Raw genomic sequence first — 72,089 nt, forward strand, 5'->3', positions numbered from 1 at the left:
AAGGGACAGATATCCCATGAAGGGACCAGTGCATCAAAGATATCCCATGAAGGGACAGATATCCCATGAAGGGACCGGTGCATCAAAGATATCCCATGAAGGCACAGATTGCCCATGAAGGGACAGATATCCCATGAAGGGACCAGTGCATCAAAGATATCTCATGAAGGGACCAGTGCATCAAAGATATCCCATGAAGGGACCAGTGCATCAAAGATATCCCATGAAGGGACCAGTGCATCAAAGATATCCCATGATGGGACAGATATCCCATGAAGGGACCGGTGCATCAAAGATATCCCATGAAGGGACCAGTTCATCAAAGATATCCCATGAAGGGACCAGTGCATCAAAGATATCCCATGAAGGGACCAGTGCATCAAAGATATCCCATGAAGGGACAGATATCCCATGAAGGGACCAGTGCATCAAAGATATCCCATGAAGGGACAGATATCCCATGAAGGGACCAGTGCATCAAAGATATCCCATGAAGGGACAGATTTCCGTGAAGGGACCAGTGCATCAAAGATATCCCATGTAGGGTCAGATATCCCGTGAAGGGACCAGTGCATCAAAGATATCCCATGTAGGGTCAGATATCCCATTAAGGGACCAGTGCATCACAGATATCCCATGAAGGGACAGATATCCCATGAAGGGACAGATATATGAAGGGAAGATATCCCATGAAGGGACCAGTGCATCAAAGATATCCCATGAAGGGACAGATACCCCATGAAGGGACCAGTGCATCAAAGATATCCCATGTAGGGTCAGATATCCCATTAAGGGACCAGTGCATCACAGATATCCCATGAAGGGACAGATATCCCATGAAGGGACAGATATCGCATGAAGGGACCAGTGCATCAAAGATATCCCATGAAGGGACCGGTGCATCAAAGATATCCCATGAAGGGACCAGTGCATCAAAGATATCCCATGAAGGGACCGGTGCATCAAAGATATCCCATGAAGGGACAGATATCCCATGAAGGGACAGATATCCCATGAAGGGACAGATATCCCATGAAGGGACAGATATCCCATGAAGGGACCAGTGCATCAAAGATATCCCATGAAGGGACAGATATCCCATGAAGGGACCAGTGCATCAAAGATATCCCATGAAGGGACAGATATCCCATGAAGGGACCCATATCCCATGAAGGGACCGGTGCATCAAAGATATTCCATGAATGGACCAGTGCATCAAAGATATCCCATGAAGGGACAGATATCCCATGAAGGGACCGGTGCATCAAAGATATCCCATGAAGGGACAGATATCCCATGAAGGGACAGAAATCCCATGAAGGGACCAGTGCATAAAAGATATCCCATGAAGGGACCAGTGCATCAAAGATATCCCATGAAGGGACAGATATCCCATGAAGGGACAGATATCCCATGAAGGGACCAGTGCATCAAAGATATCCCATGAATGGACAGATATCCCATGAAGGGACCAGTGCATCAAAGATATCCCATGAAGGGACAGATATCCCATGAAGGGAACGGTGCATCAAAAATATCCCATGAAGGGACCAGTGCATCAAAGATATCCCATGAAGGGACAGATATTCCATGAAGGGACCAGTGCATCAAAGATATCCCATGAAGGGACAGATATCCCATGAAGGGACCAGTGCATCAAAGATATCCCATGAAGGGACAGATATCCCATGAAGGGACCAGTGCATCAAAGATATCCCATGAAGGGACAGATATCCCATGAAGGGACCGGTGCATCAAAGATATCCCATGAAGGGACCAGTGCATCAAGGATATCCCATGAAGGGACCAGTGCATCAAGGATATCCCATGAAGGGACCAGTGCATCAAAGATATCCCATGAAGGGACAGATATCCCATGAAGGGACCGGTGCATCAAAGATATCCCATGAAGGGACAGATATCCCATGAAGGGACCGGTGCATCAAAGATATCCCATGAAGGGACAGATATCCCATGAAGGGACAGATATCCCATGAAGGGACAGATATCCCATGAAGGGACCAGTGCATCAAAGATATCCCATGAAGGGACCAGTGCATCAAAGATATCCCATGAAGGGACCAGTGCATCAAAGATATCCCATGAAGGGACAGATATCCCATGAAGGGACAGATATCCCATGAAGGGACAGATATCCCATGAAGGGACAGATATCCCATGAAGGGACAGATATCCCATGAAGGGACAGATATCCCATGAAGGGACCGGTGCATCAAAGATATCCCATGAAGGGACAGATATCCCATGAAGGGACCAGTGCATCAAAGATATCCCATGAAGGGACAGATATCCCATGAAGGGACCGGTGCATCAAAGATATCCCATGAAGGGACAGATTTCCCATGAAGGGACAGATATCCCATGAAGGGACCAGTGCATCAAAGATATCCCATGAAGGGACAGATATCCCATGAAGGGACCAGTGCATCAAATATATCCCATGAAGGGACCGGTGCATCAAAGATATCCGATGAAGGGACCAGTGCATCAAAGATATCCCATGAAGGGACCAGTGCATCAAAGATATCCCATGAAGGGACCAGTGCATCAAAGATATCCCATGAAGGGACAGATATCCCATGAAGGGACCAGTGCATCAAAGATATCCCATGAAGGGACCAGTGCATCAAAGATATCCCATGAAGGGACAGATATCCCATGAAGGGACCGGTGCATCAAAGATATCCCATGAAGGGACCAGTGCATCAAAGATATCCCATGAAGGGACCAGTGCATCAAAGATATCCCATGAAGGGACCAGTGCATCAAAGATATCCCATGAAGGGACAGATATCCCACGAAGGGACCAGTGCATCAAAGATATCCCATGAAGGGACCAGTGCATCAAAGATATCCCATGAAGGGACAGATATCCCATGAAGGGACCAGTGCATCAAAGATATCCCATGAAGGGACCAGTGCATCAAAGATATCCCATGAAGGGACAGATATCCCATGAAGGGACAGATATCCCATGAAGGGACAGATATCCCATGAAGGGACAGATATCCCAAGAAGGGACCAGTGCATCAAAGATATCCCATGAAGGGACAGATATCCCATGAAGGGACCAGTGCATCAAAGATATCCCATGAAGGGACCAGTGCATCAAAGATATCCCATGAAGGGACCAGTGCATCAAAGATATCCCATGAAGGGACAGATATCCCATGAAGGGACAGATATCCCATGAAGGGACCGGTGCATCAAAGATGTCCCATGAAGGGACAGATATCCCATGAAGGGACAGATATCCCATGAAGGGACCGGTGCATCAAAGATGTCCCATGAAGGGACAGATATCCCATGAAGGGACAGATATCCCATGAAGGGACCGGTGCATCAAAGATATCCCATGAAGGGACCAGTGCACCAAAGATATCCCATGAAGGGACAGATATCCCATGAAGGGACCAGTGCATCAAAGATATCCCATGAAGGGACAGATATCCCATGAAGGGACCAGTGCATCAAAGATATCCCATGAAGGGACAGATATCCCATGAAGGGACCAGTGCATCAAAGATATCCCATGAAGGGACCAGTGCATCAAAGATATCCCATGAAGGGACAGATATCCCATGAAGGGACCAGTGCATCAAAGATATCCCATGAAGGGACAGATATCCCATGAAGGGACCGGTGCATCAAAGATATCCCATGAAGAACAGATATCCCATGAAGGGACAGATATCCCATGAAGGGACAGATATCCCATGAAGGGACAGATATCCCATGAAGGGACAGATATCCCATGAAGGGACAGATATCCCATGAAGGGACAGATATCCCATGAAGGGACAGATATCCCATGAAGGGACAGATATCCCATGAAGGGACAGATATCCCATGAAGGGACAGATATCCCATGAAGGGACAGATATCCCATGAAGGGACAGATATCCCATGAAGGGACAGATATCCCATGAAGGGACAGATATCCCATGAAGGGACCAGTGCATCAAAGATATCCCATGAAGGGACAGATATCCCATGAAGGGACCAGTGCATCAAAGATATCCCATGAAGGGACAGATATCCCATGAAGGGACCAGTGCATCAAAGATATCCCATGAAGGGACCGGTGCATCAAAGATATCCGATGAAGGGACCAGTGCATCAAAGATATCCCATGAAGGGACCAGTGCATCAAAGATATCCCATGAAGGGACAGATATCCCATGAAGGGACAGATATCCCATGAAGGGACCGGTGCATCAAAGATGTCCCATGAAGGGACAGATATCCCATGAAGGGACAGATATCCCATGAAGGGACCGGTGCATCAAAGATGTCCCATGAAGGGACAGATATCCCATGAAGGGACAGATATCCCATGAAGGGACCGGTGCATCAAAGATATCCCATGAAGGGACCAGTGCACCAAAGATATCCCATGAAGGGACAGATATCCCATGAAGGGACCAGTGCATCAAAGATATCCCATGAAGGGACAGATATCCCATGAAGGGACCAGTGCATCAAAGATATCCCATGAAGGGACAGATATCCCATGAAGGGACCAGTGCATCAAAGATATCCCATGAAGGGACCAGTGCATCAAAGATATCCCATGAAGGGACAGATATCCCATGAAGGGACCAGTGCATCAAAGATATCCCATGAAGGGACAGATATCCCATGAAGGGACCGGTGCATCAAAGATATCCCATGAAGAACAGATATCCCATGAAGGGACAGATATCCCATGAAGGGACAGATATCCCATGAAGGGACAGATATCCCATGAAGGGACAGATATCCCATGAAGGGACAGATATCCCATGAAGGGACAGATATCCCATGAAGGGACAGATATCCCATGAAGGGACAGATATCCCATGAAGGGACAGATATCCCATGAAGGGACAGATATCCCATGAAGGGACAGATATCCCATGAAGGGACCAGTGCATCAAAGATATCCCATGAAGGGACAGATATCCCATGAAGGGACCAGTGCATCAAAGATATCCCATGAAGGGACAGATATCCCATGAAGGGACCAGTGCATCAAAGATATCCCATGAAGGGACCAGTGCATCAAAGATATCCCATGAAGGGACCAGTGCATCAAAGATATCCCATGAAGGGACAGATATCCCATGAAGGGACAGATATCCCATGAAGGGACAGATATCCCATGAAGGGACAGATATCCCAAGAAGGGACCAGTGCATCAAAGATATCCCATGAAGGGACAGATATCCCATGAAGGGACCAGTGCATCAAAGATATCCCATGAAGGGACCAGTGCATCAAAGATATCCCATGAAGGGACCAGTGCATCAAAGATATCCCATGAAGGGACAGATATCCCATGAAGGGACAGATATCCCATGAAGGGACCGGTGCATCAAAGATGTCCCATGAAGGGACAGATATCCCATGAAGGGACAGACATCCCATGAAGGGACCGGTGCATCAAAGATATCCCATGAAGGGACCAGTGCACCAAAGATATCCCATGAAGGGACAGATATCCCATGAAGGGACCAGTGCATCAAAGATATCCCATGAAGGGACAGATATCCCATGAAGGGACCAGTGCATCAAAGATATCCCATGAAGGGACAGATATCCCATGAAGGGACAGATATCCCATGAAGGGACAGATATCCCATGAAGGGACCGGTGCATCAAAGATGTCCCATGAAGGGACAGATATCCCATGAAGGGACAGATATCCCATGAAGGGACAGATATCCCATGAAGGGACAGATATCCCATGAAGGGACAGATATCCCATGAAGGGACCAGTGCATCAAAGATATCCCATGAAGGGACAGATCTCCCATGAAGGGACCAGTGCATCAAAGATATCCCATGAAGGGACCAGTGCATCAAAGATATCCCATGAAGGGACAGATATCCCATGAAGGGACCAGTGCATCAAAGATATCCCATGAAGGGACAGATATCCCATGAAGGGACCAGTGCATCAAAGATAGCCGATGAAGGGACCAGTGCATCAAAGATAGCCGATGAAGGGACCAGTGCATCAAAGATAGCCGATGAAGGGACCAGTGCATCAAAGATATCCCATGAAGGGACAGATATCCCATGAAGGGACCAGTGCATCAAAGATATCCCATGAAGGGACCAGTGCATCAAAGATATCCCATGAAGGGACAGATATCCCATGAAGGGACCGGTGCATCAAAGATATCCCATGAAGAACAGATATCCCATGAAGGGACAGATATCCCATGAAGGGACAGATATCCCATGAAGGGACAGATATCCCATGAAGGGACAGATATCCCATGAAGGGACAGATATCCCATGAAGGGACAGATATCCCATGAAGGGACAGATATCCCATGAAGGGACAGATATCCCATGAAGGGACAGATATCCCATGAAGGGACAGATATCCCATGAAGGGACAACAGATATCCCATGAAGGGACAGATATCCCATGAAGGGACAGATATCCCATGAAGGGACAGATATCCCATGAAGGGACAGATATCCCATGAAGGGACAGATATCCCATGAAGGGACCAGTGCATCAAAGATATCCCATGAAGGGACAGATATCCCATGAAGGGACCAGTGCATCAAAGATATCCCATGAAGGGACAGATATCCCATGAAGGGACCAGTGCATCAAAGATATCCCATGAAGGGACAGATATCCCATGAAGGGACCAGTGCATCAAAGATATCCCATGAAGGGACCAGTGCATCAAAGATATCCCATGAAGGGACAGATATCCCATGAAGGGACAGATATCCCATGAAGGGACAGATATCCCATGAAGGGACAGATATCCCATGAAGGGACAGATATCCCATGAAGGGACAGATATCCCATGAAGGGACAGATATCCCATGAAGGGACAGATATCCCATGAAGGGACAGATATCCCATGAAGGGACAGATATCCCATGAAGGGACCGGTGCATCAAAGATATCCCATGAAGGGACAGATATCCCATGAAGGGACCAGTGCATCAAAGATATCCCATGAAGGGACAGATATCCCATGAAGGGACCAGTGCATCAAAGATATCCCATGAAGGGACAGATATCCCATGAAGGGACCAGTGCATCAAAGATAGCCGATGAAGGGACCAGTGCATCAAAGATATCCCATGAAGGGACAGAGCATCAAAGATATCCCATGAAGGGACAGATATCCCATGAAGGGACAGATATCCCATGAAGGGACAGATATCCCATGAAGGGACAGATATCCCATGAAGGGACCGGTGCATCAAAGATATCCCATGAAGGGACCAGTGCATCAAAGATATCCCATGAAGGGACCAGTGCATCAAAGATATCCCATGAAGGGACCAGTGCATCAAAGATATACCATGAAGGGACCAGTGCATCAAAGACATCCCATGAAGGGACAGATATCCCATGAAGGGACCAGTGCATCAAAGATATCCCATGAAGGGACCAGTGCATCAAAGATATCCCATGAAGGGACCAGTTCATCAAAGATATCCCATGAAGGGACCAGTGCATCATAGATATCCCATGAAGGGACCAGTGCATCAAAGACATCCCATGAAGAGACCAGTGCATCAAAGATATCCCATGAAGGGACAGATATCCCATGAAGGGACCAGTGCATCAAAGATATCCCATGAAGGGACAGATATCCCATGAAGGGACATATATCCCATGAAGGGACCAGTGCATCAAAGATATCCCATGAAGGGACCAGTGCATCAAAGATATCCCATGAAGGGACAGATATCCCATGAAGGGACCAGTGCATCAAAGATATCCCATGAAGGGACAGATATCCCATGAAGGGACAGATATCCCATGAAGGGACAGATATCCCATGAAGGGACCGGTGCATCAAAGATGTCCCATGAAGGGACCAGTGCATCAAAGATATCCCATGAAGGGACAGATATCCCATGAAGGGACCGGTGCATCAAAGATATCCCATGAAGAACAGATATCCCATGAAGGGACAGATATCCCATGAAGGGACAGATATCCCATGAAGGGACAGATATCCCATGAAGGGACAGATATCCCATGAAGGGACAGATATCCCATGAAGGGACAGATATCCCATGAAGGGACAGATATCCCATGAAGGGACAGATATCCCATGAAGGGACAGATATCCCATGAAGGGACAGATATCCCATGAAGGGACAGATATCCCATGAAGGGACCAGTGCATCAAAGATATCCCATGAAGGGACAGATATCCCATGAAGGGACCAGTGCATCAAAGATATCCCATGAAGGGACCAGTGCATCAAAGATATCCCATGAAGGGACCAGTGCATCAAAGATATCCCATGAAGGGACCAGTGCATCAAAGATATCCCATGAAGGGACAGATATCCCATGAAGGGACCAGTGCATCAAAGATATCCCATGAAGGGACAGATATCCCATGAAGGGACCAGTACATCAAAGATATCCCATGAAGGGACAGATATCCCATGAAGGGACGGATATCCCATGAAGGGACCAGTGCATCAAAGATATCCCATGAAGGGACAGATATCCCATGAAGGGACAGATATCCCATGAAGGGACAGATATCCCATGAAGGGACAGATATCCCATGAAGGGACAGATATCCCATGAAGGGACAGATATCCCATGAAGGGACAGATATCCCATGAAGGGACAGATATCCCATGAAGGGACAGATATCCCATGAAGGGACAGATATCCCATGAAGGGACAGATATCCCATGAAGGGACAGGTGCATCAAAGATATCCCATGAAGGGACAGATATCCCATGAAGGGACCAGTGCATCAAAGATATCCCATGAAGGGACCAGTGCATCAAAGATATCCCATGAAGGGACCAGTGCATCAAAGATATCCCATGAAGGGACCAGTGCATCAAAGATATCCCATGAAGGGACCAGTACATCAAAGATATCCCATGAAGGGACAGATATCCCATGAAGGGACGGATATCCCATGAAGGGACCAGTGCATCAAAGATATCCCATGAAGGGACCAGTGCATCAAAGATATCCCATGAAGGGACATATCCCATGAAGGGACCAGTGCATCAAAGATATCCCATGAAGGGACAGATATCCCATGAAGGGACCAGTGCATCAAAGATATCCCATGAAGGGACAGATATCCCATGAAGGGGCAGATATCCCATGAAGGGGCCAGTGCATCAAAGATATCCCATGAAGGGACCAGTGCATCAAAGATATCCCATGAAGGGACCAGTGCATCAAAGATATCCCATGAAGGAACAGATATCCCATGAAGGGACCAGTGCATCAAAGATATCCCATGAAGGGACCAGTGCATCAAAGATATCCCATGAAGGGACAGATATCCCATGAAGGGACCAGTACATCAAAGATATCCCATGAAGGGACAGATATCCCATGAAGGGACGGATATCCCATGAAGGGACCAGTGCATCAAAGATATCCCATGAAGGGACCAGTGCATCAAAGATATCCCATGAAGGGACAGATATCCCATGAAGGGACCAGTGCATCAAAGATATCCCATGAAGGGACCGGTGCATCAAAGATATCCCATGAAGGAACCAGGGCATCAAAGATATCCCATTTAGGGACCAGTGCATCAAAGATATCCCATGAAGGGACCAGTGCATCAAAGATATCCCATGAAGGGACCAGTGCATCAAAGATATCGCATGAAGGGACAGATATCCCATGAAGGGACTGGTGCATCAAAGATATCCCATGAAGGGACAGATATCCCATGAAGGGACCAGTGCATCAAAGATATCCCATGAAGGGACAGATATCCCATGAAGGGACCAGTGCATCAAAGATATCCCATGAAGGGACCAGTGCATCAAAGATATCCCATGAAGGGACCAGTGCATCAAAGATATCCCATGAAGGGACAGATATCCCATGAAGGGACCAGTGCATCAAAGATATCCCATGAAGGGACAGATATCCCATGAAGGGACCAGTGCATCAAAGATATCCCATGAAGGGACCAGTGCATCAAAGATATCCCATGAAGGGACAGATATCCCATGAAGGGACCAGTGCATCAAAGATATCCCATGAAGGGACAGATATCCCATGAAGGGACAGATATCCCATGAAGGGACCAGTGCATCAAAGATATCCCATGAAGGGACAGATATCCCATGAAGGGACCAGTGCATCAAAGATATCCCATGAAGGGACCGGTGCATCAAAGATATCCCATGAAGGGACCAGTGCATCAAAGATATCCCATGAAGGGACCAGTGCATCAAAGATATCCCATGAAGGGACCAGTGCATCAAAGATATCCCATGAAGGGACAGATATCCCATGAAGGGACCAGTGCATCAAAGATATCCCATGAAGGGACCAGTGCATCAAAGATATCCCATGAAGGGACAGATATTCCATGAAGGGACCGGTGCATCAAAGATATCCCATGAAGGGACCAGTGTATCAAAGATATCCCATGAAGGGACAGATATCCCATGAAGGGACCAGTGCATCAAAGATATCCCATGAAGGGACCAGTGCATCAAAGATATCCCATGAAGGGACAGATATCCCATGAAGGGACCAGTGCATCAAAGACATCCCATGAAGAGACCAGTGCATCAAAGATATCCCATGAAGGGACAGATATCCCATGAAGGGACCAGTGCATCAAAGATATCCCATGAAGGGACAGATATCCCATGAAGGGACAGATATCCCATGAAGGGACCAGTGCATCAAAGATATCCCATGAAGGGACCAGTGCATCAAAGATATCCCATGAAGGGACAGATATCCCATGAAGGGACCAGTGCATCAAAGATATCCCATGAAGGGACAGATATCCCATGAAGGGACAGATATCCCATGAAGGGACCGGTGCATCAAAGATGTCCCATGAAGGGACCAGTGCATCAAAGATATCCCATGAAGGGACAGATATCCCATGAAGGGACCGGTGCATCAAAGATATCCCATGAAGAACAGATATCCCATGAAGGGACAGATATCCCATGAAGGGACAGATATCCCATGAAGGGACAGATATCCCATGAAGGGACAGATATCCCATGAAGGGACAGATATCCCATGAAGGGACAGATATCCCATGAAGGGACAGATATCCCATGAAGGGACAGATATCCCATGAAGGGACAGATATCCCATGAAGGGACAGATATCCCATGAAGGGACCAGTGCATCAAAGATATCCCATGAAGGGACAGATATCCCATGAAGGGACCAGTGCATCAAAGATATCCCATGAAGGGACCAGTGCATCAAAGATATCCCATGAAGGGACCAGTGCATCAAAGATATCCCATGAAGGGACCAGTGCATCAAAGATATCCCATGAAGGGACAGATATCCCATGAAGGGACCAGTGCATCAAAGATATCCCATGAAGGGACAGATATCCCATGAAGGGACCAGTACATCAAAGATATCCCATGAAGGGACAGATATCCCATGAAGGGACGGATATCCCATGAAGGGACCAGTGCATCAAAGATATCCCATGAAGGGACAGATATCCCATGAAGGGACAGATATCCCATGAAGGGACAGATATCCCATGAAGGGACAGATATCCCATGAAGGGACAGATATCCCATGAAGGGACAGATATCCCATGAAGGGACAGATATCCCATGAAGGGACAGATATCCCATGAAGGGACAGATATCCCATGAAGGGACAGATATCCCATGAAGGGACAGATATCCCATGAAGGGACAGATATCCCATGAAGGGACAGATATCCCATGAAGGGACAGATATCCCATGAAGGGACAGGTGCATCAAAGATATCCCATGAAGGGACAGATATCCCATGAAGGGACCAGTGCATCAAAGATATCCCATGAAGGGACCAGTGCATCAAAGATATCCCATGAAGGGACCAGTGCATCAAAGATATCCCATGAAGGGACCAGTGCATCAAAGATATCCCATGAAGGGACCAGTACATCAAAGATATCCCATGAAGGGACAGATATCCCATGAAGGGACGGATATCCCATGAAGGGACCAGTGCATCAAAGATATCCCATGAAGGGACCAGTGCATCAAAGATATCCCATGAAGGGACAGATATCCCATGAAGGGACCAGTGCATCAAAGATATCCCATGAAGGGACAGATATCCCATGAAGGGACCAGTGCATCAAAGATATCCCATGAAGGGACAGATATCCCATGAAGGGGCAGATATCCCATGAAGGGGCCAGTGCATCAAAGATATCCCATGAAGGGACCCGTGCATCAAAGATATCCCATGAAGGGACCAGTGCATCAAAGATATCCCATGAAGGAACAGATATCCCATGAAGGGACCAGTGCATCAAAGATATCCCATGAAGGGACCAGTGCATCAAAGATATCCCATGAAGGGACAGATATCCCATGAAGGGACCAGTACATCAAAGATATCCCATGAAGGGACAGATATCCCATGAAGGGACGGATATCCCATGAAGGGACCAGTGCATCAAAGATATCCCATGAAGGGACCAGTGCATCAAAGATATCCCATGAAGGGACAGATATCCCATGAAGGGACCAGTGCATCAAAGATATCCCATGAAGGGACCGGTGCATCAAAGATATCCCATGAAGGAACCAGGGCATCAAAGATATCCCATTTAGGGACCAGTGCATCAAAGATATCCCATGAAGGGACCAGTGCATCAAAGATATCCCATGAAGGGACCAGTGCATCAAAGATATCGCATGAAGGGACAGATATCCCATGAAGGGACTGGTGCATCAAAGATATCCCATGAAGGGACAGATATCCCATGAAGGGACCAGTGCATCAAAGATATCCCATGAAGGGACAGATATCCCATGAAGGGACCAGTGCATCAAAGATATCCCATGAAGGGACCAGTGCATCAAAGATATCCCATGAAGGGACCAGTGCATCAAAGATATCCCATGAAGGGACAGATATCCCATGAAGGGACCAGTGCATCAAAGATATCCCATGAAGGGACAGATATCCCATGAAGGGACCAGTGCATCAAAGATATCCCATGAAGGGACCAGTGCATCAAAGATATCCCATGAAGGGACAGATATCCCATGAAGGGACCAGTGCATCAAAGATATCCCATGAAGGGACAGATATCCCATGAAGGGACAGATATCCCATGAAGGGACCAGTGCATCAAAGATATCCCATGAAGGGACAGATATCCCATGAAGGGACCAGTGCATCAAAGATATCCCATGAAGGGACCGGTGCATCAAAGATATCCCATGAAGGGACCAGTGCATCAAAGATATCCCATGAAGGGACCAGTGCATCAAAGATATCCCATGAAGGGACCAGTGCATCAAAGATATCCCATGAAGGGACAGATATCCCATGAAGGGACCAGTGCATCAAAGATATCCCATGAAGGGACCAGTGCATCAAAGATATCCCATGAAGGGACAGATATTCCATGAAGGGACCGGTGCATCAAAGATATCCCATGAAGGGACCAGTGTATCAAAGATATCCCATGAAGGGACAGATATCCCATGAAGGGACCAGTGCATCAAAGATATCCCATGAAGGGACAGATATCCCATGAAGGGACCAGTGCATCAATGATATCCCATGAAGGGACAGATATCCCATGAAGGGACCGGTGAATCAAAGATATCCCATGAAGGGACCAGTGCATCAAAGATATCCCATGAAGGGACAAATATCCCATGAAGGGACCAGTGCATCAAAGATATCCCATGAAGGGACAGATATCCCATGAAGGGACCGGTGCATCAAAGATATCCCATGAAGGGACAGATATCCCATGAAGGGACCAGTGCATCAAAGATATCCCATGAAGGGACAGATATCCCATGAAGGGACCAGTGCATCAAAGATATCCCATGAAGGGACCAGTGCATCAAAGATATCCCATGAAGGGACAGATATCCCATGAAGGGACCAGTGCATCAAAGATATCCCATAACGGGACAGATATCCCATGAAGGGACAGATATCCCATGAAGGGACAGATATCCCATGAAGGGACAGATATCCCATGAGGGGACAGATATCCCATGAGGGGACAGATATCCCATGAAGGGACAGATATCCCATGAAGGGACAGATATCCCATGAAGGGACAGATATCCCATGAAGGGACAGATATCCCATGAAGGGACAGATATCCCATGAAGGGACAGATATCCCATGAAGGGACAGATATCCCATGAAGGGACAGATATCCCATGAAGGGACAGATATCCCATGAAGGGACAGATATCCCATGAAGGGACAGATATCCCATGAAGGGACCAGTGCATCAAAGATATCCCATGAAGGGACAGATATCCCATGAAGGGACCGGTGCATCAAAGATATCCCATGAAGGTACAGATATCCCATGAAGGGACCAGTGCATCAAAGATATCCCATGAAGGGACAGATATCCCATGAAGGGACCGGTGCATCAAAGATATCCCATGAAGGGACCAGTGCATCAAAGATATCCCATGAAGGGACCAGTGCATCAAAGATATCCCATGAAGGGACCAGTGCATCAAAGATATCCCATGAAGGGACAGATATCCCATGAAGGGACCGGTGCATCAAAGATATCCCATGAAGGGACAGATATCCCATGAAGGGACCGGTGCATCAAAGATATCCCATGAAGGGACAGATATCCCATGAAGGGACAGATATCCCATGAAGGGACAGATATCCCATGAAGGGACCAGTGCATCAAAGATATCCCATGAAGGGACCAGTGCATCAAAGATATCCCATGAAGGGACAGATATCCCATGAAGGGACAGATATCCCATGAAGGGACAGATATCCCATGAAGGGACAGATATCCCATGAAGGGACAGATATCCCATGAAGGGACCGGTGCATCAAAGATATCCCATGAAGGGACAGATATCCCATGAAGGGACCAGTGCATCAAAGATATCCCATGAAGGGACAGATATCCCATGAAGGGACCGGTGCATCAAAGATATCCCATGAAGGGACAGATTTCCCATGAAGGGACAGATATCCCATGAAGGGACCAGTGCATCAAAGATATCCCATGAAGGGACCAGTGCATCAAAGATATCCCATGAAGGGACCAGTGCATCAAAGATATCCCATGAAGGGACCAGTGCATCAAAGATATCCCATGATGGGACAGATATCCCATGAAGGGACCGGTGCATCAAAGATATCCCATGAAAAGGGACCAGTTCATCAAAGATATCCCATGAAGGGACCAGTGCATCAAAGATATCCCATGAAGGGACCAGTGCATCAAAGATATCCCATGAAGGGACCAGTGCATCAAAGATATCCCATGAAGGGACAGATATCCCATGAAGGGACCAGTGCATCAAAGATATCCCATGAAGGGACAGATATCCCATGAAGGGACCAGTGCATCAAAGATATCCCATGAAGGGACAGATTTCCGTGAAGGGACCAGTGCATCAAAGATATCCCATGTAGGGTCAGATATCCCGTGAAGGGACCAGTGCATCAAAGATATCCCATGTAGGGTCAGATATCCCATTAAGGGACCAGTGCATCACAGATATCCCATGAAGGGACAGATATCCCATGAAGGGACAGATATATGAAGGGAAGATATCCCATGAAGGGACCAGTGCATCAAAGATATCCCATGAAGGGACAGATACCCCATGAAGGGACCAGTGCATCAAAGATATCCCATGTAGGGTCAGATATCCCATTAAGGGACCAGTGCATCACAGATATCCCATGAAGGGACAGATATCCCATGAAGGGACAGATATCGCATGAAGGGACCAGTGCATCAAAGATATCCCATGAAGGGACCGGTGCATCAAAGATATCCCATGAAGGGACCAGTGCATCAAAGATATCCCATGAAGGGACCGGTGCATCAAAGATATCCCATGAAGGGACAGATATCCCATGAAGGGACCAGTGCATCAAAGATATCCCATGAAGGGACAGATATCCCATGAAGGGACCAGTGCATCAAAGATATCCCATGAAGGGACCAGTGCATCAAAGATATCCCATGAAGGGACCAGTGCATCAAAGATATCCCATGAAGGGACAGATATCCCATGAAGGGACAGATATCCCATGAAGGGACAGATATCCCATGAAGGGACAGATATCCCAAGAAGGGACCAGTGCATCAAAGATATCCCATGAAGGGACAGATATCCCATGAAGGGACCAGTGCATCAAAGATATCCCATGAAGGGACCAGTGCATCAAAGATATCCCATGAAGGGACCAGTGCATCAAAGATATCCCATGAAGGGACAGATATCCCATGAAGGGACAGATATCCCATGAAGGGACCGGTGCATCAAAGATGTCCCATGAAGGGACAGATATCCCATGAAGGGACAGACATCCCATGAAGGGACCGGTGCATCAAAGATATCCCATGAAGGGACCAGTGCACCAAAGATATCCCATGAAGGGACAGATATCCCATGAAGGGACCAGTGCATCAAAGATATCCCATGAAGGGACAGATATCCCATGAAGGGACCAGTGCATCAAAGATATCCCATGAAGGGACAGATATCCCATGAAGGGACAGATATCCCATGAAGGGACAGATATCCCATGAAGGGACCGGTGCATCAAAGATGTCCCATGAAGGGACAGATATCCCATGAAGGGACAGATATCCCATGAAGGGACAGATATCCCATGAAGGGACAGATATCCCATGAAGGGACCAGTGCATCAAAGATATCCCATGAAGGGACAGATCTCCCATGAAGGGACCAGTGCATCAAAGATATCCCATGAAGGGACCAGTGCATCAAAGATATCCCATGAAGGGACAGATATCCCATGAAGGGACCAGTGCATCAAAGATATCCCATGAAGGGACAGATATCCCATGAAGGGACCAGTGCATCAAAGATAGCCGATGAAGGGACCAGTGCATCAAAGATAGCCGATGAAGGGACCAGTGCATCAAAGATAGCCGATGAAGGGACCAGTGCATCAAAGATATCCCATGAAGGGACAGATATCCCATGAAGGGACCAGTGCATCAAAGATATCCCATGAAGGGACCAGTGCATCAAAGATATCCCATGAAGGGACCAGTGCATCAAAGATATCCCATGAAGGGACAGATATTCCATGAAGGGACCGGTGCATCAAAGATATCCCATGAAGGGACAGATATCCCATGAAGGGACAGATATCCCATGAAGGGACAGATATCCCATGAAGGGACAGATATCCCATGAAGGGACAGATATCCCATGAAGGGACAGATATCCCATGAAGGGACAGATATCCCATGAAGGGACAGATATCCCATGAAGGGACAGATATCCCATGAAGGGACAGATATCCCATGAAGGGACAGATATCCCATGAAGGGACAGATATCCCATGAAGGGACAGATATCCCATGAAGGGACAGATATCCCATGAAGGGACCAGTGCATCAAAGATATCCCATGAAGGGACAGATATCCCATGAAGGGACCAGTGCATCAAAGATATCCCATGAAGGGACCAGTGCATCAAAGATATCCCATGAAGGGACCAGTGCATCAAAGATATCCCATGAAGGGACAGATATCCCATGAAGGGACAGATATCCCATGAAGGGACAGATATCCCATGAAGGGACAGATATCCCATGAAGGGACAGATATCCCATGAAGGGACAGATATCCCATGAAGGGACAGATATCCCATGAAGGGACAGATATCCCATGAAGGGACAGATATCCCATGAAGGGACAGATATCCCATGAAGGGACAGATATCCCATGAAGGGACCGGTGCATCAAAGATATCCCATGAAGGGACAGATATCCCATGAAGGGACCAGTGCATCAAAGATATCCCATGAAGGGACAGATATCCCATGAAGGGACCAGTGCATCAAAGATAGCCGATGAAGGGACCAGTGCATCAAAGATATCCCATGAAGGGACAGAGCATCAAAGATATCCCATGAAGGGACAGATATCCCATGAAGGGACAGATATCCCATGAAGGGACAGATATCCCATGAAGGGACAGATATCCCATGAAGGGACCGGTGCATCAAAGATATCCCATGAAGGGACCAGTGCATCAAAGATATCCCATGAAGGGACCAGTGCATCAAAGATATCCCATGAAGGGACCAGTGCATCAAAGATATACCATGAAGGGACCAGTGCATCAAAGACATCCCATGAAGGGACAGATATCCCATGAAGGGACCAGTGCATCAAAGATATCCCATGAAGGGACCAGTGCATCAAAGATATCCCATGAAGGGACCAGTTCATCAAAGATATCCCATGAAGGGACCAGTGCATCATAGATATCCCATGAAGGGACCAGTGCATCAAAGACATCCCATGAAGAGACCAGTGCATCAAAGATATCCCATGAAGGGACAGATATCCCATGAAGGGACCAGTGCATCAAAGATATCCCATGAAGGGACAGATATCCCATGAAGGGACAGATATCCCATGAAGGGACCAGTGCATCAAAGATATCCCATGAAGGGACCAGTGCATCAAAGATATCCCATGAAGGGACAGATATCCCATGAAGGGACCAGTGCATCAAAGATATCCCATGAAGGGACAGATATCCCATGAAGGGACAGATATCCCATGAAGGGACCGGTGCATCAAAGATGTCCCATGAAGGGACCAGTGCATCAAAGATATCCCATGAAGGGACAGATATCCCATGAAGGGACCGGTGCATCAAAGATATCCCATGAAGAACAGATATCCCATGAAGGGACAGATATCCCATGAAGGGACCAGTGCATCAAAGATATCCCATGAAGGGACAGATATCCCATGAAGGGACAGATATCCCATGAAGGGACAGATATCCCATGAAGGGACAGATATCCCATGAAGGGACAGATATCCCATGAAGGGACAGATATCCCATGAAGGGACAGATATCCCATGAAGGGACAGATATCCCATGAAGGGACCAGTGCATCAAAGATATCCCATGAAGGGACAGATATCCCATGAAGGGACAGATATCCCATGAAGGGACAGATATCCCATGAAGGGACAGATATCCCATGAAGGGACAGATATCCCATGAAGGGACAGATATCCCATGAAGGGACAGATATCCCATGAAGGGACAGATATCCCATGAAGGGACAGATATCCCATGAAGGGACAGATATCCCATGAAGGGACAGGTGCATCAAAGATATCCCATGAAGGGACAGATATCCCATGAAGGGACCAGTGCATCAAAGATATCCCATGAAGGGACCAGTGCATCAAAGATATCCCATGAAGGGACCAGTGCATCAAAGATATCCCATGAAGGGACCAGTGCATCAAAGATATCCCATGAAGGGACCAGTACATCAAAGATATCCCATGAAGGGACAGATATCCCATGAAGGGACGGATATCCCATGAAGGGACCAGTGCATCAAAGATATCCCATGAAGGGACCAGTGCATCAAAGATATCCCATGAAGGGACAGATATCCCATGAAGGGACCAGTGCATCAAAGATATCCCATGAAGGGACAGATATCCCATGAAGGGACCAGTGCATCAAAGATATCCCATGAAGGGACAGATATCCCATGAAGGGGCAGATATCCCATGAAGGGGCCAGTGCATCAAAGATATCCCATGAAGGGACCCGTGCATCAAAGATATCCCATGAAGGGACCAGTGCATCAAAGATATCCCATGAAGGAACAGATATCCCATGAAGGGACCAGTGCATCAAAGATATCCCATGAAGGGACCAGTGCATCAAAGATATCCCATGAAGGGACAGATATCCCATGAAGGGACCAGTACATCAAAGATATCCCATGAAGGGACAGATATCCCATGAAGGGACGGATATCCCATGAAGGGACCAGTGCATCAAAGATATCCCATGAAGGGACCAGTGCATCAAAGATATCCCATGAAGGGACAGATATCCCATGAAGGGACCAGTGCATCAAAGATATCCCATGAAGGGACCGGTGCATCAAAGATATCCCATGAAGGAACCAGGGCATCAAAGATATCCCATTTAGGGACCAGTGCATCAAAGATATCCCATGAAGGGACCAGTGCATCAAAGATATCCCATGAAGGGACCAGTGCATCAAAGATATCGCATGAAGGGACAGATATCCCATGAAGGGACTGGTGCATCAAAGATATCCCATGAAGGGACAGATATCCCATGAAGGGACCAGTGCATCAAAGATATCCCATGAAGGGACAGATATCCCATGAAGGGACCAGTGCATCAAAGATATCCCATGAAGGGACCAGTGCATCAAAGATATCCCATGAAGGGACCAGTGCATCAAAGATATCCCATGAAGGGACAGATATCCCATGAAGGGACCAGTGCATCAAAGATATCCCATGAAGGGACAGATATCCCATGAAGGGACCAGTGCATCAAAGATATCCCATGAAGGGACCAGTGCATCAAAGATATCCCATGAAGGGACAGATATCCCATGAAGGGACCAGTGCATCAAAGATATCCCATGAAGGGACAGATATCCCATGAAGGGACAGATATCCCATGAAGGGACCAGTGCATCAAAGATATCCCATGAAGGGACAGATATCCCATGAAGGGACCAGTGCATCAAAGATATCCCATGAAGGGACCGGTGCATCAAAGATATCCCATGAAGGGACCAGTGCATCAAAGATATCCCATGAAGGGACCAGTGCATCAAAGATATCCCATGAAGGGACCAGTGCATCAAAGATATCCCATGAAGGGACAGATATCCCATGAAGGGACCAGTGCATCAAAGATATCCCATGAAGGGACCAGTGCATCAAAGATATCCCATGAAGGGACAGATATTCCATGAAGGGACCGGTGCATCAAAGATATCCCATGAAGGGACCAGTGTATCAAAGATATCCCATGAAGGGACAGATATCCCATGAAGGGACCAGTGCATCAAAGATATCCCATGAAGGGACAGATATCCCATGAAGGGACCAGTGCATCAATGATATCCCATGAAGGGACAGATATCCCATGAAGGGACCGGTGAATCAAAGATATCCCATGAAGGGACCAGTGCATCAAAGATATCCCATGAAGGGACAAATATCCCATGAAGGGACCAGTGCATCAAAGATATCCCATGAAGGGACAGATATCCCATGAAGGGACCGGTGCATCAAAGATATCCCATGAAGGGACAGATATCCCATGAAGGGACCAGTGCATCAAAGATATCCCATGAAGGGACCAGTGCATCAAAGATATCCCATGAAGGGACAGATATCCCATGAAGGGACCAGTGCATCAAAGATATCCCATAACGGGACAGATATCCCATGAAGGGACAGATATCCCATGAAGGGACAGATATCCCATGAAGGGACAGATATCCCATGAGGGGACAGATATCCCATGAAGGGACAGATATCCCATGAAGGGACAGATATCCCATGAAGGGACAGATATCCCATGAAGGGACAGATATCCCATGAAGGGACAGATATCCCATGAAGGGACAGATATCCCATGAAGGGACAGATATCCCATGAAGGGACAGATATCCCATGAAGGGACAGATATCCCATGAAGGGACAGATATCCCATGAAGGGACAGATATCCCATGAAGGGACAGATATCCCATGAAGGGACAGATATCCCATGAAGGGACAGATATCCCATGAAGGGACCAGTGCATCAAAGATATCCCATGAAGGGACAGATATCCCATGAAGGGACCGGTGCATCAAAGATATCCCATGAAGGTACAGATATCCCATGAAGGGACCAGTGCATCAAAGATATCCCATGAAGGGACAGATATCCCATGAAGGGACCGGTGCATCAAAGATATCCCATGAAGGGACCAGTGCATCAAAGATATCCCATGAAGGGACCAGTGCATCAAAGATATCCCATGAAGGGACCAGTGCATCAAAGATATCCCATGAAGGGACAGATATCCCATGAAGGGACCGGTGCATCAAAGATATCCCATGAAGGGACAGATATCCCATGAAGGGACCGGTGCATCAAAGATATCCCATGAAGGGACAGATATCCCATGAAGGGACAGATATCCCATGAAGGGACAGATATCCCATGAAGGGACCAGTGCATCAAAGATATCCCATGAAGGGACCAGTGCATCAAAGATATCCCATGAAGGGACAGATATCCCATGAAGGGACAGATATCCCATGAAGGGACAGATATCCCATGAAGGGACAGATATCCCATGAAGGGACAGATATCCCATGAAGGGACCGGTGCATCAAAGATATCCCATGAAGGGACAGATATCCCATGAAGGGACCAGTGCATCAAAGATATCCCATGAAGGGACAGATATCCCATGAAGGGACCGGTGCATCAAAGATATCCCATGAAGGGACAGATTTCCCATGAAGGGACAGATATCCCATGAAGGGACCAGTGCATCAAAGATATCCCATGAAGGGACCAGTGCATCAAAGATATCCCATGAAGGGACCAGTGCATCAAAGATATCCCATGAAGGGACCAGTGCATCAAAGATATCCCATGATGGGACAGATATCCCATGAAGGGACCGGTGCATCAAAGATATCCCATGAAAAGGGACCAGTTCATCAAAGATATCCCATGAAGGGACCAGTGCATCAAAGATATCCCATGAAGGGACCAGTGCATCAAAGATATCCCATGAAGGGACCAGTGCATCAAAGATATCCCATGAAGGGACAGATATCCCATGAAGGGACCAGTGCATCAAAGATATCCCATGAAGGGACAGATATCCCATGAAGGGACCAGTGCATCAAAGATATCCCATGAAGGGACAGATTTCCGTGAAGGGACCAGTGCATCAAAGATATCCCATGTAGGGTCAGATATCCCGTGAAGGGACCAGTGCATCAAAGATATCCCATGTAGGGTCAGATATCCCATTAAGGGACCAGTGCATCACAGATATCCCATGAAGGGACAGATATCCCATGAAGGGACAGATATATGAAGGGAAGATATCCCATGAAGGGACCAGTGCATCAAAGATATCCCATGAAGGGACAGATACCCCATGAAGGGACCAGTGCATCAAAGATATCCCATGTAGGGTCAGATATCCCATTAAGGGACCAGTGCATCACAGATATCCCATGAAGGGACAGATATCCCATGAAGGGACAGATATCGCATGAAGGGACCAGTGCATCAAAGATATCCCATGAAGGGACCGGTGCATCAAAGATATCCCATGAAGGGACCAGTGCATCAAAGATATCCCATGAAGGGACCGGTGCATCAAAGATATCCCATGAAGGGACAGATATCCCATGAAGGGACCAGTGCATCAAAGATATCCCATGAAGGGACAGATATCCCATGAAGGGACCAGTGCATCAAAGATATCCCATGAAGGGACCAGTGCATCAAAGATATCCCATGAAGGGACCAGTGCATCAAAGATATCCCATGAAGGGACAGATATCCCATGAAGGGACAGATATCCCATGAAGGGACAGATATCCCATGAAGGGACAGATATCCCAAGAAGGGACCAGTGCATCAAAGATATCCCATGAAGGGACAGATATCCCATGAAGGGACCAGTGCATCAAAGATATCCCATGAAGGGACCAGTGCATCAAAGATATCCCATGAAGGGACCAGTGCATCAAAGATATCCCATGAAGGGACAGATATCCCATGAAGGGACAGATATCCCATGAAGGGACCGGTGCATCAAAGATGTCCCATGAAGGGACAGATATCCCATGAAGGGACAGACATCCCATGAAGGGACCGGTGCATCAAAGATATCCCATGAAGGGACCAGTGCACCAAAGATATCCCATGAAGGGACAGATATCCCATGAAGGGACCAGTGCATCAAAGATATCCCATGAAGGGACAGATATCCCATGAAGGGACCAGTGCATCAAAGATATCCCATGAAGGGACAGATATCCCATGAAGGGACAGATATCCCATGAAGGGACAGATATCCCATGAAGGGACCGGTGCATCAAAGATGTCCCATGAAGGGACAGATATCCCATGAAGGGACAGATATCCCATGAAGGGACAGATATCCCATGAAGGGACAGATATCCCATGAAGGGACCAGTGCATCAAAGATATCCCATGAAGGGACAGATCTCCCATGAAGGGACCAGTGCATCAAAGATATCCCATGAAGGGACCAGTGCATCAAAGATATCCCATGAAGGGACAGATATCCCATGAAGGGACCAGTGCATCAAAGATATCCCATGAAGGGACAGATATCCCATGAAGGGACCAGTGCATCAAAGATAGCCGATGAAGGGACCAGTGCATCAAAGATAGCCGATGAAGGGACCAGTGCATCAAAGATAGCCGATGAAGGGACCAGTGCATCAAAGATATCCCATGAAGGGACAGATATCCCATGAAGGGACCAGTGCATCAAAGATATCCCATGAAGGGACCAGTGCATCAAAGATATCCCATGAAGGGACCAGTGCATCAAAGATATCCCATGAAGGGACAGATATTCCATGAAGGGACCGGTGCATCAAAGATATCCCATGAAGGGACAGATATCCCATGAAGGGACAGATATCCCATGAAGGGACAGATATCCCATGAAGGGACAGATATCCCATGAAGGGACAGATATCCCATGAAGGGACAGATATCCCATGAAGGGACAGATATCCCATGAAGGGACAGATATCCCATGAAGGGACAGATATCCCATGAAGGGACAGATATCCCATGAAGGGACAGATATCCCATGAAGGGACAGATATCCCATGAAGGGACAGATATCCCATGAAGGGACAGATATCCCATGAAGGGACAGATATCCCATGAAGGGACCAGTGCATCAAAGATATCCCATGAAGGGACAGATATCCCATGAAGGGACCAGTGCATCAAAGATATCCCATGAAGGGACCAGTGCATCAAAGATATCCCATGAAGGGACCAGTGCATCAAAGATATCCCATGAAGGGACAGATATCCCATGAAGGGACAGATATCCCATGAAGGGACAGATATCCCATGAAGGGACAGATATCCCATGAAGGGACAGATATCCCATGAAGGGACAGATATCCCATGAAGGGACAGATATCCCATGAAGGGACAGATATCCCATGAAGGGACAGATATCCCATGAAGGGACAGATATCCCATGAAGGGACCGGTGCATCAAAGATATCCCATGAAGGGACAGATATCCCATGAAGGGACCAGTGCATCAAAGATATCCCATGAAGGGACAGATATCCCATGAAGGGACCAGTGCATCAAAGATAGCCGATGAAGGGACCAGTGCATCAAAGATATCCCATGAAGGGACAGAGCATCAAAGATATCCCATGAAGGGACAGATATCCCATGAAGGGACAGATATCCCATGAAGGGACAGATATCCCATGAAGGGACAGATATCCCATGAAGGGACCGGTGCATCAAAGATATCCCATGAAGGGACCAGTGCATCAAAGATATCCCATGAAGGGACCAGTGCATCAAAGATATCCCATGAAGGGACCAGTGCATCAAAGATATACCATGAAGGGACCAGTGCATCAAAGACATCCCATGAAGGGACAGATATCCCATGAAGGGACCAGTGCATCAAAGATATCCCATGAAGGGACCAGTGCATCAAAGATATCCCATGAAGGGACCAGTTCATCAAAGATATCCCATGAAGGGACCAGTGCATCATAGATATCCCATGAAGGGACCAGTGCATCAAAGACATCCCATGAAGAGACCAGTGCATCAAAGATATCCCATGAAGGGACAGATATCCCATGAAGGGACCAGTGCATCAAAGATATCCCATGAAGGGACAGATATCCCATGAAGGGACAGATATCCCATGAAGGGACCAGTGCATCAAAGATATCCCATGAAGGGACCAGTGCATCAAAGATATCCCATGAAGGGACAGATATCCCATGAAGGGACCAGTGCATCAAAGATATCCCATGAAGGGACAGATATCCCATGAAGGGACAGATATCCCATGAAGGGACCGGTGCATCAAAGATGTCCCATGAAGGGACCAGTGCATCAAAGATATCCCATGAAGGGACAGATATCCCATGAAGGGACCGGTGCATCAAAGATATCCCATGAAGAACAGATATCCCATGAAGGGACAGATATCCCATGAAGGGACCAGTGCATCAAAGATATCCCATGAAGGGACAGATATCCCATGAAGGGACAGATATCCCATGAAGGGACAGATATCCCATGAAGGGACAGATATCCCATGAAGGGACAGATATCCCATGAAGGGACAGATATCCCATGAAGGGACAGATATCCCATGAAGGGACAGATATCCCATGAAGGGACCAGTGCATCAAAGATATCCCACCCATGAAGGGACAGATATCCCATGAAGGGACCAGTGCATCAAAGATATCCCATGAAGGGACCAGTGCATCAAAGATATCCCATGAAGGGACCAGTGCATCAAAGATATCCCATGAAGGGACCAGTGCATCAAAGATATCCCATGAAGGGACAGATATCCCATGAAGGGACCAGTGCATCAAAGATATCCCATGAAGGGACAGATATCCCATGAAGGGACCAGTACATCAAAGATATCCCATGAAGGGACAGATATCCCATGAAGGGACGGATATCCCATGAAGGGACCAGTGCATCAAAGATATCCCATGAAGGGACAGATATCCCATGAAGGGACAGATATCCCATGAAGGGACAGATATCCCATGAAGGGACAGATATCCCATGAAGGGACAGATATCCCATGAAGGGACAGATATCCCATGAAGGGACAGATATCCCATGAAGGGACAGATATCCCATGAAGGGACAGATATCCCATGAAGGGACAGATATCCCATGAAGGGACAGATATCCCATGAAGGGACAGATATCCCATGAAGGGACAGGTGCATCAAAGATATCCCATGAAGGGACAGATATCCCATGAAGGGACCAGTGCATCAAAGATATCCCATGAAGGGACCAGTGCATCAAAGATATCCCATGAAGGGACCAGTGCATCAAAGATATCCCATGAAGGGACCAGTGCATCAAAGATATCCCATGAAGGGACCAGTACATCAAAGATATCCCATGAAGGGACAGATATCCCATGAAGGGACGGATATCCCATGAAGGGACCAGTGCATCAAAGATATCCCATGAAGGGACCAGTGCATCAAAGATATCCCATGAAGGGACAGATATCCCATGAAGGGACCAGTGCATCAAAGATATCCCATGAAGGGACAGATATCCCATGAAGGGACCAGTGCATCAAAGATATCCCATGAAGGGACAGATATCCCATGAAGGGGCAGATATCCCATGAAGGGGCCAGTGCATCAAAGATATCCCATGAAGGGACCAGTGCATCAAAGATATCCCATGAAGGGACAAATATCCCATGAAGGGACCAGTGCATCAAAGATATCCCATGAAGGGACAGATATCCCATGAAGGGACCGGTGCATCAAAGATATCCCATGAAGGGACAGATATCCCATGAAGGGACCAGTGCATCAAAGATATCCCATGAAGGGACAGATATCCCATGAAGGGACCAGTGCATCAAAGATATCCCATGAAGGGACCAGTGCATCAAAGATATCCCATGAAGGGACAGATATCCCATGAAGGGACCAGTGCATCAAAGATATCCCATAACGGGACAGATATCCCATGAAGGGACAGATATCCCATGAAGGGACAGATATCCCATGAAGGGACAGATATCCCATGAAGGGACAGATATCCCATGAAGGGACAGATATCCCATGAAGGGACAGATATCCCATGAAGGGACAGATATCCCATGAAGGGACAGATATCCCATGAAGGGACAGATATCCCATGAAGGGACAGATATCCCATGAAGGGACAGATATCCCATGAAGGGACAGATATCCCATGAAGGGACAGATATCCCATGAAGGGACCAGTGCATCAAAGATATCCCATGAAGGGACAGATATCCCATGAAGGGACCGGTGCATCAAAGATATCCCATGAAGGTACAGATATCCCATGAAGGGACCAGTGCATCAAAGATATCCCATGAAGGGACAGATATCCCATGAAGGGACCGGTGCATCAAAGATATCCCATGAAGGGACCAGTGCATCAAAGATATCCCATGAAGGGACCAGTGCATCAAAGATATCCCATGAAGGGACAGATATCCCATGAAGGGACCGGTGCATCAAAGATATCCCATGAAGGGACAGATATCCCATGAAGGGACCGGTGCATCAAAGATATCCCATGAAGGGACAGATATCCCATGAAGGGACAGATATCCCATGAAGGGACAGATATCCCATGAAGGGACCAGTGCATCAAAGATATCCCATGAAGGGACCAGTGCATCAAAGATATCCCATGAAGGGACAGATATCCCATGAAGGGACAGATATCCCATGAAGGGACAGATATCCCATGAAGGGACAGATATCCCATGAAGGGACAGATATCCCATGAAGGGACCGGTGCATCAAAGATATCCCATGAAGGGACAGATATCCCATGAAGGGACCAGTGCATCAAAGATATCCCATGAAGGGACAGATATCCCATGAAGGGACCAGTGCATCAAAGATATCCCATGAAGGGACCGGTGCATCAAAGATATCCCATGAAGGAACCAGGGCATCAAAGATATCCCATTTAGGGACCAGTGCATCAAAGATATCCCATGAAGGGACCAGTGCATCAAAGATATCCCATGAAGGGACCAGTGCATCAAAGATATCGCATGAAGGGACAGATATCCCATGAAGGGACTGGTGCATCAAAGATATCCCATGAAGGGACAGATATCCCATGAAGGGACCAGTGCATCAAAGATATCCCATGAAGGGACAGATATCCCATGAAGGGACCAGTGCATCAAAGATATCCCATGAAGGGACCAGTGCATCAAAGATATCCCATGAAGGGACCAGTGCATCAAAGATATCCCATGAAGGGACAGATATCCCATGAAGGGACCAGTGCATCAAAGATATCCCATGAAGGGACAGATATCCCATGAAGGGACCAGTGCATCAAAGATATCCCATGAAGGGACCAGTGCATCAAAGATATCCCATGAAGGGACAGATATCCCATGAAGGGACCAGTGCATCAAAGATATCCCATGAAGGGACAGATATCCCATGAAGGGACAGATATCCCATGAAGGGACCAGTGCATCAAAGATATCCCATGAAGGGACAGATATCCCATGAAGGGACCAGTGCATCAAAGATATCCCATGAAGGGACCGGTGCATCAAAGATATCCCATGAAGGGACCAGTGCATCAAAGATATCCCATGAAGGGACCAGTGCATCAAAGATATCCCATGAAGGGACCAGTGCATCAAAGATATCCCATGAAGGGACAGATATCCCATGAAGGGACCAGTGCATCAAAGATATCCCATGAAGGGACCAGTGCATCAAAGATATCCCATGAAGGGACAGATATTCCATGAAGGGACCGGTGCATCAAAGATATCCCATGAAGGGACCAGTGTATCAAAGATATCCCATGAAGGGACAGATATCCCATGAAGGGACCAGTGCATCAAAGATATCCCATGAAGGGACAGATATCCCATGAAGGGACCAGTGCATCAATGATATCCCATGAAGGGACAGATATCCCATGAAGGGACCGGTGAATCAAAGATATCCCATGAAGGGACCAGTGCATCAAAGATATCCCATGAAGGGACAAATATCCCATGAAGGGACCAGTGCATCAAAGATATCCCATGAAGGGACAGATATCCCATGAAGGGACCGGTGCATCAAAGATATCCCATGAAGGGACAGATATCCCATGAAGGGACCAGTGCATCAAAGATATCCCATGAAGGGACAGATATCCCATGAAGGGACCAGTGCATCAAAGATATCCCATGAAGGGACCAGTGCATCAAAGATATCCCATGAAGGGACAGATATCCCATGAAGGGACCAGTGCATCAAAGATATCCCATAACGGGACAGATATCCCATGAAGGGACAGATATCCCATGAAGGGACAGATATCCCATGAAGGGACAGATATCCCATGAAGGGACAGATATCCCATGAAGGGACAGATATCCCATGAAGGGACAGATATCCCATGAAGGGACAGATATCCCATGAAGGGACAGATATCCCATGAAGGGACAGATATCCCATGAAGGGACAGATATCCCATGAAGGGACAGATATCCCATGAAGGGACAGATATCCCATGAAGGGACCAGTGCATCAAAGATATCCCATGAAGGGACAGATATCCCATGAAGGGACCGGTGCATCAAAGATATCCCATGAAGGTACAGATATCCCATGAAGGGACCAGTGCATCAAAGATATCCCATGAAGGGACAGATATCCCATGAAGGGACCGGTGCATCAAAGATATCCCATGAAGGGACCAGTGCATCAAAGATATCCCATGAAGGGACCAGTGCATCAAAGATATCCCATGAAGGGACCAGTGCATCAAAGATATCCCATGAAGGGACAGATATCCCATGAAGGGACCGGTGCATCAAAGATATCCCATGAAGGGACAGATATCCCATGAAGGGACCGGTGCATCAAAGATATCCCATGAAGGGACAGATATCCCATGAAGGGACAGATATCCCATGAAGGGACAGATATCCCATGAAGGGACCAGTGCATCAAAGATATCCCATGAAGGGACCAGTGCATCAAAGATATCCCATGAAGGGACAGATATCCCATGAAGGGACAGATATCCCATGAAGGGACAGATATCCCATGAAGGGACAGATATCCCATGAAGGGACAGATATCCCATGAAGGGACCGGTGCATCAAAGATATCCCATGAAGGGACAGATATCCCATGAAGGGACCAGTGCATCAAAGATATCCCATGAAGGGACAGATATCCCATGAAGGGACCGGTGCATCAAAGATATCCCATGAAGGGACAGATTTCCCATGAAGGGACAGATATCCCATGAAGGGACCAGTGCATCAAAGATATCCCATGAAGGGACCAGTGCATCAAAGATATCCCATGAAGGGACCAGTGCATCAAAGATATCCCATGAAGGGACCAGTGCATCAAAGATATCCCATGATGGGACAGATATCCCATGAAGGGACCGGTGCATCAAAGATATCCCATGAAAAGGGACCAGTTCATCAAAGATATCCCATGAAGGGACCAGTGCATCAAAGATATCCCATGAAGGGACCAGTGCATCAAAGATATCCCATGAAGGGACCAGTGCATCAAAGATATCCCATGAAGGGACAGATATCCCATGAAGGGACCAGTGCATCAAAGATATCCCATGAAGGGACAGATATCCCATGAAGGGACCAGTGCATCAAAGATATCCCATGAAGGGACAGATTTCCGTGAAGGGACCAGTGCATCAAAGATATCCCATGTAGGGTCAGATATCCCGTGAAGGGACCAGTGCATCAAAGATATCCCATGTAGGGTCAGATATCCCATTAAGGGACCAGTGCATCACAGATATCCCATGAAGGGACAGATATCCCATGAAGGGACAGATATATGAAGGGAAGATATCCCATGAAGGGACCAGTGCATCAAAGATATCCCATGAAGGGACAGATACCCCATGAAGGGACCAGTGCATCAAAGATATCCCATGTAGGGTCAGATATCCCATTAAGGGACCAGTGCATCACAGATATCCCATGAAGGGACAGATATCCCATGAAGGGACAGATATCGCATGAAGGGACCAGTGCATCAAAGATATCCCATGAAGGGACCGGTGCATCAAAGATATCCCATGAAGGGACCAGTGCATCAAAGATATCCCATGAAGGGACCGGTGCATCAAAGATATCCCATGAACTGACAGATATCCCATGAAGGGACAGATATCCCATGAAGGGACAGATATCCCATGAAGGGACAGATATCCCATGAAGGGACAGATATCCCATGAAGGGACCAGTGCATCAAAGATATCCCATGAAGGGACAGATATCCCATGAAGGGACCAGTGCATCAAAGATATCCCATGAAGGGACAGATATCCCATGAAGGGACCCATATCCCATGAAGGGACCGGTGCATCAAAGATATTCCATGAAGGGACCAGTGCATCAAAGATATCCCATGAAGGGACAGATATCCCATGAAGGGACCGGTGCATCAAAGATATCCCATGAAGGGACAGATATCCCATGAAGGGACAGAAATCCCATGAAGGGACCAGTGCATAAAAGATATCCCATGAAGGGACCAGTGCATCAAAGATATCCCATGAAGGGACAGATATCCCATGAAGGGACAGATATCCCATGAAGGGACCAGTGCATCAAAGATATCCCATGAATGGACAGATATCCCATGAAGGGACCAGTGCATCAAAGATATCCCATGAAGGGACAGATATCCCATGAAGGGAACGGTGCATCAAAAATATCCCATGAAGGGACCAGTGCATCAAAGATATCCCATGAAGGGACAGATATCCCATGAAGGGACCAGTGCATCAAAGATATCCCATGAAGGGACAGATATCCCATGAAGGGACCAGTGCATCAAAGATATCCCATGAAGGGACAGATATCCCATGAAGGGACCAGTGCATCAAAGATATCCCATGAAGGGACAGATATCCCATGAAGGGACCAAGTGCTTCAAAGATATCCCATGAAGGGACCAAGTGCTTCAAAGATATCCCATGAAGGGACCAGTGCATCAAAGATATCCCATGAAGGGACAGATATCCCATGAAGGGACAGATATCCCATGAAGGGACAGATATCCCATGAAGGGACAGATATCCCATGAAGGGATGGAGTTCTGGACTTTTTTGGTACGTCCAGAGGTGTCAGGGACAACACCCGAAGACTCCGGAGTTCAACCTGTCTTGGTACACAAACAAACAGAAACACGGGCTTCTCGATGGTGGCGTCAAAGACCAAAGGTTTATTACTGCAGGGACACAGAAGTCACAGAAACTACACATGGGCAGTATCTAGGAGCCTGTTCGATTTGTACAAAGAGGATTGCTCCTTATATACTAAATATTGGGCTTCAGGCAAATTCTTTACATGTTACCACAGTTCTAAACATTCGTGTCTTAAACAATAAATATTTGGCGTTGCACAGGAATCGTCAACAGTATCTGATGTCAAAACATTACAAATGAGGGGTTCCCACTAGTCCATCATACTCCCATGTCAATTCTCCATTCAAGACCCGGACCGCCTCATCGTAAATTTCGTTACCTCCCCCTAATAAAGGCCCAGAAGGAAAGGAGCAGAGCCAGGTGTAGAAGATAGAAAGACAGGATAACAAATGTTTGTGGGTCGTAAATGGGCACGGTTACCAGCTTCGGCCGCCTAATCATGATCAGGCCAACGAACACAAGAACCAGTATAGCAGGACTGGCCTCAGGCTGGGGAGGCAGGTCTTGCCGAGTCATGCTGCCACAGCGTTGCTGGCCTAAGGTGCACGTGTCACTAGCAAGGTGAATTGCCGGCCAAAGCCTACGTGTCCTTAATTAAGAAGAGGTCATTGCGTGTCCATTGACTATGTGAGGGCAAGGAATACAAAATGGCTTCCGTGATCTAAGATGGATGCCATGGGAAAATCACAAATGTGTTGGTAACAGGAGTGCTCTTGCTCGTAGCATAGCGAAAACACCAGGATATACTAAATGGACCATTTGCGGTTCACTGATACCAAAATTATGTATTTACGACAATGTTACAAACACGAGCAAAAATGATTACGGAACCTCAGACCCTCCTTTTGCCCTTACATAGGCAATTACTCAGTCTATATCAGAGTCAGAGTCCATTTCTATGCTCATTAGGTCAGCGACATGTCGTTGTATCATCATCCTGCCTCGTGCCTTTTCTCCTAATGCAGGTGGTTTCCTGAAACAGGTTGCAGCGCAGAGACTACACAGAGCGGGACCACACTGGAGAATAAGACAGCACGAGAACAGAAATACTAGGATGACACCAATAACCATCAGAACCTTCCATCCCCACGCTGATACCAGAGTCCAAAACCACTCCATGAACGACCAGTTTCCCTTATCTACGTGTATAGAGTCGGAAATCTTATGTAGCTTAGAGATCGCTTCATAGACTGTTGGAGCATTATTTGGAATAAAGACACAGCAGCTCGATTGGATCATTCTGCATACCCCACCTCGATCTGCAAGTATTACATCTAGAACCATACGGTTCTGCAACGTCATGAGACGATCCGCCTGAAGCTCAGCTGTTAAGTTACTAAGGGCACCAGCAGTTTCTGTAATAGTAGATTCAACTACCCGTGTTAGTTGACGAATGTTTCTACTATTGGCCATAGGCCCCCAAAACGGAAGGAAACCCTTGAAGAAATCTCCAGCTTCTTGACCAGCGGTATCTTCCTCGCTGAAGACACCTCTTGCTACTCTGGTTTTGTGATAATCTGAAGAAGCGGTGTATGTCGGAGGTAACAATCGAGCAATATAACATGAACCTGAAAAGTCAGCAGGCAGCCATGTATATGCTCTGTCCTGACAAATGAAGTAGGTACCCCTAGCAGTCAGAAAGGCAGGGGAGGAGTCAGACGGAAATACGTAAGTCTCAACGCACTCACTCTTCCCTAGCTGAGCTCTCGGATTTCTCCCATTTCCTTGCAAACAGACCTGACCTCGGTGAGGCACGACCCAAACTGAAGTGGAGCTTTTACGCTTGCTTTCTCCCAAACTAAGGCGATACTCTGTAGAGTTCCAACTCAGATACACCAGTAATTCATCTCTAGGATAAGATGGGGTATTATTGACGTCTTTAATCATATCAATAATTCCCTGGACTAGAGCTTTGTTGGCTGAGTTGTATTTAGTGGACCGTGGTGGACGCGGAGGATAGGTCTCAAGGGCATATGAAAAAATGGTCTGAAAAGCCTGAAATGATCCATTATAGCTGAAAGGCAAGACTAGATAGGGAATGCCTTTATCCATAGTGTGAGGTATCAAGCCACACACCCAGCAGTTTGTAGTATTAACTATCAGTTGGTGTTGATGCAAGAGCTGTACAAATGTATTATTAATAAATTCTGAGCGTCGAGCTTGTTCGTGTTCAGGAAATGAGTGAAAAGAATGCATAGAAGAAACCGTAGAAGTGGTAGGATCAAGGGGAGGTACTGTAGCTATTGGCACAAAAATCAAATGTACGCCAAAGACGATTCCACCCACCAGCGTCATCAAAACAATTAAAAATGTAACCGCACATTGCATTAGAAAGCATTTGCTGTGTAGTATTCTGTACAGTCTATTTCTGCGAACATAAATTACATTTTCTCGTTGTAGCTCAGGAAGCTCCATCTTCTACGACCGTTCGCGACCACTGATGATGTGTACGTAGATGAAAATGCCTCTATCAGCCCTGGGAGTTCCCAAAACTAACAGAAAGATCGACCTTGTGTCAGACCCCTGCAGATTCAACTAGGCACACAGCCACGACCCTACGGCTACCCAGACGGCAAGGCAATTTTTAAAACAAAAAGAAACAATACAAAGTATTAGCAAACTTCCTGGCTGGAGGCAATGTATAGCAAATTCAAATCTGAAAATAGGCAGTTTCCTGCTTTATTTGTCCATATTGCGAGAACGTAAGTTGTATCTCAGTTTTGCAGGAGCTGTCTGATCTGGAAACAATGTATTTTCAGCTGACGTTGCAATGTTCACGTTCGCAGATGACAAATGTTCTTTTGGTGCAGATGACAAATGTTCAGGGTTCAAAAGAGCAGTTTCGGGAGGAGAGTCAGAATTTGGTGAATCCGTGATCAGTTCTGCATCACTGAAAGGTATGAACCTGGGGACTTGTTCCGTTTCAGAGGCACCGATTCCTTTCTTTACCCATTTGTCGAAAGGAAGGGGCAGAGGCACACGTTTAGCATGAGTCGTATGGATCCAATTCCTTCTTCCGGCCACACGAATAGCAGTTCTCGTTGCTAGCAGGACCTGGAAAGGGCCAATAAATCTGGGCTGAAGGTTTTTCGTTCTTGCAAAATTTCGGATGACCACCTGATCACCCGGTTTCAGCTGATGGCCTGGACTCTCCGATGGCTTTGGCAATGCGTCGAAAACCTGTTGGTGAATAAGACTCAATTTAGCAGTCAAGTCGAAAAGGTAATCAATTAACATTGGGTATTCCAGCTGCTTAAATTCTTTCGGTCTAGGTACCCCCCAAACATTTGCAGGACGACCGAAAACTATTTCGTAGGGACTAAGCCCTACTCTAGAATGTACAGTTGCTCTTGTTGATAGCAAAGCCAAAGGCAATGCGTCTGGCCAGGACAAACCCGTGGATGCTTGTATCTTAGCGAGCTTCAGTTTAAGGGTGCCATTGTAACCCTCGACTAAACCTGCGGACTGGGGATGATTTGCACTATGGAATTTTTGCCTAATCCCTAGGCCGGCACACACACTCTGCATAACTTTCCCTACGAACTCACTTCCGTTATCTGACCATACAATCCGTGGCATTCCGTATCTGGGGAAGTATTCTTTGAGAAGAATTTTGGCAGTGGATAAGGCAGTATTGTCCTTTAGTGGGTATGCTTCGATCCATCTGGAAAAAGCACAAACTACCACTAGGACGTATTTCAGGTTATTACAACGGTCCATGTGAATGAAGTCTAGCTGGATCACTTCAAAAGGGCAGGAAGGAGGAGCGAAGTGACCTGCAGGTGTGGGGATTCCCTTGCCAGGATTATGCATCAAGCATACCATACAATTTCTCACCACTCTCTCTGCACACTTACTAATCCCGTCATTCTTCCAGACCGGAGCCAACATCTTACAAATCCCTTTTGAACTGATGTGCGCTGTTCCATGTGCCATCGTCACTACTGCAAGCACATACGCATCAGGCAACATCCAACGCTGCTGTTCCGACAAGTCAATCCAACACCCACTTGAGTCCAATTTACCCGTGCTCTCTCTCCATGCACGTTTTTCCTCCTCAGTCGCCTCTTTCTGAATTTCTTTCACGCTTTCCACTGTGTCTTCACACATTCCAGACTCAGAAATCCATCTTGTAGACGTTGCAACATACATTCTACTCATCATATTTCTAGCTGTCTGTTTTGCAGTTTCATCAGCAAAAGCATTCCCACGACCAACATCATCCGTGATTGCTTTATGAGTACTGCATTTCACAATCGCAACTTCAGTCGGTAAGGTTAGAGATTCCAACAAGTCATTAACTAGCTGACCATGTTGAATCTTAGTCCCATGGGACGTAATGAAACCTCTTTCTTTCCACAAACGGCCAAAACTATGGGCCACGCCGAACGCGTACTGACTATCTGTGAACACATTCACTCTCTTTCCCTTAGCTAAAACGCACGCTCTTGTTAGCGCGATCAATTCTGCAGCCTGGGCAGAATTCTGACTCACTCTTGCAGTCTCCACAATCGTACTCAAAGTCGTTACTGCATAAGCAGCAGTCACATCACCATTCTCCAATTTGAAGCAGGACCCATCAACATACAACGTGCCATCTGGATCTGACAACGGAGTATTTTTTAGATCGATTCGTCCTTTTGTTTCTTCCTCAGTTCTGAAACAACAGTCGTGTGGTTCGGAATCACTCGACTCTTGGCTAGTCGGCAACAATGTTGCTGGATTCAATATATTGCATCTTTTGATCTGAATATGACTAGCTAATAGTGTCAGTTCATAGCCTGATAATCTAGCACTGGTAAGGTGTTGCGTCTTGGTTCGGTTCATGAGTGTATCCACAGCATGAGGAACCATGACTACTAACATGTTGTTCATTACTAAACCAGCAGATTGTCGAATGGAAGCTGCAGCTGCGGCTGTAGCTCTCAAGCAACTAGGCAATGCTCTAGCTACTGGATCTAATGTTGATGAAAAATACGCACAAGGGCGTTGTTTATCACCAAATTTCTGCGTCAGAACACTCAATGCACAACCTTCTCTCTCGTGGACATAGAGCGTAAATGGCTTACTGTAGTCGGGTGTACCCAATACAGGTGCTGAACACAATGCATTTCGTAACTCAGAAAAACTCTGCTGACATTCAGCAGACCATGGTACCGGACTCGGGACACCTTTCCCAGTCAAGGCTACCAATGGTTTTGCTAAAAGAGAAAAATTTGGGATCCATTGCCTACAATAGGAGGTAATACCCAAAAAGGCACGCACTTCTCTCTGCGTGCTAGGAACATTCATCTGTGTAATTGCTTTTATTCTCTCTGGGGTCAACTTCCTTCCCTCCTTTGACAAGAGATGACCTAGGTAGGTCACTTCTTGGCAGCAGTATTGCATTTTTGAAGGTGACACCTTATGATTCAAATCTGACAAGTGATGCAATAAAGAAATCGTAGCTGTTTTGCAAGTTTCCTTGTCATCGGCAGCCACTAGAAGATCATCGACATACTGTACTAAAGCAGAACCACTAGGAAGTACGAAGGAATCTAACTGGCTTTTTAATGCTTGACTGTAAATGGATGGGCTTTCACAATAACCTTGTGGAGCGCGTTTAAATCTAAAACTTCGTCCTCCTAGAGAGAAACCGAAGATATCTCTGCTTTCCTCGGCTATCGGAATGCTGAAAAAGGCATTTTTCAAGTCGACAACCGAAAACCATGCTGCTGTAGCGGGAATCAACGTTAACAATGCAGTAATGTCTGGAACCACAGGAAACTGTGGGATCACAATTTTATTAACCTCTCTAAGATCAATTACGAACCTATATACTGGAGGCTTTGTAGGGTCAGTTCGTTTCAAAATAGGCAGTACAGGACTATTACAGACATTACCTCTAGTCTCTTCTACAACATCTTTCTTGATCAGGTCTTGTACTATCAGTAGGAGCGCACGCTCACCTTCACTAGAGATTCTGTATTGTGGAATTCGTGGAAGTTTGACATTTGCTTTCAAAGTTACTACATATGGTGGAATTTCCAAGAGACCTACATCATTAGGACCAGTCGCCCAAAGAGTATCAGGGAGTGAACGCAGCTCTGGTGGGAGCGCATCCATCGACAAGTACATCGGGGAGATGATTCTTTTACCCAACGTAAGCTGTACTCCTGCTGGAGAACAGTACAATGTCGCGTACAGGCGTTTTAACAAGTCTAAACCAAGCAGATTTTCGTTACAACCTGTCGTCAAAATCAGGGGTGCTTTCAATTGACGGGGTCCAACAGAAATAGACAAAGGACCAGAAACAGGGTTGTGAACAGGGGCGCCCGAAAAACCTACTGAAACGTTTGTTGAGCCAGACAAAGGTGCGCCAGGGAGTTTTGCATGTATGATAGAACTTTTTGCTGCACCAGTATCCAACAGAAACGGTTCGACTATACCTGATGTTGCTACTGCGACATAAGGCCCACTCTGATCTACTGGTACTGATACTACTCCCTCTCTTTGTCCATGGCTGTCCTAGTATTCACTTTGTTGACCTTCCTCACTAGCTTCATAATAGTCTTCAACATGATACTGTGGAGACCTATTCTGTTGGGCAGATTGTCCATTACGCTGGTCGAAATAGTTAGAGGGGCGATCACTCGTCTGCGGAGGCATAGCACCTCGTCCTCGACCTCTAGAGTTCTGCATAGAACTACCACGACCTCTCTGAGCGGCCGCATCATTATTTTGCGCCCGAACTGGACACTCACTTTTGTAATGACCTTCCTTTTTGCAATAAGCACATTGATTCCATTGATATTGTGGCCTTTGAAAATTATAATCCGTTCTTTGATATGACCCTTGCTGCATATTAGTTTGATTCGTGCGAGGCGGATAAGCTTGTTGTAAAAGTACTTTAGTTTTTAAATCTTTCGTCTTTTTATCTGATTTTTCCTTCTCTTCTTTATCCCTATTTTCGTAGTACTGAGCAGTCGCAAGTATTTGCGCAGTCGTAGAGACAGCCCACGCACTTTCAGAATTCTTTAATTTACTACTAAGTTCTGGCAATAGATTGTGCACAAATTTATCGACAAATAATCTCTGGCCTCCTTCTGTGCTCATATCCTGACCACTATGATCCACGAAAGTCTCTTCGAATCTTGTGAAAAAGTCGGAGACGCTTTCGTCTTTCTTTTGTTTGCACGCGGACAATTTGTCCCAGTTAACGCGTAATGCAGGCATTAAGGTTTTCATTAAATCTATTATTCTACCAGGCAAGTTAGCAATTAAAGGTTCAGGTTTGGAACCACCTATTTGTTGACCATCCGCTGCAATTATAGCTGCCCAGTCACCACCTAGGGCAACTGGATGATTCTCTTTACGAATTTTAGCCCAAATTGGTTGCGGTACCACATTACCAAATAGCAGATCTATGTCAGCAAGATTCAATACACAAGCGTCAACTGTTTGAGCCAACTCTTTGTAGTACCCTGCAGGATTTTTACGCGGATCTGGCAAAGCCTGTTTTACTGCTAATACTTCAGCTCGCTTCCATGGAATATGTATCCATACTCTCTGGAATTGTGCCGGAGCGGCTGCAATACCAAGCGGTGCATTAGCTTGCACAGCTTCACGCCAAATTGGTGGAACCTCTCTCATTGGATATTGACGATTTCGTTTCGTACTACGTTTCTCTAACTCTCTCGGTGAAAGAAGGGATGAGTCGGATCTATAACTTAGAACCAGTTCCATCGCTTCTTTTATATTTTGCCCAACTATCATACCTGTAGCAAACTCTTTCTGAACATTAATTAATTCTCCTAGATTTGATTCAGGGTCATCCTCTTCCAATTCCTCACGTAGAAGGAAACACATTTCATCGAACACATATCGTTGTGTCGGTTCGTTCCATTGCATAAATGTATCTAATACATCTTGTACATTATATCTTCCAACTTTCGAAACCCATCTAAGCGCAGTGGAATCTAGTATTCCTCTTTCTTCAGTACTGGGAAGCTGACTACGTCTCTGCACAGAGTCAGAGGTAGGAGTCTTAATCAGAGTTTTATAGAAGGGAGATAGAATATTAGAGACAGAATCAGTGATTCTCCGTCGAACAGAAATCGGAGTCATAATACTTGCAGAGGCAGTGAATAGAGTAGTAGTTGGAATAGATAGATCAGGAACAGTAGGAGTAGCAGGCAAGATAGCTTGTGAAGCAGCAGGTGTGAGTGACACAGGCATAGGAAAAGAAGCCGGCAACCCTGGAAGAGGGGTTGTCGAAGGATCATTAATATTGACCACAGGAGGTACAGGAACTAGATTCAGGGGAGCGGGAACAGGGACACCAGGTTGTCCAGCAACCGGTAATTGAACATTCGGTATAGGCGGAGCCGTAGCACCTCGTGCATACGGTGGGGGTGATCGTAACAAGTAAGACAACAGGGGATCCTTTTCAGGGTCCTCTACTATCTTAGCCGTACTTGATGACAGAGCAGGATAGCACTTGTCTATCGCTAAATTACGCTCTCTATCGGCCACCTCCATCGCTTTCTCAGACTCGTTGAGTTGCAGCTGCCTAGCAGACTGTTCTAAAGTCAACTCTTGCTCTTTCTGTTCTTTCTTCAGCTTTTTAATTTCTCTCTGTTTAGATTCTTTTCGCCAATAACGGAAAGAATCAAACATTGCCGGCCGGGCTTTCTTCTTAAACAACCTTCTTTCTAGATTATCGAGAACTTCAGGTTCGAAACTACCATGTAGTGGCCAACTAAGGACACCGTCTTTCTCTGTGTAGCGGATCCATACCTCATTATAAGAGATAGGGCCCACACCAAATTTGCAATATAGATCATAAAGGGGAGTTCCAATCGGAGGAACCAAACACGAGTCCTCCAACCGGGAATCACTGTTGCAACTAAAACAAGATAACATACAATTTTTCTGACTTACCATTTTATAATCCGGAACACAAGACAAACAAGACACAAACAGAAAAGATGCGCACTCGAACCACGAACTTAGGCCTACCAGAACTGACAAATGTATCGATACCTGAACTGAACAGAATGATTATCGTAACCAGAATAACCAGTGATAATCTTACAGAACTGAACTGAACTGAGAACTAAAAGGATTATCCAAACGGGAGCAATCCTCACAAAATACTTAACTGAGGCACTGAAGACGTCACCAAGGAGAAACCCGTCACGTTTCGCCGTACTGAGGACTGTACCTCGGGTCCAAGACAGGGCGACGGTCAAGGCAACGGAGCACTGCAGCCGTCTGAACGGGAACCCTCGTGGAAGAGGACGTCGGGGCCACTTTTGCGATATGCCGGGATCGATGAAGTGGGGCGCCTCCCTCTGAAATCTTCACACGAAGCTCCTCGAATTCTTCAGGCTTTTGGACCGGTACCGAATGACGTCGCCCCACGTTGGGCGCCAAATGGAGTTCTGGACTTTTTTGGTACGTCCAGAGGTGTCAGGGACAACACCCGAAGACTCCGGAGTTCAACCTGTCTTGGTACACAAACAAACAGAAACACGGGCTTCTCGATGGTGGCGTCAAAGACCAAAGGTTTATTACTGCAGGGACACAGAAGTCACAGAAACTACACATGGGCAGTATCTAGGAGCCTGTTCGATTTGTACAAAGAGGATTGCTCCTTATATACTAAATATTGGGCTTCAGGCAAATTCTTTACATGTTACCACAGTTCTAAACATTCGTGTCTTAAACAATAAATATTTGGCGTTGCACAGGAATCGTCAACAGTATCTGATGTCAAAACATTACAAATGAGGGGTTCCCACTAGTCCATCATACTCCCATGTCAATTCTCCATTCAAGACCCGGACCGCCTCATCGTAAATTTCGTTACCTCCCCCTAATAAAGGCCCAGAAGGAAAGGAGCAGAGCCAGGTGTAGAAGATAGAAAGACAGGATAACAAATGTTTGTGGGTCGTAAATGGGCACGGTTACCAGCTTCGGCCGCCTAATCATGATCAGGCCAACGAACACAAGAACCAGTATAGCAGGACTGGCCTCAGGCTGGGGAGGCAGGTCTTGCCGAGTCATGCTGCCACAGCGTTGCTGGCCTAAGGTGCACGTGTCACTAGCAAGGTGAATTGCCGGCCAAAGCCTACGTGTCCTTAATTAAGAAGAGGTCATTGCGTGTCCATTGACTATGTGAGGGCAAGGAATACAAAATGGCTTCCGTGATCTAAGATGGATGCCATGGGAAAATCACAAATGTGTTGGTAACAGGAGTGCTCTTGCTCGTAGCATAGCGAAAACACCAGGATATACTAAATGGACCATTTGCGGTTCACTGATACCAAAATTATGTATTTACGACAATGTTACAAACACGAGCAAAAATGATTACGGAACCTCAGGGACAGATATCCCATGAAGGGACCAGTGCATCAAAGATATCCCATGAAGGGACCAGTGCATCAAAGAAATCCCATGAAGGGACAGATATCCCATGAAGGTACCAGTGCATCAAAGATATCCCATGAAGGGACCAGTGCATCAAAGATATCCCATGAAGGGACAGATATCCCTTGAAGGGACCAGTGCATCAAAGATATCCCATGAAGGGACAGAAATTCCATGAAGGGACCAGTGCATCAAAGATATCCCATGAAGGGACCAGTGCATCAAAGATATCCCATGAAGGGACCAGTGCATCAAAGATATCCCATGAAGGGACAGATATCACATGAAGGGACCGGTGCATCAAAGATATCCCATGAAGGGACAGATATCCCATGAAGGGACCAGTGCATCAAAGATATCCCATGAAGGGACAGATATCCCATGAAGGGACAGATATCCCATGAAGGGACAGATATCCCATGAAGGGACCAGTGCATCAAAGATATCCCATGAAGGGACCAGTGCATCAAAGATATCCCATGAAGGGACAGATATCCCATGAAGGGACCAGTGCAAAGATATCCCATGAAGGGACAGATATCCCATGAAGGGACCAGTGCATCAAAGATATCCCATGAAGGGACCAGTGCATCAAAGATATCCCATGAAGGGACCAGTACATCAAAGATATCCCATGAAGGGACAGATATCCAATGAAGGGACCAGTGCATCAAAGATATCCAATGATGGGACCAGTGCATCAAAGATATCCCATGAAGGGACCAGTGCATCAAAGATATCCCATGAAGGGACCAGTGCATCAAAGATATCCCATGAAGGGACAGATATCCCATGAAGGGACCAGTGCATCAAATATATCCCATGAAGGGACAGATATCCCATGAAGGGACAGATATCCCATGAAGGGACAGATATCCCATGAAGGGACAGATATCCCATGAAGGGACAGATATCCCATGAAGGGACAGATATCCCATGAAGGGACAGATATCCCATGAAGGGACAGATATCCCATGAAGGGACAGATATCCCATGAAGGGACAGATATCCCATGAAGGGACCAGTGCATCAAAGATATCCCATGAAGGGACAGATATCCCATGAAGGGACCGGTGCATCAAAGATATCCCATGAAGGTACAGATATCCCATGAAGGGACCAGTGCATCAAAGATATCCCATGAAGGGACAGATATCCCATGAAGGGACCGGTGCATCAAAGATATCCCATGAAGGGACCAGTGCATCAAAGATATCCCATGAAGGGACCAGTGCATCAAAGATATCCCATGAAGGGACCAGTGCATCAAAGATATCCCATGAAGGGACCAGTGCATCAAAGATATCCCATGAAGGGACAGATATCCCATGAAGGGACCGGTTCATCAAAGATATCCCATGAAGGGACAGATATCCCATGAAGGGACCGGTGCATCAAAGATATCCCATGAAGGGACAGATATCCCATGAAGGGACAGATATCCCATGAAGGGACCAGTGCATCAAAGATATCCCATGAAGGGACCAGTGCATCAAAGATATCCCATGAAGGGACAGATATCCCATGAAGGGACAGATATCCCATGAAGGGACAGATATCCCATGAAGGGACAGATATCCCATGAAGGGACAGATATCCCATGAAGGGACCGGTGCATCAAAGATATCCCATGAAGGGACAGATATCCCATGAAGGGACCAGTGCATCAAAGATATCCCATGAAGGGACAGATATCCCATGAAGGGACCGGTGCATCAAAGATATCCCATGAAGGGACAGATTTCCCATGTAGGGACAGATATCCCATGAAGGGACCAGTGCATCAAAGATATCCCATGAAGGGACCAGTGCATCAAAGATATCCCATGAAGGGACCAGTGCATCAAAGATATCCCATGAAGGGACCAGTGCATCAAAGATATCCCATGAAGGGACCAGTGCATCAAAGATATCCCATGATGGGACAGATATCCCATGAAGGGACCGGTGCATCAAAGATATCCCATGAAGGGACAGATATCCCATGAAGGGACCAGTGCATCAAAGATATCCCATGAAGGGACCAGTGCATCAAAGATATCCCATGAAGGGACAGATATCCCATGAAGGGACCAGTGCATCAAAGATATCCCATGAAGGGACAGATATCCCATGAAGGGACCAGTGCATCAAAGATATCCCATGAAGGGACAGATTTCCGTGAAGGGACCAGTGCATCAAAGATATCCCATGTAGGGTCAGATATCCCGTGAAGGGACCAGTGCATCAAAGATATCCCATGTAGGGTCAGATATCCCATTAAGGGACCAGTGCATCACAGATATCCCATGAAGGGACAGATATCCCATGAAGGGACAGATATATGAAGGGAAGATATCCCATGAAGGGACCAGTGCATCAAAGATATCCCATGAAGGGACAGATACCCCATGAAGGGACCAGTGCATCAAAGATATCCCATGTAGGGTCAGATATCCCATTAAGGGACCAGTGCATCACAGATATCCCATGAAGGGACAGATATCCCATGAAGGGACAGATATCCCATGAAGGGACAGATATCCCATGAAGGGACAGATATCGCATGAAGGGACCAGTGCATCAAAGATATCCCATGAAGGGACCGGTGCATCAAAGATATCCCATGAAGGGACCAGTGCATCAAAGATATCCCATGAAGGGACCGGTGCATCAAAGATATCCCATGAAGGGACAGATATCCCATGAAGGGACAGATATCCCATGAAGGGACAGATATCCCATGAAGGGACAGATATCCCATGAAGGGACAGATATCCCATGAAGGGACCAGTGCATCAAAGATATCCCATGAAGGGACAGATATCCCATGAAGGGACCAGTGCATCAAAGATATCCCATGAAGGGACAGATATCCCATGAAGGGACCCATATCCCATGAAGGGACCGGTGCATCAAAGATATTCCATGAAGGGACCAGTGCATCAAAGATATCCCATGAAGGGACAGATATCCCATGAAGGGACCGGTGCATCAAAGATATCCCATGAAGGGACAGATATCCCATGAAGGGACAGAAATCCCATGAAGGGACCAGTGCATAAAAGATATCCCATGAAGGGACCAGTGCATCAAACATATCCCATGAAGGGACAGATATCCCATGAAGGGACAGATATCCCATGAAGGGACCAGTGCATCAAAGATATCCCATGAATGGACAGATATCCCATGAAGGGACCAGTGCATCAAAGATATCCCATGAAGGGACAGATATCCCATGAAGGGAACGGTGCATCAAAAATATCCCATGAAGGGACCAGTGCATCAAAGATATCCCATGAAGGGACAGATATCCCATGAAGGGACCAGTGCATCAAAGATATCCCACGAAGGGACAGATATCCCATGAAGGGACCAGTGCATCAAAGATATCCCATGAAGGGACAGATATCCCATGAAGGGACCAGTGCATCAAAGATATCCCATGAAGGGACAGATATCCCATGAAGGGACCAAGTGCATCAAAGATATCCCATGAAGGGACCAAGTGCATCAAAGATATCCCATGAAGGGACCAGTGCATCAAAGATATCCCATGAAGGGACAGATATCCCATGAAGGGACAGATATCCCATGAAGGGACAGATATCCCATGAAGGGACAGATATCCCATGAAGGGACAGATATCCCATGAAGGGACCAGTGCATCAACGATATCCCATGAAGGGACAGATATCCCATGAAGGGACAGATATCCCATGAAGGGACAGATATCCCATGAAGGGACAGATATCCCATGAAGGGACCAGTGCATCAAAGATATCCCATGAAGGGACCAGTGCATCAAAGAAATCCCATGAAGGGACAGATATCCCATGAAGGTACCAGTGCATCAAAGATATCCCATCAAGGGACCAGTGCATCAAAGATATCCCATGAAGGGACAGATATCCCTTGAAGGGACCAGTGCATCAAAGATATCCCATGAAGGGACAGAAATTCCATGAAGGGACCAGTGCATCAAAGATATCCCATGAAGGGACCAGTGCATCAAGGATATCCCATGAAGGGACCAGTGCATCAAAGATATCCCATGAAGGGACAGATATCACATGAAGGGACCGGTGCATCAAAGATATCCCATGAAGGGACAGATATCCCATGAAGGGACCAGTGCATCAAAGATATCCCATGAAGGGACAGATATCCCATGAAGGGACAGATATCCCATGAAGGGACGGATATCCCATGAAGGGACCAGTGCATCAAAGATATCCCATGAAGGGACCAGTGCATCAAAGATATCCCATGAAGGGACAGATATCCCATGAAGGGACCAGTGCATCAAAGATACCCCATGAAGGGGCAGATATCCCATGAAGGGGCAGATATCCCATGAAGGGGCAGATATCCCATGAAGGGGCAGATATCCCATGAAGGGACCAGTGCATCAAAGATATCCCATGAAGGGACAGATATCCCATGAAGGGACCAGTGCAAAGATATCCCATGAAGGGACAGATATCCCATGAAGGGACCAGTGCATCAAAGATATCCCATGAAGGGACCAGTGCATCAAAGATATCCCATGAAGGGACAGATATCCCATGAAGGGACCAGTGCATCAAAGATATCCAATGATGGGACCAGTGCATCAAAGATCATGAAGGGACAGATATCCCATGAAGGGACCAGTGCATCAAAGATATCCCATGAAGGGACCAGTGCATCAAAGATATCCCATGAAGGGACCAGTGCATCAAAGATATCCCATGAAGGGACCAGTGCATCAAAGATATCCCATGAAGGGACAGATATCCCATGAAGGGACCAGTGCATTAAATATATCCCATGAAGGGACAGATATCCCATGAAGGGACAGATATCCCATGAAGGGACAGATATCCCATGAAGGGACAGATATCCCATGAAGGGACAGATATCCCATGAAGGGACAGATATCCCATGAAGGGACAGATATCCCATGAAGGGACAGATATCCCATGAAGGGACAGATATCCCATGAAGGGACAGATATCCCATGAAGGGACAGATATCCCATGAAGGGACAGATATCCCATGAAGGGACAGATATCCCATGAAGGGACAGATATCCCATGAAGGGACAGATATCCCATGAAGGGACAGATATCCCATGAAGGGACAGATATCCCATGAAGGGACAGATATCCCATGAAGGGACAGATATCCCATGAAGGGACCAGTGCATCAAAGATATCCAATGAAGGGACAGATATCCCATGAAGGGACCAGTGCATCAAAGATATCCAAGAAGGGACAGATATCCCATGAAGGGACAGATATCCCATGAAGGGACGAGTGCATCAAAGATATCCCAAGAAGGGACAGATATCCCATGAAGGGACAGATATCCCATGAAGGGACCAGTGCATCAAAGATATCCCATGAAGGGACCAGTGCATCAAAGATATCCCATGAAGGGACAGATATCCCATGAAGGGACCAGTGCATCAAAGATATCCCATGAAGGGACAGATATCCCATGAAGGGACAGATATCCCATAAAGGGACAGATATCCCACGAAGGGACAGATATCCCACGAAGGGACAGATATCCCACGAAGGGACAGATATCCCACGAAGGGACAGATATCCCACGAAGGGACAGATATCCCACGAAGGGACAGATATCCCACGAAGGGACAGATATCCCACGAAGGGACAGATATCCCATGAAGGGACCGGTGCATCAAAGATATCCCATGAAGGGACAGATATCCCATGAAGGGGCCAGTGCATCAAAGATATCCCATGAAGGGACAGATATCCCATGAAGGGACCAGTGCATCAAAGATATCCCATGAAGGGACAGATATCCCATGAAGGGGCCAGTGCATCAAAGATATCCCATGAAGGGGCAGATATCCCATGAAGGGACCAGTGCATCAAAGATATCCCATGAAGGGACAGATATCCCATGAAGGGACAGATATCCCATGAAGGGACAGATATCCCATGAAGGGACAGATATCCCATGAAGGGACAGATATCCCATGAAGGGACAGATATCCCATGAAGGGACAGATATCCCATGAAGGGACAGATATCCCATGAAGGGACAGATATCCCATGAAGGGACAGATATCCCATGAAGGGACAGATATCCCATGAAGGGACCAGTGTATCAAAGATATCCCATGAAGGGACAGATATCCCATGAAGGGACAGATATCCCATGAAGGGACCAGTGCATCAAAGATATCCAATGAAGGGACAGATATCCCATGAAGGGACCAGTGCATCAAAGATATCCAAGAAGGGACAGATATCCCATGAAGGGACAGATATCCCATGAAGGGACGAGTGCATCAAAGATATCCCAAGAAGGGACAGATATCCCATGAAGGGACAGATATCCCATGAAGGGACCAGTGCATCAAAGATATCCCATGAAGGGACCAGTGCATCAAAGATATCCCATGAAGGGACAGATATCCCATGAAGGGACCAGTGCATCAAAGATATCCCATGAAGGGACAGATATCCCATGAAGGGACAGATATCCCATGAAGGGACAGATATCCCATGAAGGGACAGATATCCCATGAAGGGACCAGTGCATCAAAGATATCCCATGAAGGGACCAGTGCATCAAAGATATCCCATGAAGGGACCAGTGCATCAAAGATATCCCATGAAGGGACCAGTGCATCAAAGATATCCCATGAAGGGACAGATATCCCATGAAGGGACCAGTGCATCAAAGATATCCCATGAAGGGACAGATATCCCATGAAGGGGCAGATATCCCATGAAGGGACCAGAGCATCAACGATATCCCATGAAGGGACAGATATCCCATGAAGGGACAGATATCCCATGAAGGGACAGATATCCCATGAAGGGACAGATATCCCATGAAGGGACAGATATCCCATGAAGGGACAGATATCCCATGAAGGGACCAGTGCATCAAAGATATCCCATGAAGGGACCAGTGCATCAAAGAAATCCCATGAAGCGACAGATATCCCATGAAGGGACCAGTGCATCAAAGATATCCCATGAAGGGACCAGTGCATCAAAGATATCCCATGAAGGGACAGATATCCCTTGAAGGGACCAGTGCATCAAAGATATCCCATGAAGGGACAGAAATTCCATGAAGGGACCAGTGCATCAAAGATATCCCATGAAGGGACCAGTGCATCAAAGATATCCCATGAAGGGACCAGTGCATCAAAGATATCCCATGAAGGGACAGATATCCCATGAAGGGACCGGTGCATCAAAGATATCCCATGAATGGACAGATATCCCATGAAGGGACCAGTGCATCAAAGATATCCCATGAAGGGACAGATATCCCATGAAGGGAACGGTGCATCAAAAATATCCCATGAAGGGACCAGTGCATCAAAGATATCCCATGAAGGGACAGATATCCCATGAAGGGACCAGTGCATCAAAGATATCCCATGAAGGGACAGATATCCCATGAAGGGACCAGTGCATCAAAGATATCCCATGAAGGGACAGATATCCCATGAAGGGACCAGTGCATCAAAGATATCCCATGAAGGGACAGATATCCCATGAAGGGACCGGTGCATCAAAGATATCCCATGAAGGGACCAGTGCATCAAAGATATCCCATGAAGGGACCAGTGCATCAAAGATATCCCATGAAGGGACAGATATCCCATGAAGGGACCAGTGCATCAAAGATATCCCATGAAGGGACAGATATCCCATGAAGGGGCAGATATCCCATGAAGGGACCAGTGCATCAAAGATATCCCATGAAGGGACAGATATCCCATGAAGGGACCAGTGCATCAAAGATATCCCATGAAGGGACAGATATCCCATGAAGGGACCAGTGCATCAAAGATATCCCATGAAGGGACCAGTGCATCAGAGATATCCCATGAAGGGACCAGTACATCAAAGATATCCCATGAAGGGACAGATATCCCATGAAGGGACCAGTGCATCAAAGATATCCCATGAAGGGACCAGTACATCAAAGATATCCCATGAAGGGACAGATATCCCATGAAGGGACCAGTGCATCAAAGATATCCCATGAAGGGACAGATATCCCATGAAGGGACCAGTGCATCAAAGATATCCAATGATGGGACCAGTGCATCAAAGATCATGAAGGGACAGATATCCCATGAAGGGACCAGTGCATCAAAGATATCCCATGAAGGGACCAGTGCATCAAAGATATCCCATGAAGGGACCAGTGCATCAAAGATATCCCATGAAGGGACCAGTGCATCAAAGATATCCCATGAAGGGACCAGTGCATCAAATATATCCCATGAAGGGACCAGTGCATCAAAGATATCCCATGAAGGGACAGATATCCCATGAAGGGACAGATATCCCATGAAGGGACAGATATCCCATGAAGGGACAGATATCCCATGAAGGGACAGATATCCCAAGAAGGGACAGATATCCCACGAAGGGACAGATATCCCACGAAGGGACAGATATCCCACGAAGGGACAGATATCCCACGAAGGGACAGATATCCCACGAAGGGACAGATATCCCACGAAGGGACAGATATCCCACGAAGGGACAGATATCCCACGAAGGGACAGATATCCCACGAAGGGACAGATATCCCACGAAGGGACAGATATCCCACGAAGGGACAGATATCCCACGAAGGGACAGATATCCCACGAAGGGACAGATATCCCACGAAGGGACAGATATCCCACGAAGGGACAGATATCCCACGAAGGGACAGATATCCCACGAAGGGACAGATATCCCACGAAGGGACAGATATCCCATGAAGGGACCAGTGCTGCAAAGATATCCCATGAAGGGACAGATATCCCATGAAGGGACCGGTGCATCAAAGATATCCCATGAAGGGACAGATATCCCATGAAGGGACCGGTGCATCAAAGATATCCCATGAAGGGACAGATATCCCATGAAGGGACCGGTGCATCAAAGATATCCCATGAAGGGACAGATTTCCCATGAAGGGACAGATATCCCATGAAGGGACAGATATCCCATGAAAGGACCAGTGCTTCAAAGATATCCCATGAAGGGACCGGTGCATCAAAGATATCCCATGAAGGGACAGATATCCCATGAAGGGACAGATATCCCATGAAGGGACAGATATCCCATGAAGGGACAGATATCCCATGAAGCGACCGGTGCATCAAAGATATCCCATGAAGGGACCAGTACATCAAAGATATCCCATGAAGGGACCAGTGCATCAAAGATATCCCATGAAGGGACAGATATCCCATGAAGGGGCCAGTGCATCAAAGATATCCCATGAAGGGACAGATATCCCATGAAGGGACCAGTGCATCAAAGATATCCCATGAAGGGACAGATATCCCATGAAGGGACCGGTGCATCAAAGATATCCCATGAAGGGACAGATATCCCATGAAGGGGCCAGTGCATCAAAGATATCCCATGAAGGGACAGATATCCCATGAAGGGACCAGTGCATCAAAGATATCCCATGAAGGGACAGATATCCCATGAAGGGACAGATATCCCATGAAGGGACAGATATCCCATGAAGGGACAGATATCCCATGAAGGGACAGATATCCCATGAAGGGACAGATATCCCATGAAGGGACAGATATCCCATGAAGGGACAGATATCCCATGAAGGGACAGATATCCCATGAAGGGACAGATATCCCATGAAGGGACAGATATCCCATGAAGGGACCAGTGTATCAAAGATATCCCATGAAGGGACAGATATCCCATGAAGGGACAGATATCCCATGAAGGGACCAGTGCATCAAAGATATCCAATGAAGGGACAGATATCCCATGAAGGGACCAGTGCATCAAAGATATCCCAAGAAGGGACAGATATCCCATGAAGGGACAGATATCCCATGAAGGGACGAGTGCATCAAATATATCCCAAGAAGGGACAGATATCCCATGAAGGGACAGATATCCCATGAAGGGACCAGTGCATCAAAGATATCCCATGAAGGGACCAGTGCATCAAAGATATCCCATGAAGGGACAGATATCCCATGAAGGGACCAGTGCATCAAAGATATCCCATGAAGGGACAGATATCCCATGAAGGGACCAGTGCATCAAAGATATCCCATGAAGGGACAGATATCCCATGAAGGGACCAGTGCATCAAAGATATCCCATGAAGGGACAGATATCCCATGAAGGGACCAGTGCATCAAAGATATCCCATGAAGGGACAGATATCCCATGAAGGGACCAGTGCATCAAAGATATCCCATGAAGGGACAGATATCCCATGAAGGGACCAAGTGCATCAAAGATATCCCATTAAGGGACCAAGTGCATCAAAGATATCCCATTAAGGGACCAGTGCATCAAAGATATCCCATGAAGGGACAGATATCCCATGAAGGGACCAGTGCATCAACGATATCCCATGAAGGGACCAGTGCATCAACTATATCCCATGAAGGGACAGATATCCCATGAAGGGACAGATATCCCATGAAGGGACAGATGTCCCATGAAGGGACAGATATCCCATGAAGGGACAGATATCCCATGAAGGGACAGATATCCCATGAAGGGACAGATATCCCATGAAGGGACCAGTGCATCAAAGATATCCCATGAAGGGACCAGTGCATCAAAGAAATCCCATGAAGGGACAGATATCCCATGAAGGGACCAGTGCATCAAAGATATCCCATGAAGGGACCAGTGCATCAAAGATATCCCATTAAGGGACAGATATCCCTTGAAGGGACCAGTGCATCAAAGAAATCCCATGAAGGGACAGATATCCCATGAAGGGACCAGTGCATCAAAGATATCCCATGAAGGGACCAGTGCATCAAAGATATCCCATTAAGGGACAGATATCCCTTGAAGGGACCAGTGCATCAAAGATATCCCATGAAGGGACCAGTGCATCAAAGATATCCCATGAAGGGACCAGTGCATCAAAGATATCCCATGAAGGGACAGATATCCCATGAAGGGACCGGTGCATCAAAGATATCCCATGAAGGGACAGATATCCCATGAAGGGACCGGTGCATCAAAGATATCCCATGAAGGGACAGATATCCCATGAAGGGACCGGTGCATCAAAGATATCCCATGAAGGGACCAGTGCATCAAAGATATCCCATGAAGGGACAGATATCCCATGAAGGGACAGATATCCCATGAAGGGACAGATATCCCATGAAGGGACAGATATCCCATGAAGGGACAGATATCCCATGAAGGGACAGATATCCCATGAAGGGACAGATATCCCATGAAGGGACCAGTGTATCAAAGATATCCCATGAAGGGACAGATATCCCATGAAGGGACAGATATCCCATGAAGGGACCAGTGCATCAAAGATATCCAATGAAGGGACAGATATCCCATGAAGGGACCAGTGCATCAAAGATATCCCAAGAAGGGACAGATATCCCATGAAGGGACAGATATCCCATGAAGGGGCAGATATCCCATGAAGGGACCAGTGCATCAAAGATATCCCATGAAGGGACAGATATCCCATGAAGGGTCAGTGCATCAAAGATATCCCATGAAGGGACAGATATCCCATGAAGGGTCAGTGCATCAAAGATATCCCATGAAGGGACCAGTGCATCAAAGATATCCCATGAAGGGACCAGTACATCAAAGATATCCCATGAAGGGACAGATATCCCATGAAGGGACCAGTGCATCAAAGATATCCCATGAAGGGACCAGTACATCAAAGATATCCCATGAAGGGACAGATATCCCATGAAGGGACCAGTGCATCAAAGATATCCCATGAAAGGACAGATCCCATGAAGGACCAGTGCATCAAAGATATCCCATGAAGGGACCAGTGCATCAAAGATATCCCATGAAGGGACCAGTGCATCAAAGATATCCCATGAAGGGACCAGTGCATCAAATATATCCCATGAAGGGACCAGTGCATCAAAGATATCCCATGAAGGGACAGATATCCCATGAAGGGACCAGTGCATCAAAGATATCCCATGAAGGGACCAGTGCATCAAAGATATCCCATGAAGGGACAGATATCCCATGAAGGGACCAGTGCATCAAAGATATCCCATGAAGGGACAGATACCCCATTAAGGGACCGGTGCATCAAAGATATCCCATGAAGGGACAGATATCCCATGAAGGGACCAGTGCATCAAAGATATCCCATGAAGGGACCAGTGCATCAAAGATATCCCATGAAGGGACAGATATCCCATGAAGGGACCAGTGCATCAAAGATATCCCATGAAGGGACAAGTGCATCAAAGATATCCCATGAAGGGACAGATATCCCATGAAGGGACCAGTGCATCAAATATATCCCATGAAGGGACAGATATCCCATGAAGGGACAGATATCCCATGAAGGGACAGATATCCCATGAAGGGACAGATATCCCATGAAGGGACAGATATCCCACGAAGGGACAGATATCCCACGAAGGGACAGATATCCCACGAAGGGACAGATATCCCACGAAGGGACAGATATCCCACGAAGGGACAGATATCCCACGAAGGGACAGATATCCCACGAAGGGACAGATATCCCACGAAGGGACAGATATCCCACGAAGGGACAGATATCCCACGAAGGGACAGATATCCCACGAAGGGACAGATATCCCACGAAGGGACAGATATCCCACGAAGGGACAGATATCCCATGAAGGGACCAGTGCTGCAAAGATATCCCATGAAGGGACAGATATCCCATGAAGGGATCAGTGCATCAAAGATATCCCATGAAGGGACAGATATCCCATGAAGGGACCAGTGCATCAAAGATATCCCATGAAGGGACAGATATCCCATGAAGGGACCGGTGCATCAAAGATATCCCATGAAGGGACAGATTTCCCATGAAGGGACAGATATCCCATGAAGGGACAGATATCCCATGAAGGGACAGATATCCCATGAAGGGACCGGTGCATCAAAGATATCCCATGAAGGGACAGATATCCCATGAAGGGACAGATATCCCATGAAGGGACAGATATCCCATGAAGGGACAGATATCCCATGAAGGGACAGATATCCCATGAAGGGACAGATATCCCATGAAGGGACCAGTGCATCAAAGATATCCCATGAAGGGACAGAAATTCCATGAAGGGACCAGTGCATCAAAGATATCCCATGAAGGGACCAGTGCATCAAAGATATCCCATGAAGGGACCAGTGCATCAAAGATATCCCATGAAGGGACAGATATCCCATGAAGGGACCGGTGCATCAAAGATATCCCATGAAGGGACAGATATCCCATGAAGGGACCAGTGCATCAAAGATATCCCATGAAGGGACAGATATCCCATGAAGGGACAGATATCCCATGAAGGGACAGATATCCCATGAAGGGACAGAAATCCCATTAAGGGACAGAAATCCCATTAAGGGACAGAAATCCCATGAAGCGACCGGTGCATCAAAGATATCCCATGAAGGGACCAGTGCATCAAAGATATCCCATGAAGGGACAGATATCCCATGAAGGGGCCAGTGCATCAAAGATATCCCATGAAGGGACAGATATCCCATGAAGGGACAGATATCCCATGAAGGGACCAGTGCATCAAAGATATCCCATGAAGGGACAGATATCCCATGAAGGGACCAGTGCATCAAAGATATCCCATGAAGGGACAGATATCCCATGAAGGGGCCAGTGCATCAAAGATATCCCATGAAGGGACCAGTGCATCAAAGATATCCCATGAAGGGACAGATATCCCATGAAGGGGCCGGTGCATCAAAGATATCCCATGAAGGGACAGATATCCCATGAAGGGACAGATATCCCATGAAGGGACAGATATCCCATGAAGAGACAGATATCCCATGAAGAGACAGATATCCCATGAAGGGACAGATATCCCATGAAGGGACAGATATCCCATGAAGGGACAGATATCCCATGAAGGGACAGATATCCCATGAAGGGACAGATATCCCATGAAGGGACAGATATCCCATGAAGGGACAGATATCCCATGAAGGGACAGATATCCCATGAAGGGACAGATATCCCATGAAGGGACCAGTGTATCAAAGATATCCCATGAAGGGACAGATATCCCATGAAGGGACAGATATCCCATGAAGGGACCAGTGCATCAAAGATATCCAATGAAGGGACAGATATCCCATGAAGGGACAAGTGCATCAAAGATATCCCAAGAAGGGACAGATATCCCATGAAGGGACAGATATCCCATGAAGGGACGAGTGCATCAAAGATATCCCAAGAAGGGACAGATATCCCATGAAGGGACAGATATCCCATGAAGGGACCAGTGCATCAAAGATATCCCATGAAGGGACCAGTGCATCAAAGATATCCCATGAAGGGACAGATATCCCATGAAGGGACCAGTGCATCAAAGATATCCCATGAAGGGACAGATATCCCATGGAGGGACCAGTGCATCAAAGATATCCCATGAAGGGACCAGTGCATCAAAGATATCCCATGAAGGGACAGATATCCCATGAAGGGACCAGTGCATCAAAGATATCCCATGAAGGGACCAGTACATCAAAGATATCCCATGAAGGGACAGATATCCCATGAAGGGACCAGTGCATCAAAGATATCCCATGAAGGGACCAGTACATCAAAGATATCCCATGAAGGGACAGATATCCCATGAAGGGACCAGTGCATCAAAGATATCCCATGAAAGGACAGATCCCATGAAGGACCAGTGCATCAAAGATATCCCATGAAGGGACCAGTGCATCAAAGATATCCCATGAAGGGACCAGTGCATCAAAGATATCCCATGAAGGGACCAGTGCATCAAATATATCCCATGAAGGGACCAGTGCATCAAAGATATCCCATGAAGGGACAGATATCCCATGAAGGGACCAGTGCATCAAAGATATCCCATGAAGGGACCAGTGCATCAAAGATATCCCATGAAGGGACAGATATCCCATGAAGGGACCAGTGCATCAAAGATATCCCATGAAGGGACAGATATCCCATTAAGGGACCGGTGCATCAAAGATATCCCATGAAGGTACAGATATCCCATGAAGGGACCAGTGCATCAAAGATATCCCATGAAGGGACCAGTGCATCAAAGATATCCCATGAAGGGACAGATATCCCATGAAGGGACCAGTGCATCAAAGATATCCCATGAAGGGACAAGTGCATCAAAGATATCCCATGAAGGGACAGATATCCCATGAAGGGACCAGTGCATCAAATATATCCCATGAAGGGACAGATATCCCATGAAGGGACAGATATCCCATGAAGGGACAGATATCCCATGAAGGGACAGATATCCCACGAAGGGACAGATATCCCACGAAGGGACAGATATCCCACGAAGGGACAGATATCCCACGAAGGGACAGATATCCCACGAAGGGACAGATATCCCACGAAGGGACAGATATCCCACGAAGGGACAGATATCCCACGAAGGGACAGATATCCCACGAAGGGACAGATATCCCACGAAGGGACAGATATCCCACGAAGGGACAGATATCCCACGAAGGGACAGATATCCCACGAAGGGACAGATATCCCACGAAGGGACAGATATCCCACGAAGGGACAGATATCCCACGAAGGGACAGATATCCCACGAAGGGACAGATATCCCACGAAGGGACAGATATCCCACGAAGGGACAGATATCCCATGAAGGGACCAGTGCTGCAAAGATATCCCATGAAGGGACAGATATCCCATGAAGGGATCAGTGCATCAAAGATATCCCATGAAGGGACAGATATCCCATGAAGGGACCAGTGCATCAAAGATATCCCATGAAGGGACAGATATCCCATGAAGGGACCGGTGCATCAAAGATATCCCATGAAGGGACAGATTTCCCATGAAGGGACAGATATCCCATGAAGGGACAGATATCCCATGAAGGGACAGATATCCCATGAAGGGACCGGTGCATCAAAGATATCCCATGAAGGGACAGATATCCCATGAAGGGACAGATATCCCATGAAGGGACAGATATCCCATGAAGGGACAGATATCCCATGAAGGGACAGATATCCCATGAAGGGACAGATATCCCATGAAGGGACAGATATCCCATGAAGGGACCAGTGCATCAAAGATATCCCATGAAGGGACAGAAATTCCATGAAGGGACCAGTGCATCAAAGATATCCCATGAAGGGACCAGTGCATCAAAGATATCCCATGAAGGGACCAGTGCATCAAAGATATCCCATGAAGGGACAGATATCCCATGAAGGGACCGGTGCATCAAAGATATCCCATGAAGGGACAGATATCCCATGAAGGGACCAGTGCATCAAAGATATCCCATGAAGGGACAGATATCCCATGAAGGGACAGATATCCCATGAAGTGACAGATATCCCATGAAGGGACAGAAATCCCATTAAGGGACAGAAATCCCATTAAGGGACAGAAATCCCATTAAGGGACAGAAATCCCATTAAGGGACAGAAATCCCATGAAGCGACCGGTGCATCAAAGATATCCCATGAAGGGACCAGTGCATCAAAGATATCCCATGAAGGGACAGATATCCCATGAAGGGGCCAGTGCATCAAAGATATCCCATGAAGGGACAGATATCCCATGAAGGGACAGATATCCCATGAAGGGACCAGTGCATCAAAGATATCCCATGAAGGGACAGATATCCCATGAAGGGACCAATGCATCAAAGATATCCCATGAAGGGACAGATATCCCATGAAGGGGCCAGTGCATCAAAGATATCCCATGAAGGGACCAGTGCATCAAAGATATCCCATGAAGGGACAGATATCCCATGAAGGGGCCGGTGCATCAAAGATATCCCATGAAGGGACAGATATCCCATGAAGGGGCCGGTGCATCAAAGATATCCCATGAAGGGACAGATATCCCATGAAGGGACAGATATCCCATGAAGGGACAGATATCCCATGAAGGGACAGATATCCCATGAAGGGACAGATATCCCATGAAGGGACAGATATCCCATGAAGGGACAGATATCCCATGAAGGGACAGATATCCCATGAAGGGACAGATATCCCATGAAGGGACAGATATCCCATGAAGGGACAGATATCCCATGAAGGGACCAGTGTATCAAAGATATCCCATGAAGGGACAGATATCCCATGAAGGGACAGATATCCCATGAAGGGACAGATATCCCATGAAGGGACCAGTGCATCAAAGATATCCAATGAAGGGACAGATATCCCATGAAGGGACCAGTGCATCAAAGATATCCCAAGAAGGGACAGATATCCCATGAAGGGACAGATATCCCATGAAGGGACGAGTGCATCAAAGATATCCCAAGAAGGGACAGATATCCCATGAAGGGACAGATATCCCATGAAGGGACCAGTGCATCAAAGATATCCCATGAAGGGACCAGTGCATCAAAGATATCCCATGAAGGGACAGATATCCCATGAAGGGACCAGTGCATCAAAGATATCCCATGAAGGGACAGATATCCCATGGAGGGACCAGTGCATCAAAGATATCCCATGAAGGGACCAGTGCATCAAAGATATCCCATGAAGGGACAGATATCCCATGAAGGCACCAGTGCATCAAGGATATCCCACGAAGGGACAGATATCCCATGAAGGGACCAGTGCATCAAAGATATCCCATGAAGGGACCAGTGCATCAAAAATATCCCATGAAGGGACCAGTGCATCAAAAATATCCCATGAAGGGACCAGTGCATCAAAGATATCCCATGAAGGGACAGATATCCCATGAAGGGACCAGTGCATCAAAGATATCCCATGAAGGGACAGATATCCCATGAAGGGACCAGTGCATCAAAGATATCCCATGAATGGACAGATATCCCATGAAGGGACAGATATCCCATGAAGGGACAGATATCCCATGAAGGGACAGATATCCCATGAAGGGACAGATATCCCATGAAGGGACAGATATCCCATGAAGGGACAGATATCCCATGAAGGGACAGATATCCCATGAAGGGACCAGTGCATCAAAGATATCCCATGAAGGGACCAGTGCATCAAAGATATCCCATGAAGGGACCAGTGCATCAAAGATATCCCATGAAGGGACAGATATCCCATGAAGGGACCAGTGCATCAAAGATATCCCATGAAGGGACCAGTGCATCAAAGATATCCCATGAAGGGACAGATATCCCATGAAGGGACCAGTGCATCAAAGATATCCCATGAAGGGACAGATATCCCATGAAGGGACCGGTGCATCAAAGATATCCCATGAAGGGACCAGTGCATCAAAGATATCCCATGAATGGACAGATATCCCATGAAGGGACAGATATCCCATGAAGGGACAGATATCCCATGAAGGGACAGATATCCCATGAAGGGACAGATATCCCATGAAGGGACCAGTGCATCAAAGATATCCCATGAAGGGGCCAGTGCATCAAAGATATCCCATGAAGGGACAGATATCCCATGAAGGGGCCAGTGCATCAAAGACATCCCATGAAGGGACAGATATCCCATGAAGGGGCCAGTGCATCAAAGACATCCCATGAAGGGACAGATATCCCATGAAGGGACAGATATCCCATGAAGGGACAGATATCCCATGAAGGGACAGATATCCCATGAAGGGACAGATATCCCATGAAGGGACAGATATCCCATGAAGGGACAGATATCCCATGAAGGGACAGATATCCCATGAAGGGACAGATATCCCATGAAGGGACCAGTGCATCAAAGATATCCCATGAAGGGACCAGTGCATCAAAGATATCCCATGAAGGGACAGATATCCCATGAAGGGACAGATATCCCATGAAGGGACAGATATCCCATGAAGGGACAGATATCCCATGAAGGGACAGATATCCCATGAAGGGACAGATATCCCATGAAGGGACAGATATCCCATGAAGGGACAGATATCCCATGAAGGGACAGATATCCCATGAAGGGACAGATATCCCATGAAGGGACAGATATCCCATGAAGGGACAGATATCCCATGAAGGGACCAGTGCATCAAAGATATCCCATGAAGGGACCAGTGCATCAAAGATATCCCATGAAGGGACCAGTGCATCAAAGATATCCCATGAAGGGACAGATATCCCATGAAGGGACAGATATCCCATGAAGGGACCAGTGCATCAAAGATATCCCATGAAGGGACAGATATCCCATGAAGGGACCAGTGCATCAAAGATATCCCATGAAGGGACAGATATCCCATGAAGGGGCCAGTGCATCAAAGATATCCCATGAAGGGACAGATATCCCATGAAGGGACCAGTGCATCAAAGATATCCCATGAAGGGACAGATATCCCATGAAGGGACCAGTGCATCAAAGATATCCCATGAAGGGACAGATATCCCATGAAGGGACCAGTGCATCAAAGATATCCCATGAATGGACAGATATCCCATGAAGGGACAGATATCCCATGAAGGGACAGATATCCCATGAAGGGACAGATATCCCATGAAGGGACAGATATCCCATGAAGGGACAGATATCCCATGAAGGGACAGATATCCCATGAAGGGACAGATATCCCATGAAGGGACAGATATCCCATGAAGGGACAGATATTCCATGAAGGGACAGATATCCCATGAAGGGACAGATATCCCATGAAGGACCAGTGCATCAAAGATATCCCATGAAGGGACAGATATCCCATGAAGGGACCAGTGCATCAAAGATATCCCATGAAGGGACCAGTGCATCAAAGATATCCCATGAAGGGACAGATATCCCATGAAGGGACCAGTGCATCAAAGATATCCCATGAAGGGACCAGTGCATCAAAGATATCCCATGAAGGGACAGATATCCCATGAAGGGACCAGTGCATCAAAGATATCCCATGAAGGGACCAGTGCATCAAAGATATCCCATGAAGGGACAGATATCCCATGAAGGGACCAGTGCATCAAAGATATCCCATGAAGGGACAGATATCCCATGAAGGGACAGATATCCCATGAAGGGACAGATATCCCATGAAGGGACAGATATCCCATGAAGGGACAGATATCCCATGAAGGGACAGATATCCCATGAAGGGACAGATATCCCATGAAGGACCAGTGCATCAAAGATATCCCATGAAGGGACAGATATCCCATGAAGGGACAGATATCCCATGAAGGGACAGATATCCCATGAAGGGACAGATATCCCATGAAGGGACAGATATCCCATGAAGGGACAGATATCCCATGAAGGGACAGATATCCCATGAAGGGACAGATATCCCATGAAGGGACCAGTGCATCAAAGATATCCCATGAAGGGACCAGTGCATCAAAGATATCCCATGAAGGGACCAGTGCATCAAAGATATCCCATGAAGGGACAGATATCCCATGAAGGGACCAGTGCATCAAAGATATCCCATGAAGGGACAGATATCCCATGAAGGGACAGATATCCCATGAAGGGACAGATATCCCATGAAGGGACAGATATCCCATGAAGGGACAGATATCCCATGAAGGACCAGTGCATCAAAGATATCCCATGAAGGGACAGATATCCCATGAAGGGACCGGTGCATCAAAGATGTCCCATGAAGGGACAGATATCCCATGAAGGGACCAGTGCATCAAAGATATCCCATGAAGGGACAGATATCCCATGAAGGGACAGATATCCCATGAAGGGACAGATATCCCATGAAGGGACAGATATCCCATGAAGGGACAGATATCCCATGAAGGGACAGATATCCCATGAAGGGACAGATATCCCATGAAGGGACAGATATCCCATGAAGGGACAGATATCCCATGAAGGGACAGATATCCCATGAAGGGACAGATATCCCATGAAGGGACAGATATCCCATGAAGGGACAGTTATCCCATGAAGGGACAGTTATCCCATGAAGGGACAGTTATCCCATGAAGGGACAGATATCCCATGAAGGGACAGATATCCCATGAAGGGACAGATATCCCATGAAGGGACAGATATCCCATGAAGGGACAGATATCCCATGAAGGGACAGATATCCCATGAAGGGACCAGTGCATCAAAGATATCCCATGAAGGGACCAGTGCATCAAAGATATCCCATGAAAGGACCAGTGCATCAAAGATATCCCATGAAGGGACCAGTGCATCAAAGATATCCCATGAAGGGACCAGTGCATCAAAGATATCCCATGAAGGGACAGATATCCCTTGAAGGGACCAGTGCATCAAAGATATCCCATGAAGGGACAGATATCCCATGAAGGGACAAAGTGCATCAAAGATATCCCATGAAGGGACCAGTGCATCAAAGATATCCCATGAAGGGACCAGTGCATCAAAGATATCCCATGAAGGGACCGGTGCATCAAAGATATCCCATGAAGGGACAGATATCCCATGAAGGGACAGATATCCCATGAAGGGACCAGTGCAACAAAGATATCCCATGAAGGGACAGATATCCCATGAAGGGACCAGTGCATCAAAGATATCCCATGAAGGGACCAGTGCATCAAAGATATCCCATGAAGGGACCAGTGCATCAAAGATATCCCATGAAGGGACCAGTGCATCAAAGATATCCCATGAAGGGACAGATATCCCATGAAGGGACCGGTGCATCAAAGATATCCCATGAAGGGACAGATATCCCATGAAGGGACAGATATCCCATGAAGGGACAGATATCCCATGAAGGGACCAGTGCATCAAAGATATCCCATGAAGGGACAGATATCCCATGAAGGGACCAGTGCATCAAAGATATCCCATGAAGGGACAGATATCCCATGAAGGGACCAGTGCATCAAAGATATCCCATGAAGGGACCAGTGCATCAAAGATATCCCACGAAGGGACAGATATCCCATGAAGGGACCAGTGCATCAAAGATATCCCACGAAGGGACAGATATCCCATGAAGGGAGCAGTGCATCAAAGATATCCCATGAAGGGAGCAGTGCATCAAAGATATCCCATGAAGGGACAGATATCCCATGAAGGGACAGATATCCCATGAAGGGACAGATATCCCATGAAGGGACCGGTGCATCAAAGATGTCCCATGAAGGGACAGATATCCCATGAAGGGACAGATATCCCATGAAGGGACAGATATCCCATGAAGGGACCGGTGCATCAAAGATATCCCATGAAGGGACCAGTGCACCAAAGATATCCCATGAAGGGACAGATATCCCATGAAGGGACCAGTGCATCAAAGATATCCCATGAAGGGACAGATATCCCATGAAGGGACCAGAGCATCAAAGATATCCCATGAAGGGACCAGTGCATCAAAGATATCCCATGAAGGGACAGATATCCCATGAAGGGACAGATATCCCATGAAGGGACCGGTGCATCAAAGATGTCCCATGAAGGGACAGATATCCCATGAAGGGACAGATATCCCATGAAGGGACCGGTGCATCAAAGATATCCCATGAAGGGACAGGTATCCCATGAAGGGACCAGTGCATCAAAGATATCCCATGAAGGGACAGATCTCCCATGAAGGGACCAGTGCATCAAAGATATCCCATGAAGGGACCAGTGCATCAAAGATATCCCATGAAGGGACAGATATCCCATGAAGGGACCAGTGCATCAAAGATATCCCATGAAGGGACAGATATCCCATGAAGGGACCGGTGCATCAAAGATATCCCATGAAGGGACCAGTGCATCAAAAATATCCCATGAAGGGACAGATATCCCATGAAGGGACCAGTGCATCAAAGATTTCCCATGAAGGGACCAGTGCATCAAAGATATCCCATGAAGGGACAGATATCCCATGACGGGACCAGTGCATCAAAGATATCCCATGACGGGACCAGTGCATCAAAGATATCCCATGAAGGGACCGATATCCCATGAAGGGACCAGTGCATCAAAGATATCCCATGAAGGGACCAGTGCATCAAAGATATCCCATGAAGGGACCAGTGCATCAAAGATATCCCATGAAGGGACAGATATCCCATGAAGGGACAGATATCCCATGAAGGGACAGATATCCCATGAAGGGACAGATATCCCATGAAGGGACAGATATCCCATGAAGGGACAGATATCCCATGAAGGGACAGATATCCCATGAAGGGACAGATATCCCATGAAGGGACAGATATCCCATGAAGGGACCAGTGCATCAAAGATATCCCATGAAGGGACAGAAATTCCATGAAGGGACCAGTGCATCAAAGATATCCCATGAAGGGACCAGTGCATCAAAGATATCCCATGAAGGGACCAGTGCATCAAAGATATCCCATGAAGGGACAGATATCCCATGAAGGGACCGGTGCATCAAAGATATCCCATGAAGGGACAGATATCCCATGAAGGGACCAGTGCATCAAATATATCCCATGAAGGGACAGATATCCCATGAAGGGACAGATATCCCATGAAGTGACAGATATCCCATGAAGGGACAGAAATCCCATGAAGGGACAGAAATCCCATTAAGGGACAGAAATCCCATGAAGCGACCGGTGCATCAAAGATATCCCATGAAGGGACCAGTGCATCAAAGATATCCCATGAAGGGACAGATATCCCATGAAGGGACAGATATCCCATGAAGGGGCCAGTGCATCAAAGATATCCCATGAAGGGACAGATATCCCATGAAGGGACCAGTGCATCAAAGATATCCCATGAAGGGACAGATATCCCATGAAGGGACCAGTGCATCAAAGATATCCCATGAAGGGACAGATATCCCATGAAGGGACAGATATCCCATGAAGGGACAGATATCCCATGAAGGGACCGGTGCATCAAAGATATCCCATGAAGGGACAGATATCCCATGAAGGGGCCAGTGCATCAAAGATATCCCATGAAGGGACCAGTGCATCAAAGATATCCCATGAAGGGACAGATATCCCATGAAGGGGCCGGTGCATCAAAGATATCCCATGAAGGGACAGATATCCCATGAAGGGACCAGTGCATCAAAGATATCCCATGAAGGGACAGATATCCCATGAAGGGACAGATATCCCATGAAGGGACAGATATCCCATGAAGGGACAGATATCCCATGAAGGGACAGATATCCCATGAAGGGACAGATATCCCATGAAGGGACAGATATCCCATGAAGGGACAGATATCCCATGAAGGGACAGATATCCCATGAAGGGACAGATATCCCATGAAGGGACAGATATCCCATGAAGGGACAGATATCCCATGAAGGGACAGATATCCCATGAAGGGACAGATATCCCATGAAGGGACCAGTGTATCAAAGATATCCCATGAAGGGACAGATATCCCATGAAGGGACAGATATCCCATGAAGGGACCAGTGCATCAAAGATATCCAATGAAGGGACAGATATCCCATGAAGGGACCAGTGCATCAAAGATATCCCAAGAAGGGACAGATATCCCATGAAGGGACAGATATCCCATGAAGGGACGAGTGCATCAAAGATATCCCAAGAAGGGACAGATATCCCATGAAGGGACAGATATCCCATGAAGGGACCAGTGCATCAAAGATATCCCATGAAGGGACCAGTGCATCAAAGATATCCCATGAAGGGACAGATATCCCATGAAGGGACCAGTGCATCAAAGATATCCCATGAAGGGACAGATATCCCATGGAGGGACCAGTGCATCAAAGATATCCCATGAAGGGACCAGTGCATCAAAGATATCCCACGAAGGGACAGATATCCCATGAAGGAACCAGTGCATCAAGGATATCCCACGAAGGGACAGATATCCCATGAAGGGACCAGTGCATCAAAGATATCCCATGAAGGGACCAGTGCATCAAAAATATCCCATGAAAGGACCAGTGCATCAAAGATATCCCATGAAGGGACAGATATCCCATGAAGGGACCAGTGCATCAAAGATATCCCATGAAGGGACAGATATCCCATGAAGGGACCAGTGCATCAAAGATATCCCATGAATGGACAGATATCCCATGAAGGGACAGATATCCCATGAAGGGACAGATATCCCATGAAGGGACAGATATCCCATGAAGGGACAGATATCCCATGAAGGGACAGATATCCCATGAAGGGACAGATATCCCATGAAGGGACAGATATCCCATGAAGGGACCAGTGCATCAAAGATATCCCATGAAGGGACCAGTGCATCAAAGATATCCCATGAAGGGACCAGTGCATCAAAGATATCCCATGAAGGGACAGATATCCCATGAAGGGACCAGTGCATCAAAGATATCCCATGAAGGGACCAGTGCATCAAAGATATCTCATGAAGGGACAGATATCCCATGAAGGGACCAGTGCATCAAAGATATCCCATGAAGGGACAGATATCCCATGAAGGGACCGGTGCATCAAAGATATCCCATGAAGGGACCAGTGCATCAAAGATATCCCATGAAGGGACCAGTGCATCAAAGATATCCCATGAAGGGACCAGTGCATCAAAGATATCCCATGAAGGGACCAGTGCATCAAAGATATCCCATGAAGGGACCAGTGCATCAAAGATATCCCATGAAGGGACAGATATCCCATGAAGGGACAGATATCCCATGAAGGGACAGATATCCCATGAAGGGACAGATATCCCATGAAGGGACAGATATCCCATGAAGGGACCAGTGCATCAAAGATATCCCATGAAGGGACAGATATCCCATGAAGGGGCCAGTGCATCAAAGATATCCCATGAAGGGACCAGTGCATCAAAGACATCCCATGAAGGGACAGATATCCCATGAAGGGACAGATATCCCATGAAGGGACAGATATCCCATGAAGGGACAGATATCCCATGAAGGGACAGATATCCCATGAAGGGACAGATATCCCATGAAGGGACCAGTGCATCAAAGATATCCCATGAAGGGACCAGTGCATCAAAGATATCCCATGAAGGGACCAGTGCATCAAAGATATCCCATGAAGGGACCAGTGCATCAAAGATATCCCATGAAGGGACAGATATCCCATGAAGGGACCAGTGCATCAAAGATATCCCATGAAGGGACAGATATCCCATGAAGGGACAGATATCCCATGAAGGGACAGATATCCCATGAAGGGACAGATATCCCATGAAGGGACAGATATCCCATGAAGGGACAGATATCCCATGAAGGGACAGATATCCCATGAAGGGACAGATATCCCATGAAGGGACCAGTGCATCAAAGATATCCCATGAAGGGACAGATATCCCATGAAGGGACCAGTGCATCAAAGATATCCCATGAAGGGACAGATATCCCATGAAGGGACCAGTGCATCAAAGATATCCCATGAAGGGACAGATATCCCATGAAGGGACAGATATCCCATGAAGGGACAGATATCCCATGAAGGGACAGATATCCCATGAAGGGACAGATATCCCATGAAGGGACAGATATCCCATGAAGGGACAGATATCCCATGAAGGGACAGATATCCCATGAAGGGACAGATATCCCATGAAGGGACAGATATCCCATGAAGGGACAGATATCCCATGAAGGGACAGATATCCCATGAAGGGACAGATATCCCATGAAGGACCAGTGCATCAAAGATATCCCATGAAGGGACAGATATCCCATGAAGGGACCAGTGCATCAAAGATATCCCATGAAGGGACCAGTGCATCAAAGATATCCCATGAAGGGACAGATATCCCATGAAGGGACCAGTGCATCAAAGATATCCCATGAAGGGACCAGTGCATCAAAGATATCCCATGAAGGGACAGATATCCCATGAAGGGACCAGTGCATCAAAGATATCCCATGAAGGGACCAGTGCATCAAAGATATCCCATGAAGGGACAGATATCCCATGAAGGGACCAGTGCATCAAAGATATCCCATGAAGGGACAGATATCCCATGAAGGGACAGATATCCCATGAAGGGACAGATATCCCATGAAGGGACAGATATCCCATGAAGGGACAGATATCCCATGAAGGGACAGATATCCCATGAAGGGACAGATATCCCATGAAGGGACAGATATCCCATGAAGGGACAGATATCCCATGAAGGGACAGATATCCCATGAAGGACCAGTGCATCAAAGATATCCCATGAAGGGACAGATATCCCATGAAGGGACAGATATCCCATGAAGGGACAGATATCCCATGAAGGGACCAGTGCATCAAAGATATCCCATGAAGGGACCAGTGCATCAAAGATATCCCATGAAGGGACCAGTGCATCAAAGATATCCCATGAAGGGACAGATATCCCATGAAGGGACCAGTGCATCAAAGATATCCCATGAAGGGACAGATATCCCATGAAGGGACAGATATCCCATGAAGGGACAGATATCCCATGAAGGGACAGATATCCCATGAAGGGACAGATATCCCATGAAGGGACAGATATCCCATGAAGGGACAGATATCCCATGAAGGGACCAGTGCATCAAAGATATCCCATGAAGGGACAGATATCCCATGAAGGGACCAGTGCATCAAAGATATCCCATGAAGGGACAGATATCCCATGAAGGGACCAGTGCATCAAAGATATCCCATGAAGGGACAGATATCCCATGAAGGGACAGATATCCCATGAAGGGACAGATATCCCATGAAGGGACAGATATCCCATGAAGGGACAGATATCCCATGAAGGGACAGATATCCCATGAAGGGACAGATATCCCATGAAGGGACAGATATCCCATGAAGGGACCAGTGCATCAAAGATATCCCATGAAGGGACCAGTGCATCAAAGATATCCCATGAAGGGACCAGTGCATCAAAGATATCCCATGAAGGGACCAGTGCATCAAAGATATCCCATGAAGGGACAGATATCCCATGAAGGGACCAGTGCATCAAAGATATCCCATGAAGGGACAGATATCCCATGAAGGGACAGATATCCCATGAAGGGACAGATATCCCATGAAGGGACAGATATCCCATGAAGGGACAGATATCCCATGAAGGGACAGATATCCCATGAAGGGACAGATATCCCATGAAGGGACAGATATCCCATGAAGGGACCAGTGCATCAAAGATATCCCATGAAGGGACAGATATCCCATGAAGGGACCAGTGCATCAAAGATATCCCATGAAGGGACAGATATCCCATGAAGGGACAGATATCCCATGAAGGGACCAGTGCATCAAAGATATCCCATGAAGGGACAGATATCCCATGAAGGGACAGATATCCCATGAAGGGACAGATATCCCATGAAGGGACAGATATCCCATGAAGGGACAGATATCCCATGAAGGGACAGATATCCCATGAAGGGACAGATATCCCATGAAGGGACAGATATCCCATGAAGGGACAGATATCCCATGAAGGGACAGATATCCCATGAAGGGACAGATATCCCATGAAGGGACAGATATCCCATGAAGGGACAGATATCCCATGAAGGACCAGTGCATCAAAGATATCCCATGAAGGGACAGATATCCCATGAAGGGACCAGTGCATCAAAGATATCCCATGAAGGGACCAGTGCATCAAAGATATCCCATGAAGGGACAGATATCCCATGAAGGGACCAGTGCATCAAAGATATCCCATGAAGGGACCAGTGCATCAAAGATATCCCATGAAGGGACAGATATCCCATGAAGGGACCAGTGCATCAAAGATATCCCATGAAGGGACCAGTGCATCAAAGATATCCCATGAAGGGACAGATATCCCATGAAGGGACCAGTGCATCAAAGATATCCCATGAAGGGACAGATATCCCATGAAGGGACAGATATCCCATGAAGGGACAGATATCCCATGAAGGGACAGATATCCCATGAAGGGACAGATATCCCATGAAGGGACAGATATCCCATGAAGGGACAGATATCCCATGAAGGGACAGATATCCCATGAAGGA

This window comes from Lissotriton helveticus, chromosome 8 (genome assembly GCF_964261635.1).
Source record: "Lissotriton helveticus chromosome 8, aLisHel1.1, whole genome shotgun sequence".
NCBI classification, from domain to species: Eukaryota; Metazoa; Chordata; class Amphibia; order Caudata; family Salamandridae; genus Lissotriton; species Lissotriton helveticus.